Below are 69,604 nucleotides of genomic sequence, written 5' to 3'. Positions count from 1 at the left end.
TCCTTATCTGCTTTCCAAGAACCTGTTAATTGCCTGTCTGCAGCATCAGGCGTCATTCATTCCTTGAGTCCTGAAGGGCATAAAAGGGTTCTTTTATGCCCAGTGCGCCCTGAATCCCAGCAGAACTCAGAGGAGGGGCCCTTGTATCAGAGCCCATCCATTTCCTGAATCTTGGCAAGGGCTGTTTTTTGGAGACGATGCAGGGTCTGGAGGCCTTGTCTAGCGCTGATGGATTTAGATGGGACAATAATGGGGTCTCCTGGCCGAAGTAAAATCTCCATTGTCAGTCTCCTAGAAAGCTTCTCCTTCTCTGAGTCCAGTCTTGTAGGCGACCTTCATCCTGCCCTTTAGATTTCTTTCCCTAGTTCATCTCTGCTGCTGGAAGGACAACCTTGGTGTACTAGCGGGATCCAGATTGGCTAGCCTCAGGTGCTGTTACAAGCCCACAGAGCCCTTAGCTTATTGTTTCACTGGGTGCGCAGATGTGTGGCATCGCAGCCTGGCTCTGATAAGGGATGTAGCAGGCAGTTTCTGTAGGTGTGAGCTTTCTAGGCTGTCATTGTCCCCCTGTAGCAGCCACTTCTGTCCAGCTGTCTTCACTGCATACTAATGCAGGCATTTGAAGAGCTTGGCCTTTGCTAGTGTCCCCATATATAAAAGGTAAACAGGATGACCCGGGTTGTGAGCCATCGATCCCAGGCAGACTCATGGCAATGCTGATACAGGATGCAGTCAGTAAATAATTACAGGGTAGGTACATAATTAATGTCAGACAACATAGCTTTATGGAAAATAGGATTTGTCAGACAAACCTGATACTGTTTTTGATGAGATGGTGAATTTGGTTGATAGATTCATAGAGTTTAAGGCCAGAATGGAGCATTAGATCATCGAGTCTGACCACCTGTGTCACAGGCCATTACATTTTACCCAGTTACCCCTGTTCTGAGCCCAATAACTTGTTTGACTAAAGCATATCTTCCAGAAAGGCAGCCATTGTGGATTGGAAGACACGAAGAGACGGACAATCCATCACTTCCCTGGGTATCTTATTCCAGTGGTTAATCACCTTCACTGTTAAAAAAAATGGGGCCTTATTTCCAATTTGAATTTGTCTGGCTTTAGCTACCAGCCATTGGTTCTTGTTCTGCCTGTCTCCTCTAGATCAAAGAGCCCTCTGGTACCTGGTATTGTCTCCCTGTGAAGGTACTTCTACACTGTAATCAAGTCACCTCTGAAAGCTGGCTCCTGGTGTTGTAGTCAGGCTCTTTGCAGCCCAGCTCTCGGCCCCACCTCCCCATGGACATAGAAACCAGAATTCTTTTCCCCTAGGTGTAGCAGAAGTGACTTTTGAGGAGAGAGGCTGCTGCGGAGAGGTGCAGTCTGTGCAGAGCTCAGGTCTTGGCAACCCCTGGAGACCCAAGGATTAGGGCTATGTAGAGGACTCTTATCTACAGGGAACTCCATTCCTCTTATCTGGCTCTCCCCAGAGCTGAGATTACTCATTCTCTGCTAGCTCATCTCTTGCCCTCTCCCTCCCTTGGCAGCCAGCAGCAGTGAGTTGGGTTATAAGGAGAGAAGGTAATGACTTTTCATGCAGAGCAATGCTAGCACACCTAACAAACCAAACTAGGGTGACCAGATGTCCCGATTTTATAGGGACAGTCCCGATTTGGGGCTTTTTCTTATATAGGCTCCTATGAACTCCCACCCCCGTGCCGATTTTTCACACTTGCTGTCTGGTTACCCTAAACCAAACTGATCTCCCGACTCCTGTATAAGATCACTGCTCAACCATCTTTGGGTTGGAACATGACCTGCATTTGACAGCTCACAGCAACTCTACACAGCGCATCAGGACAGGATATGGAGAATGCCATATCTGCTTAAACTGCAGTGTAATTCCACCCTGACTTGAATATAGCTAGGGCACTCCGCCTAATGCCTGGCTCTTCAGGATTCCTGGAGGATCCGTTGTAACCCTGAGTGGTGAAGGCTTCTGCTTTGGTGTGTCACCATAGATACAGCACCTCTAACATTAATGGGCTCTTTGGTGCTCATACAGGGGCAGCAATTGACGTCTTGACTCACAGGGTCGCTAGTAGGTGGGGCCCCCTACTGAATCGCCAGTTGCAGCACGGAGGGCCAGCGTCCTTTGGAGATGTCCCATGCATGGACTGACCTTGCCTGACCCTGCTTAGCTGGTGAGCACCAGCAGAGGGCAGAGTGTCTTGATGTTACATCTTCCATGAACAAGGGGTTTTATAAACACATGGCTACTTTGTGTTGCCTTGTGTATGGGTTAGTAAGCTGGGTAGCCTCACTTATGTTGGGCTGCCAGTGACACTGATCGTAGTCTCCCAACTCCAGGCCTGAAGGGTGGGAGTGTAACTGCTGCTCGTTTGAGGCAGAGACTTGTGTGCAGACCAGATGCTATATCCAGGAATCTAGCTTCTCTCCTCCTAGTGGTTTCAGGAGGAACTCCCAGCTGGAAACTGGCCTGGCATGCCCTTGATGCGTCTCAGTTGGCCTGTCATGCCCTTGGTGTATGTCATGCATTGGGGACTGAATTCTGAAGGCATTCTGCTGCTGTGAGGTCAATCTAAGCCTTGATTGCACCTGCTGACCTCCAGCTCCTGGAGAGAGAACTGGGTTTACATAACCTGGCTGCCTTGCCTTGGCTTGAGAGTGACTTCAACACCATGGAAATAGCCTGGGGTGTATTTATATAGAGGACTCCTTTTGATGCCGTTGTTCCACTAATCCCTTTTAATGACGTTTGCACACTGCAGGCCATTGCAGGCTATAGTGCTTGTCTTTGAAATAGGTCAAAGATCCCTTGGCACAGAGGGCAGGTGTTGGGGAGACAGCTTGTGCTGACCTAGGGAGAACAGAGCTGAGCCTGTGTCCGGTAACGGAGACACTGTGACCTCCCTGAATTTCTCACTGGAGGGGGCAGTCTCAGAAGAATCGGTCAGTCATGAGCTCAGTCCCGCAGGCCACTGAGACAGCACACATAGGCTAGGTCTACACTACAGGGGGGGTCCGACCTAAGATACACAACTTCAGCTACGTGAATACCGTAGCTGAAGTTGCGTATTTTAGGTCGGCTTACCTGGCGGTGAGGACGGGGGAAAGCCGACCGCTGCCGCCGACTCCGCTGCCGCCTCTTGCCGAGGTGGAGTTCCGGAGTCGACGGCAGAGCGATCAGGGATCGATTTTACCGCGTCCTCACGAGACGCGGTAAGTCGATCCCCGATAGACCGATTGCTACCCGCCGGATCGGCGGGTAGTGAAGACATACCCTGAGCTCCAGGGCTTGAGAGGGAAGGGAGCAGCTTGTATCGAGCTCAGTGTGGAGCTGTCTGGGAGCTGATTCTGATTCCTGAGTCCTGATTAGCCGCTGTCTGCTAGAGGGATGTCTCCTTATCTCAGGACCTTTGACAGGCTGGAAGATGCTGATAAAGAGATAAAACGTGATCTAGCTGCCTGTGTCCTTGTTTCCGTGGTTCCCAGGAGATGTTTGTGTAGCGCATTGGGCCCCCAGTGGAAGGTGCAGCGTTACGCAGTGGGGACACGCCCTCAAATGAGGAGTGTGTTGCTCCCGCTGAGGGTAGGTCTATGGGATATGGGCCCAGGAAATCAAATGGACTGAGAGTCCTGGCCAGCACTGGGATCTCTGGCTCAGGCAGTGCTCCTGCACTGCACAGAAGGTAACTTGTCCTCACCCTGCAGCCCAGTACTGCTCAGACACAGGTTGGGATTAATGCACTGCATGGAGTAGGTGGGTCCTTGGAGCTCAGCCGCCTCTTACCTGGGTGCAGGAGTGCTCTGCCCTTCCGCGTTCCTGAGGCTTGGCAGCTCCCATTGCAGGATGCAAGTTCTCCCTCCTGCTGCACAGAGTCTTGGTGGTGGTCCATGGGACACCTGGGGCAGAGTATAAAGCATGCTGCGGTCTCCTTTGTTGGATTTGCTCTGTTTTGCTGCCACCGAGCAGGATCCAAGAGCCACGTGGGACAATTCCTGGGCTAGGCGGTTCAGCGAGGCAAGTCCCACCACAAACCTCTATGGAGGGTTCGGAGCCAAGCTCCATAAGGAGAGGAAACTGATGACTAGTCTGATAACTCCATTGGGGCATATCTCACTGCTGCCAATTGGTAGGGCAGCTAGGTCAGAGGCAGCATGACCTGGGGCAGTGGCAGGAAGGGTGTGATGGAGGAAATGACACACTCTGGAATGCAGGAGCGAGGGGCCTGAAGAAGCAAAGGATTCCAGCCTCAGCCCCAGCAAAGAACTCTGCAGGGTTTCTGTCCCTCGTGCCCTCATCACTGTAATATCTGGACACCTGGAAATGTGTTTGATGCCCATTGCAGTCGTCACCTATGTACCACTGTGATGGGTGCCTTAAAAATCCCTGGGGGGAAGAGGTGGATAAACAGGGCTGGTAGCTTTGGAGAGGGTATAGACTAGGGAGTAGCTTCAGGCCTGACCAAATTTCTCTAGCCCTGGTGATCCCGTAGCCTCCTGATTGAACCTCCCTGTTGATCAGATCAGCCGGCTTTGGCCTGGAACAGGAATCCACATCGTTTTACCGGGAGCTTGCCATCTCTCAGCATCAGCCTATTACTTTCCCTGGTCTCTGGCAGAAGGGGTGATGGTGGCTGGAAGGAGTGTGTGGTGCTAAGCTGCTCTGTTCCACATTCAGAGGAACGTAGTTTTTAAAAAGTCCCCACAAGCTGTGGTAACTGGACAGCGCACAGCAACACTACACCGTTGTTTAGGGGAGGAAGTGAGAAAAGCCCTATATCAATGAAAACCGCATGGGGAATTCTCAGCCAGAAGGCTGGAATTCCCCCCCTTGGAGTTGGGCTGGGACCCCAGGGGTAACTCTTGTGGCAAGTCCCCTGGGATCTCTGAGCTCACAACCTCATCTGAAATGCGGCATTTCAAGCGGCACCAGGCTGGGATGCTGATTCAGAGGGAGGAGTGCCCTCTATTGGATCCACTATTCATTTATCAGTGTGTTGTGCAGCCTGTACGGTACAGTGCCAAATAGGTAACAGGCCCCACCCCCAGGAACTTGCAGTGCAGCAACGTCAGCTGCCTGGGCCTCGTCCGCATGCAGCTGCCCAGGACACTGATTAAATGGATCCAACTGACTCTCCTAGAGGAGGGAGAGAGTCTGCTTTAGTTTAGACTCCACAGCCAGGTTCAGCTCAGGGCAAACCAGTGTGCCTGTGAAAGGCAGCCCCGCCTCCTAGATGTCAGACTCTCAGCACAGCTCTCTTCTGCCAGTCTGGCCAAGCGAGATCGTGCAGCTCTTCTGAGACAGTAGGGGAGGCCCCTTGGCCTGAATGGGAACAGGTGCTTTTGCTCAGCCTGTTATCCTGGGCGTCCTCTTCCGTTGCCTGCCTTCTAACAGCTGCCCTGAGGGCTTCTCTAGGGTGGGTTTCTTCATGTTTTTTGGAAGATGGTTATGCTGCTCGGTGCTCTGTGTGGATATAGAAAGGGGCTCTGTCATGAATGCTGGCCACTGCTCTCCGCTGGCAACGCTAACTGAGCCACGCTTGTCTGTCTGAATCCCACCAAGTACTTGGCATGTTAGATAGGTAAGAAGCCAAGCTGCCTGCCCTGAGGAGCTTTGTCCCTTCATGTACAGCCCCTCCAGGAGCTCTCGACATGCTGTATAAGTGATGTGGGGGCTGAGGGAAGAGCAAATGTGTCAGCCTGCATCCACCTGCCCCCGAGCAGGCTGTACAAGTCGCCTCCAGCTGACCAGTGTGTTCTCACCTTCGCCTCTTGCAGTTTTGTCAGCCGAGCGGTTGGCAGCTCTTCACCGAGCGGAATCCCCCCTCCTTCTTCGTTGCTGTGCTGACAGACATCAGCTCCGAGCGGCATTACTGCGCCTGCTTCACTTTCTGGGAGGCTGTTGAGAGTGCCCAGGTAATGCTCCCTGCGGGGGTTGAGGGGGAGGCACGCTGCCTGTGAAAGTGTTGGGGGCGGGGGGTGTTGCTGGGTAAGCAGCTGTGAGCGAAAGCTCCTTATGAGAATTGTGGTTGCCCATTGCCCAGGTTGGTTGTACCCAGCACTCCTTTGCGGCCCTCCTCTGACAATCTCCTGTAGTACTTGCCTCACATGGTGGTGTAGCTGTCTGAGGTGGTGGTGGGGCGGGGGGTGTCTGTCCCCTCTCACGTCCCTGCAGTGTGTCTGATCTGTCTCTCTCCCCAGTCTCAGAGCCACTCAAGGAATGGTGAGGAGGAGGAAGAGGAGTCATCATCCCTCGTCCAGCCTGCGCAGCTCTTTGCCCCTAAGAGTTTGGTGCTAGTGTCACGACTGGACCATACTGAGGTTTTCCGGGTAAGGGACAGGTGCAGTGCTGCATTTGGGGAGGCGAGGGTGGTGTCTGGATTCTCTGGGGACTTTCCCTTGCATTAATTCCTTGGCCCTCGGAACCACTGTCAGCCAACCCTTCTGCTTCTGAGAATTGGGGCATATAAGAGAGAGCACCTAGCAGCAGCGCCCTGCGAGATTTACTGCCGTGGTGCCTGCTCTGACCTTCTGCTCATGTCCAGCAGTTACTCAGGGCCATGTGTGTGGCTTATTCTGATCCTTCCCCAAGCTGTCAGGCTGTGGAGCTGCAAGGTGAGGACCTGCCTCTCAGTAAAATGCTAAGCACAAAATGTTCCTGGTGGAGTCTTTATTTCCCATCTTTATATTCTTCATGCTTGCTCTGTTAGGAGGCTGTAAAAGGCTTGGAAAGGTGCAAGTTACAGCCTGGCTTGTTTGCAAAACTCAGCTTGGGTGGGTATGATCTAAGTGTCAGCAGCACCTCGCTTGCCAAGGCAGGCATGTGATCCTTGTGGCTGGATGGACTGTCTGACCCCTCTTGCCATTCTCTTCTTCAGCTCTTGGTCCAAATGCAAAGAGCCTTGCCCTTGTACTGTGAGAGGGGGACCGTGGGCGTGCTGGCTGTGAAGCGGTGCTCACATGCAGTCTGTCAGTATGCCCACTCGAGACACATTGGTAAATGGCCGAGAGACTAGTGACTGTTCTCATCTTCAGTGGGAAGGTGCGTCTATGGAGACTGCCAGCCCTGGTACCTGGTGTAGCCAGGTGCTTAGACTGAAATAGAGCATTGCATACTGGGACATGCGGTCTCCTCAAACCAGAGACCTGCCACACTTCGGTCATCCTGGCATGATGCCTTAGCATGGTGGCTGCAGTTTGAGCTGTGTGCTTGGATTGGCTGCTGTCATTCCCCAGGTCAGTGGGTCTGTCCCTCCCGATAGCAGTAAGACCTACTGTGGTTTTTAATTGGGACTTGTATAGTGTTTCCTGGGATCATTCAGATTTTGGCAAGGTGAATCTCTATTGAAGGGCCCTGAAAAAATGCAAGGGACATGAAATGTCATTCTCTTGCAGTGCACAAGACCTGCTGGTAGAAGTGTGGAACAGACTTGACCTTACTGTAGCTGTGATAGGCCGGGGGGTCAGGAGGCAGCTTGGGCTGGAGATTGGAATTTGAGGGTCGCCCCCTGACCCAGCAGGGATGGGAAGGGCTGTGGAAAGGAAGCTCCCAGCCCCAGGTGGCGGGGGAAGGGTCCTGTGGTGCCCATCTTCGGGTGGTAAATAACCAAATGGAATTGAAGAGCAACTAAGGTCAAACAGTGCCATTGCCTGTGCGGCATGTGGAGCGAATTCTGGGGGCCTCACTGGAGGCTGCACTGAGGCAGCTTGCAGCACTTCTCAGCCTCAGCACACCTGACTGCCCTGCAGTCTGGCCAGGGCTTCCCTCCATACACCTGGGTTGTTTTTGTTGGGAACATGAGCAGTGTTTGCACGGTTCATTTGGCTATGTGATGATATTGCTCAGTCACTTGAGCTCTCTGGCTTATTAATTCCTGGGAGCAGATAAACAGCAAGAGCGCCTGACTCTTCCCCTGTTGGGGCTTGGGCTTACATCAGTTTCCCCCTTTGGTTAGGGTCTGATGACCAAGGAAATGCACCTAGGATGGTGTAAGTGTCCCGTGGAGCCTATTGCTTTCACAGCACAAGCCAGTTCTCCCTCACGCTGCCCTTGCTCGCTCTCCACTTTGGTTAGATAGTAGTTGCGAGGTCTTATCACAGCATGTAGTCTAGATCTGTCCATCCCAGTGAGTTAGCCTAATGCTGGGCTGGGACATTCGCTCCTGTCCTGAGTGGGTCAGGCTGCTCATGCACTAACTAAACCAAGAGTCTTAGCTGAAGATAGATGTGCGTTGGGTCCCAGATGCATCTCCTGAAAGTTAGAACCGCCCTCAGCTCTGACCACTAGACAGTGCTGTCTTTTGATGAGACTTTTGATGCAAACCTGCAGCGTTGCCGGGCTAGGTGCAGGGACTCTGGAACTCTGGCACTAGGGCTGTCCTCCGCCTGGATGACTCCTGGATTTTCTTCTCCCCCAATGCTGACTGAAGCAAAGCTGCAGATTGAAGTGCACTGTTGGTGGTGCTGGAGGTCAGCGTGGTGCCACTGGGAAACCAGTAGCATCAAGCTGCGTGCGGCCTGTCCTGCTGTCTGTGCCTGAGATTGCACCCCTTGGACAGGGACTGTCTCACTGATTTGTAAAGAACTGTGTGCAATAAATACACAATCCCTTGTTGGCGACAAGGATTGCGAATGTCACTCTGAAGCGTTTGCAGCAGACAGGCTCCAAGCCCTGGCCGGGCCTGGACACGCTGTCCGCATGAGCAAGTGCTGGGCGTGCAATGGTTAGCTCCGTGTGAGCCCCAGCCAGTACCTGTGTTTCAAATGAGCGGCCTCCCATGCTGTGCTCAAGTGGCTTGTCTGCTTCTTGCTGTGGACACACCTCTCTGCTCTGTTTGCTCCTCCAGAACAGCCTGGGTTTGATTTACACCATCTACGTGGACGGGCTGAGTGCATCGCTGGAGAACGTCATTGGAAACCTCTTGACATGCACCATCCCCATTACAGGGGGAGCTCAGGTTGGTACCTGCTCATTTCTGTTCCCTCTTGAACGTGCCTTTCCCTCCCAGTGTGTGAAATGGCAGCAGCTCATCCAGGCCTGGATATATGGATGGGGGATGTTTCCATCCCTGCTCTGCTCCAGGGTGCGATGGGAATCGCGGGCAGTATCACTGGACGCTGGTCTCCTGGGATCAGCTGTGAAGCGGGTTGGGGGACAATGCACTCAGAAGAGGCAGGAGAAGGCTACAGCTGCACTGCAGGCAGTCAAGTGGCTAGTGCAGACAGTGGCTTCCCATGTACTAGGGATGGAACTGCAGCAAACCATCTGGAGCCGCCTCTGGCTCCTCCCAGTGTCTTAGGGCAGCTTGGCTAATGGATTAGGTAGGGTGTCTAATACTGGCTTAGCAAAGGGTGGAAATTGGCCATGGTTGGAGAGTCCCATCTCAACTCCCTCTTTGTGGTACCCTCTTGTAGAGTGTCACCTGAAAGTACAGCATGGCTTGGGCATCAGTTAACCTGACCTCCCACACAGACGAATCTGTCCGTGAGAACAGTTGCCATGCCCACTGGGCATGCATGCAGCCAGCAGAGATTCTGTTTCTCCATTCGCCCCGTCTGTCATACAGAGCTGCTTCAGAGCCTAGCAGCCACAGTCCATTGGTAAGAGCTGAGACCACCCAGCTGCGCTGGATAGGCTGAATGGGGCTAACGTTTGCTGTGGGGAAGGCCTGGAACCCCCTCTTCAAACAGTCTCGTGGGAATCTGGTCTCATGCTTGTTCTCCGGCAGTCTGAGGAGGGGCCTGGCTTATGCTCAGAAATAGGGCTGTAAAATGGCCCCTCCTTGTCATGTTCGCTGATCATCCCAGTCACTGACCAGAGCAAATGTCCTTGCAGCGCCCCTCCTGCTCCAGGAGAGCCAGCTGGGCTGCACTCTGCCTGGAGCCAGCAGCAGAAGGGGCGCCCCAGGGGTGATGACAGAGCTTCTCAGCGGGGGTGGATATGGCCCAGTTGGATCTGGAATCCTGGCAGGGAGGGTTAGGAGGTGGCAGTTTTAGCCCTGGGCTCTCATGAGGTGGGGTGTCTGCATGGTTAAGGTTCTTGACTGCGATCCTGAAGGTCGTGGGTTTGAGTCTCACTCAGTGTCTCACAGAAAGGCCACCTCCAGTTCACCCAGGTTAGGGCAATCAAAGGCGGTCGGACGTGATGCTGGCCACATCACTCCCTTGTCTACTGCTGGCTAGGAAACGGATGCGCCGTAACTGCCTCAGCTCGATAAGCCATTGGCTCAGGGGAACTTAGACTCTCAGGCTGCGCTGACACCTGGCAGCTCAGCCTGGACACAGCGCTTCACTCCTGCAGGGGTTGAGTTGCACGCTGCGAGCTGCTTTCCTGAGCTGCGGTGTGCTCAGCATGAAATCGCCAAGCCTCCTCCCCAGGATCCCTCTGGGCTGGCTGCAGCCTCTTGCCCTGCACCCACAGTGCAAAGTAGTGAGCCCCCAGAGGCCATGGGGATCCTTGAGTTGCAGTGTGCCCTAGTCCCTCCAGGGTCTCTGATCTGCTCAGAGGCAGTCAAGCCGAGGGACCTTGGTGCCTAGAAGCACCAGATCTGGCCCCCACCTGGGGCGCTGTGGCACTGTCTGAAGAAGGGGGTGCAGCCTGTGAGACCTTTCTCCGTAGGCGTCCCCAGGATGCCTGTAATGCAGAAGTGCCACCTTCATAGTCTCCAAGCCACTGGGCTTGGGGCTTCCTCCCCGGTTAGCCTAGAAGCACACACAAGGCATGGAGGGGCCTTCTTGGGGTGAGGCTGGAGGTTGTATATCAGCCATGCTGAGGCCCCACAAAAGAAGAAAGGGGATGTTCTGTTTGTAAGCCACGCAAGGAGGAGGCTGCGTGCCACATGCCCAGGGCTGCTCCTCACAGTCTAGGGGTGAGAGGGGCAGCTAACCTCGGCCAAGTCCCTCGTGGGCGAGCTATGCAAGCAGGTGGATAAGGATTGTCACGCATCAGAGGCTCAGTGGGTGACATGTCTCGGTGGAGCCTAGAGTGCTCCTGGGAATGGGCTGTGGCCTTAGCAGTTGGTGCATCTCAGTGCTCACAGACCCTGGGGTGCTGGTGTTAGGGCAGTTTGAAGGTGGCACCACCCCTTCTTGCACTTTGCTTCCCCCCCTGCTGTATCTGGAAGGGCTCTTTCTAAATGTTGTGCTGTGGCTTTTGCTGTGTCTGTCTGCACATTCCCTCCTTTGGGGGTTCAGGGCCCCGTTCACTGTTGGCTTTGGTATGATGTGTGCACGTCCCTCCTTGTTGTCTGGCTGTGCTGCAGTGTTGTGCGTTTCTAACTGACTGTGCTATCTCTGTCTGTCCCTATCTCAGCCTGACGTGGAGGACGAAAGAGCGGTATGCACACCTTTTCTTTCATCGGGTCTGTCTCCTCTGTAACACTCCTCCCTTGGATGTTCAAAAGCTGCACATGTCCGGCCCCTGCAGCTGCTGGGTCAGCATCCCCCACAGAGAGTGGGAGGAGAGACTGTGCGTCTCCCCAGCCCAGGCAGTGCACCCCTGGTTGTGCACATGGCTCTGTGTGTGTGTGTGTGTTAGTTAGGGATGCAGGTGACCATGAACATGGGCCACAGAAGAAGGGGTTACATGTCCTGGGACCCAGTTGGGTGACATCAGAGATAGTATGCTCCGTTCTTACTGCCTGTCGAATGCACAAGATCCCAAGTGTTTTCTGGGAGAAGTCCTGTTGAGTTCTCTGAGGGCCAGGGCTGTTCCCTCCCTGGTGTGCGCCAGTGAAGGTTTTAAGGGGCATCTGAGGTGGGGCAGTGGCCAGGAGGGAGCGTGCCCAGTAAATGTGGTGACGCTAGTGTGCGTGAGCATTGCAGGAGTCTCAGAGATCCTTAGGGGAGTGTGATCAATAGACCTGAAGTCCTGAGATCGTACAGGCTCTGAACCAAGGCCAGGAACCCACGGGTGGGTGGGAGTCCAGGCTCTGGGGCAGGGGAAGAGCTCAATACAGGTTTAAAATAAATGGTTGCAAAAGGGGGAGGCTATGCTGATCCATCCAGCCTTCGTCCCTCAGACCAGTCTGGGGCAGCTGGTGCTCCCCTCTTCCTTGCGTAAGACACTGTACCTGCAATGAGAGCTTGTGTGTTTCTGGTGACAGGGCCGGACGCTGCTGTACTGGCTACCCCAGTTGCTGCAACACTGCATGTGCTTCTGGGCGTGCCCAGGATATCCCAGTGGAATGAACTCCATCCAGTAGGCTGAGTGCTAAGTACAGCCGTAACTGTCTTGGGGGTGGTTCCCCTCTGCAGCTGGCCAGTGGCTCTCCCTCACTGGGACAGCACTGAGTCAGGCAGTACCTACCTATCGGCCCCACCGCAGGGTGCCCTTCCCCTTGCAGGGAGGAGTCACGCTCACACTGCAGCTGGGAAAGACGCAGTTGCCTATGGTGGGCGGCCCTGTGCCACCCCACAGGGTATAAAGCTGGACGACGTCCCTTTGGCCCCTGTGTCCTGTCCTGTCCGTCACTGGGTGAGCCCAGCTGCTTCTGGAGTTTGGCCTTCCACTCTGAGGTGGTAGGTGGGAGCTGGCTCCCTGTGATGCCTGCGCTCGTCTGTTACTCGGCCTGAATCCCAGTGACTGGTGTGTGTCTGTTTCTTGCAGAGGACGATCTCTCTAGGGGCAGGCGACAGGCAGGTGATCCAGACGCCCATCAATGACTCTCTCCCCGTCAGCAGCTGCAGCGTAGCAGTGCTCTTCCGGCAGCTCGGTGAGACTCCACCCCGGCCTCACCTGCTCATAGGGACAGGTGCTGAATACCGTCAGCCAGTGCCCTTTGCAGTGAATTCCTCGTGCTGCCCCCAATGCCATGCTCCTGACCTCAGCTTATCAGCTCAGTGCTCCACCCCTCCCCACCCCCCACCCCCACATCCGACCAAATCTCTCCAACTCACACTGCCTTCCTTCTCTCAGGAAGTGAGGGGGAGCCTGGCAGTTGGGCGCTGGTTGTGGCCCCAAACTGTGGGTCCATTCAGATGCCATGTTAATGGGCGCTGACTGAGCACCTAGGCGGGGCAGCAGGAGAAGGCAGGGCTGGGTCTGAGCAGCTGCAGGCCATTCTGTGCAGGGATTTGTGCTCCAGCTGCTCTCCCTGCATCAGCTGCCAAAGATGCCAGACAAGGGGGTGTGCAGAGCTCCAGGGGAGTCCCCAAGGGACTTTCAGAGCAGTCTGGCTGGCCCTAAGCTCAGAAACAGTCCGTGAGTTAGCAGGTCCTAGCACTGATCCAGAGGTGACAGGAGGTTTCTAGTAGACGACTGACACACTTGCTGTCCAGTGAATGGAAGAGGAAGTCCCATCCCCATGCAGCAGGAGGAAGGGGCAACAAGGGGTGGGGATGTGGGGGAGACTCTTGGCAGCCTGTTTGGTGGGGTGAGAGAGCAGGAGCTCGTGGGGCTCTAGCAGGACTCTGGTGCTGTACTTTGGGAAGAATCCACCTGCAAGCGCTGTATGCTCTGCCCCTTCTCTCCCCAGGGATCACCAACGTGCTGTGTCTCTTCTGTGCTGCACTCACCGAACACAAGATCCTGTTTCTCTCCAGCAGTTACCAGAGACTCACAGACGCCTGCCGGGCCCTGCTTGCGCTCATGTTCCCTCTCAAGTACAGGTGAGGGAGTGCCGAGTCCACCTGACACGTGGCTGGAGTAAAGCTACGTGCTGAAAAGGGGCTCGACATCCCGTGCAAAGCCCGTCTCCGGCTTTGCAGATTGCCGTGCCTCCATCTGGCTCCGTGCACTAATGGTGTCCAAGTCCCATGACTAGTGTGGCTGATTACTGTAGGCCAAGCACTGTCGGGGATGGCCAGGTGAAATCAAATCAGAGACGTGTTCTTTGGCTGCACTGAAAGCTCCTGTCCATGGCTTTAGCGGCGTCTATTATAATTAAATTCCTCAACAGCAAAATAACACGAATAACCCCAGCTCCGCACCCCCTGAGCAAAATTTGGGCTCTAGACTATCAGAGAGGGAGCGAGTTTCAGCGCTGAAGGCCCCTGCCAGCTGCTTCCTCCGAGCCCAAGGAGCTGTGAGCATGAACTGATTGCAGCTGCCGCACGGCCTCGTGGTGAGAGAGGGGGATGTCTCAGGTAGCCAGGTGCTGCAGGTGGCGAGTGTGATCAGCTCTCGCTGAGCTCAGTAAAGGCTTCGCACTTACAGGATTGGGCCCTCTGGGGTTCCCCTGTGATACACTCCAGGGCTAAGTCACTCTGCAGGCAGTGCAGACCTCCAGAGCCCTGCTGTAAGGCTTCTCCAGCCCACCCCACCAGTGACCTGATTGAATGGGGTAGAGGAAATCAGCAGGACTCCAGGAGCCCCCCAGAGCTGACCACCCCCAGTGACCCTCCCCAGAAAGGGTGATTGCATACAGGGCACTCGTTAGTGAGACGGCTGGGCGCCCTGCTCACCCCACCCTGAAGGGGAGATGTTGACTGGCTCAAACAGTGACCTGACTTCCCTTCCCAGCCCAGGACAGGGTTCCATGTCCTACGCTGCTCACTGTTTGCACCCCTCCAGGGTAGGGCAGTGAAGATAGATGTGTCATTGTCGCTGCTAGCTGCCTGCTCTAGTTCCAGGCTGCCAATGCCACTGGAGAAGGGTTCTTTATATTTAAAATATAAATATATTCCTTTGGCATGTATACCCCCCTCCCCTCGAGCTGGAAGCACTGGACATGGGCACAGGCTGACTGTAACTTTAGAGCCAGATAACATGACTGCGGGTCCCTTTACAAACCTAGAAGCCACCCTAGCTGTGAGGCGCACAGTTCAGAGTGCCTGCCATGGCAGAAGGGCCTTGACACCACTACTCACTATCCACTGGCTATTAACGTGGGTCCCATCTTGGGTCAGGGTTGTTCCTTGGGCTATCTTCCCCAGGACTTTCACCAGGCCGGTTTGAAATGACTTGTGTGATGTGGGCGCCATCATTTCCCTGGGGGACTATTGCACAGTCCGGGTGGCTCTGGAGCCTGGCTTGGCCAGGGTGCAGCGGGGTCTTGTAGCCAGACGCTGGGCCCAGCCTAGCTCCTGATTGGCTGTAGTGACGATCTGCTTTGGTTACAGTTTCACGTACGTGCCCATCTTACCTGCACAGCTCCTTGAGGTGCTCAGCACTCCCACACCCTTCATCATTGGAGTCAGCTCCATCTTCCACTCGGAGACGCAGGAACTGGTGAGGCGCTGCGTACCCCTGTCTGTGCAGTAACTCTTCCCCTCCCCCCACATTGCTCCAGTCCTCCTGGGTCCAAGCTCTTGAGGGAGAGGCAAGGGGTCATGTGCCAGTGGGAATGGGAGTGCGGGGATAAACAAACCCTGCTGGAACAGGCTGCACTTGTTCAGTCAGACCGGCCGGGGCTGAGATCCAGGCATGTCTCACAAGTCAAGCAGGGCTGGGCCGGGGCTGGGCTTGCCTGGGACTTGGGTCCTATCTACATGACGGTGACTGAAGATGCAATAAGTTCCATAATTGAGAAGGCTGTGTGGGCACTTACTGCGCTTTGAGCACCTGGTTTGGGTTTAGGGCTAGTCTACACTGGCAGCGCTTCAACGTGGCTTGTGTGGTCACGGCGCAGCACGAGGAGAGAGCTCTCCCAGTGCTCTAAACAAACTACCTCCACGAGGGGCGTAGCTCCCAGCACTGGGGCACTGTCTACATGGGCGCTTTACAGCGCTGAAACGTGCTGTGCTCGGGGGTGTTTTTTCACACCCCTGAGCAAGAAAGTTGCAGCGCTGTAAATTGTCAGTATAGACAAGCCCTTAGTTAAGTCAGTTCTAAGCTAAACTGAAATAAGCCTGATTTAAACCGAAACAAGAGTGCCTGCCCGGCCTTTTGAACTGCTTCAACTAAGTTGGTTTAAAATTACCTGTTAAACCGGCCAGCCTCATGCAGACAAGCCTGTGGGTGCTGCGGGATTGGCACTGGTGTTTCATTTGGTGAGGTCAGTACTGTCTCAGTGCCCTGTCTCAGTGAGATGTAAAGCCAAGGTCCTGATCCCTGGTAAGATCCCCTGGCACTTCCCCTAAGAGTGCAGCTGTGAACCCTGGTGTCCTGGTAGCACCCTGATTTGTGCAGTTCCTGATTCCCCCCTGCTGTTAGGTTCAGATGGAAATGGTGGTGTTGCCTCCTGTCCTACCCTGGTGTGCAGCGTTCCTGTGGCTGTTACACAGCTGCTGCACTTCACCCCAGCAGGTGACGTGCTCCCCAGGCGTTGACGTGCTCCCCAGGCGTATTTCGTATGTCAGCAAGTGCTCAAGTACCGTGGCAACGGGCACTGTGTAAGAAGCTATAGGGATTCTAAAGTGCTCTAGGCTCTACCAGATTATGCAGGAGGAGGGCTGTTAAGTACAAATTCCTTCCCCCCCCTCCCCCCCCCCCCCCCCCCCCAAAAAAAAGAGAGCTGTATGCAGCTCCTTTGCTGGGTCACTCAGCTGGGTGGGGAGCACTCCAGAAAGCCTGTCCTGTCTGTATGCTCATGCCTGCCTCGCTGCTTTCAGTTGGATGTCGTCATAGCAGATCTGGATGGTGGGACGGTGACCATCCCAGAGTGCATTCACATCTCCCTGCTGCCTGAGCCACTGCTCCATCAGACACGAGAAGCCCTCTCCATGGTAAGTGTGGGACCCCAGGACTGATCCCCTTCCCGTCTCAAGAGGTTCCTGATATGGGTGTGAATATAGCACTCGAGGCATGTGGCCAGGACCCTGTGGGCAGGTGTTGGGAGTGAAATCAGGCACAGCAGCAGAGCCTGAATAGGGAGTCTTCCCACGTCTTGGGAGGTTGTGATCATATCACTTGAGGTTTGTCATGCTTCCTTCCTCCCTGCAGGGCACACTGGGGTGCTGGGGGTCGGCACCTGCAGTTGCTTCAGGTTTCTGGGAGTCTTGTGAATGGTCCTCTCTCTCCAAACAGGAAACCACTCCAGCCCTGTGTGACGGGTTGGATCACAGAAACCCCCTTGGGAGCTGCCACCCGATGTGCCAAGACTACCCCTGCTTCTGTTTTCCCTGCCAGCTCAGGACTCCAGCACCCCGTCTTGCTGAGTCAGACACTCCTGTCTGACTCCAACACAGACCAAGGGTCTGAATCACTTGTCCCAAAACTGCAAGTTTACCCAAAAACAGCTCACAGGAGTGTGCTTGTCTTTAGCACTCAGATGCCCAACTCCCAATGGGGTCTAAACCCAGATAAATCCGTTTTACCCTGCATAAAGCTTATGCAGGGCAAACTCATAAATTGTTCGCCCTCTATAACACAGATAGAGAGATATGCACAGTTGTTTGCTCCCCCAGGTATTAATACATACTCTGAGTAAATTACTAAATAAAAAGTGATTTTATTAAATACAGACAGTAGGATTTAAGTGGTTCAAAGTAGTAACAGACAGAACAAAGTAAGTCACAAGCAAAATAAAATAAAATGCGCAAATCTATGTCTAATCAAACTAAATACAGATAAGTTCCTCACCAGTTCCAGAATGCTCCCTTTCACAGGCTAATCTCCCTTTAGCCTGGGTCCAGCAATCTCTCACAACCCCTGTAGTTACTGTCTTTTGTTTCAGTTTCCTTCAAGCATCCTGGGGGGTTGGAGAGGCTCCTTCTTTAGCCAGCTGAAGACAAAATGGAGGGGTCTCCCCCAGGGTTAAATAGACTCTCTCTTGTGGGAGGAGACCCCCCTCCTCCCTCCTATGCAAAGTCCAGCTCCAAGATGGAGTCCTGGAGTCACCTGGACAAGTCACATGTCCCTGCATGACTCAGTCTTTACAGGCTGAAGCCATTGTCCACATGGTATCTTGCATGTCTCCAGGAAGACTTCTTTTGTGGATTGGAGCATTCCAAGATGCATTGTTCTCCAAGTGTTTCCTGATCAGGTACTTAACCTGGCGAATTCCTTCCTAAAGAAGCTGACCAAATGCCTCCCAAAGCTTACTTAGAAACCAAGCAAGCATACAGACCATATTCTTAACCTCAAGTAGAAAATGATATATGTATGTACAAATAGGATGAATAGATATAGTAGACCATAACCTTTACGGAGATATGTTACCTGGCACAGGCAGCACCAAACATATTCCAGTTATGTCATACATACATTTATAAGCACCCCCTCCCCATAAAGCCTTATGGGGTACACTGTCACACCCTGGAGCTCCTTGCATGGGTGCTAGCTGCTCCCAGAGGGGCTGTGACCCTGGGCATGTGTGACCAGAACAACATGGCCTTAGCAGCTGTCGCTGATGCTGATTGCAGAATGTGGCTCAGGAAAGCTGGTGGTTTCCAGGCAGTCCCCTGCATTGGTGCCTGTCTGGGGTCTGTCTGTCCAGTCAGGATAGAAGAATCTCTGTCTGCACTGAGGAGCCAGGCCTCTGATCAGCAGCTGCTGCTCTGAAGTTACAGTGCGCCTGGTTACAAGGGAGCACAGCACCTCAGCAACGTCGGTCAGACGTGGAGACTATTCTCCTTATGGGCAGCCTACTGACGGAACAGGGCTTGAAGCCAAAGCAGAGAGGCGATAGTGGGCAGGGTCATGGAAACTTCCTGGAGCTCCCATCCCCTCTCCCAAGCCAAGTGACATGTCTGAGGAGGCTTCTCCAGGGCCACAACCCTAAGCAGGGCCCTGTGAAGCTGCAGGGAGCTATCTGAAGGGCAGAAGAGACCCTCACCTTCATCTAGTTGGGCTTGTGCGATGCAGGCTATAGAACTCCATCCTGCAATTCCTGCCCCAGTCCAAAGGCACTGTGGCCTGCAGGCCTCTTCAGGTCTGGTCCCCAAGGCTGGCAGGACCGTGTCTCTCTCTGGGCCTGGTGCTCTCTCTGGAGAGTGCCCCTTCCCAGGGCTCACTGCAGGGCAGGGCCCAGTGCCAGCTGCTCCGTGGTCCATTGAGGAAGTCCTGGCCTCTTCCAGCTGTGGTGGTTGAACTCCCAGGGGGCTAGGGCTTCCTCTCTGAGCATGCTCTCTGCTTGTCTCTGCAGATCTTGGACCCTGAGCTGGAGGTAGCAGACTTAGCATTCCCCCCATCAACCGTCTCTGCCCCCTCCCTCAAAATGCAGGTGAGTGGGGGAGCTGGGAGGGGCCTGGGAAGAAGCGTTTGTACTCGTGTGTCCCTTCTGAGTGCCCATTCCTAGGGCGTGGGATTGCAGAGGAGCTGCTTTCCCTGCTGGGGTTGGGAGGGGCTGCTCTTTATTTCCAGGGCCAGGAGCAAGGTGGGGCTGAAGCTTCCATCTAGGTGCTGGTTAAGGAGCCGACAGTGGTGTTGCAAATAGCTGGGCTGGAGATGGTGTTTACAGGGCTAGAGAGGAGGGTTCTGTGTTGGCCTCCCTATGGATATGCCTCCCCTATGCATATGGAGCTCCCTAGCTCTCGGCAGGAGCTGGAAATCACCCTCATCTGGTGCACTGGGGACAGCTTCTTCAGCAGACACCGTAGCGTTACAGCCGCACTGAACTGTGAAGGGCCTGTTTCACTGTGAGCAATGTAAGGACCTCCCTCTGTCTCTGCTCGGTGCAGAGGGAGGGGGCATGGGTTTCCTTCCCCTCCCCATTCCATCCCACCCCCTGCTTTCCACCAGTCGTCCCTTCGTGTTTCCTGCCTGGCAGGTGCTGGGTCTGGCGGCTGGGTCGGAGCCTCTCTCTTCCTGCGGAGGCATCTCTGCTGCCAAGCTTCTGGCTCCATCCTCTCCGGCTGCTTCCTCTGCTGTCCTCTCAGTGCCTGACTGTTCTGTCCTTCTCTTGCTGCAGGACAAGGAGATCCGAGCTGTCTTCCTCCGCTTGTTTGCACAGTTGCTGCAGGGCTACCGCTGGTGCCTGCACATCATCCGCATCCACCCAGAGCCAGTCATCCGCTTCCACAAGGTAAGGCCGCTGGTACATGGGGGGGTGGGTGGAGGGGATTTCAGATGCACCCTTGGAGCCAGAGCACAGAAGGTCACCGAGTAAGTGGGCTTGAGCCTGAATCAGTACTTGGATGGGCAGAGCACCCAAAAACCCAGGTACTGCAGGGGGCAGTGTGAGTAACGTGGTACGGGAAACTCTTACCTCTGAGAGCTTGTCTGTAGGGGATGGGGGTGGATTTCACATTGCCTTTTGGTTTTGGGTTAAAATGCCTTGTGCCCACAAGACACAATTATTTTTCCCAGTTATCTGGTCTTTTGCGAAGTGGATAATTCAGCGTGGAAGTGGATTAAGTTCATTTTGAGATAAGTTAGTCTGGAAAAAGGTTTTGTGTGGATGCTGCTCTATTTCGGATTCTCTTTCCTGCCACTGGCAATCCTCCCACTGCATCCCACATTGCATTGCTTCACATCTGGATCGACCTGTCTCCTTACTTGTGTTCTCTCTACTTGTCTGGGATCATGTTGACTGGATGTCACCTCCCCCATTTAAATGCTGGTGCACAGCCATGTGCACCCCAATTACACACTGCTGGAGTTGCATACCCTTCTCCTGAGTGGACCCGTGCAGAGATCATGGGTTGCCCTGAGGGCAGGGAAGAGGAGACGGTCCAGTCTTGCCTTAGCAGCAGCTACCAGAGAGCCAATATTGTGAGCCTACGTCGAAGCAAATCCTGGAGAGGGATCATTCCTGGGAAAAGGTCCCATGTTAGAGCAAAGGAAAGGAGGGCCAGTAGGGTTACAGAAACCCTAGGATAGCCTCAAGACCTTCAGGAATGCTCCCAGCACTTGCCCTCTACTGTGAGCTGCACCACGTTTTTGCCCAGGAGGCCACCACTGAATTCTGGTATGTTGTGAACGGCACCCAGGAGTGCAGACCCTGATCAGGACTCCAGTGAGGAGGAAATTTCCCAGCAAACCCAGGATCTCTTTCCCGCACAAGAGTCTGAGGAAGTGATGTCTCCCAACACCCAAGTGGACTCCCACCAAGATAGTTCTGGGAAAGGATCACTGCCAGTGAGTGGTACGTGCTATCATAGAAGATTAGGGTTGGAAGAGACCTCAGGAGGTCATCTAATCCCACCCCCTGCTCAAAGCAGGACCAATCCCCAACTAAATCACCCCAGCCAGGGCTTTGTCAAGCCGGGCCTTAAAAACCTCTAAGGAAGGAGATTCCACCACCTCCCTAGGTAACCCATTCCAGTGCTTAGTGAAGTAGTGTTTCCTAATATCCAACCTAAACCTCCCCCACTGCAACTTGAGACCATTACTCCTTGTTCTGTCATCTGCCACCACTGAGAACCCCCCACTTCAGGTAGTTGAAGGCTGCTATCAAATCCCCCCTCACTCTTCTGCAGACTAAATAAACCCAGTTCCCTCAGCCTCTCCTCATAAGTCATGTGCCCCAGCCCCCTAATCATTTTCGTTGCCCTCTGCTGGACTCTCTCCAATTTGTCCACATCCCTTCTGTAGTGGGGGGACCAAAACTGGATGCAATACTCCAGATGTGGCCTCACCAGTGCCGAATAAGAGGAGAATAATCACTTCCCTCAATATGCTGGCAATGCTCCTATTAATGCAGCCCAATATGCCATTTGCCTTATTGGCAACAAGGGCACACTACTGACTCATATCCAGCTTCTCGTCCACTGTAATCCCCAGATCCTTTTCTGCAGAGCTGCCGCCTAGCCAGTCGGTCCCTAGCCTGTAGCAGTGCGTGGGATTCTTCCGTCCTAAGTGCAGGACTATGCACTTGTCCTTGTTGAACCCCATCAGATTTCTTTTAGCCCAATCCTCCAATTTGTCTAGGTTAGTCTGGATTCTGTCCCTACCCTCCAGCATATCTACCTCTCCCCCCAGCTTAGTGTCATCTGCGAATTTGCTGAGGGTGCAATTCATCCCGTCATTCAGATCATTAATGAAGATGCTGAACAAAACCGGCCCCGGGACCGACCCTTGGGACACTCCGCTTGATACCGCCTGCCAACTAGACATGGAACCATTGATCAGGAGCCGTTGAGCCCGACCATCTAGCCAGCTTTCTATCCACCTTATAGTCCATTCATTCAATCCATACTTTTTTAACTTGCTGGCAAGAATAATCCCCAAAATCTTCGCTAAAGTCAAGATATATCACAACATATTTTATATCTATTACAACATAATTCTATAAGGGAGCTTAACAAACTTCATCCCTCCTTTCCCACCACGGTGCTCAAAATGGCATCTGCACCAGAGAATTTAAGCTCTACCGCTGCAATTTTTCTGAACTATTCATACCCACAGTCATCAGCCTCACTGAAAACGGCCTAACCATCTCCAAGCTCACCCCAGACTGGGAAGATCCTACAGGAACGAGATCGAGATCTGCTTGAGCCTCATTTTAAAGTCCAACCTGGACCCGGACCCAACCCAAGAAAGTCATTTCCAAAACCGACCCAGTTCAAACCTGACACTTCCTCCCTCAACCCTGTGCCAGAGCTGCTGCTGCCTTGTCCTTGGGGCTCGGCCTGGTAGGGGATTCCTGTGCCCATGATCTATCAGTGTGGCAGCAGGTGTTTGCCCCGATCCTGCCGACTGCCACTGCCTTACTGTGCTGTGCGTGCTGCGGAGTGAGAGGATCTGAGCCGACCAGACCTGACCGAGAGGGTTGGGTTGTTTTTAGACCTGTCCAGACTCTCGCAGGTGGGTCCAGGTCAGGTTGCAGGGCTCCAGGAGCGGTATCCAAAATTGAGGAAAGCATCATCTATCATTGCTTGGGAGACTGGAATTAGTACAACTACTACTTGTTTCACAGCTCCTGCAGCTCCGGCACTCGCTGCCTCCCCTCATCCCCAACCGGACATTATCAATTTCAGAACGTGGCAGATCTCTGGGTCAAGAAAAGGAAGACGAGAGAGGAAACGTCTGGGGACTTTGTCTGCATCCCAGAAGAGAGTTAAGAACACAAGATGGAGGAAGGCCTCCTTGTGGAGAGAGGACAGAGACTTGGCAAGGGACGACACTGAGAAAGAGAGGTACGTGCAGAGGCAGCTGCTGGAGTTGATGCACAAGCAGACAGTCATGCTGGAGAACATTCTGGTACTGTGGTCCCACCTGTTTCCTGTAGGCTGTGGAGAGCCCGGTGTTCTGAGCAGCAGTACCCTTCTCCAAGCTCCAGCTCCAGGCAATTCCCTCCATATTCCAACACACGGAGAACAGTGGATCCTGGGACCCAACTTCACTCCTGCTACTACACGTGATAGTTTCTCCCCTCGCCATTCTACACCCCCAGGCCAGAACAAGCAGAAGCCCCGCACCTGTGCATGTTTGGGACCAGGTGATCTACTTTGGCACAGTTATGGTCCATAAAGTGTACATTGTTTATGTTGTGATTTACATTCCACTGGTTTCACATGTGCACAGTAACGTGTTTTATTTGCTCTGTTTGATGTTCGATAAAGGTTATTTCTGACTAAAGTTCTGTGGTTTAGAATTGCACGCAGGCCATCAACACAATAAAATGCCCTTTCATAAATCATTGCACACAGCATGGAAAAGCATAGTAAACTTCCATTTCATACAATCCTGCCAGTGACTAACGCACTTTGTACCCGGTACATTTCAACGTCTGAGCTCCTAGCCTTGAAGGAGGCACACTGGGCAACCTGCCCCCGTGGCCTGATGATGTGCTGGTTTGCAGAAGCAGCCTCTCAGGCTGTAACTTTCTGGAGGTCTCTGCCCCTTCTCCTCCCACCCATCAGTGAGGTGCTTTCTCTTACCCTCTCAGGCAAAGTACAGCAAGCAGCTCTCACAGAAGGTAGATATTGCTCATCAGTCTCCAGCCTCATCACCAGGCTCCTGCACTTCTCTTAGCCTTCCAAACACATGCTGCGTTGTCCCTCTGCAGCGGAGTCTCCCAGGATGACGTTGGGAATCACAGCACCATTAATGCCCATAGCGGTCCTGGGAGCAAAGGTACCCTTTGTCATTGAAGAAAACAGGGCTTAGTTTCTAAGGATCTTGGCACCACGGACCTTTCCAGACTCTCTCTCCCCCCACCCCACCCCCCTGGTGTATTAATACTGGTGAACCTCCCACAGTGAACAGCCATGGAGAAATACCCCTTTCTATTGATGAACTCTGAGGTCTGATGTGGGGGGCAAAGAATAGGCACATGGGTCCCGCTGGTGGCCCCAATACAATTTGGGAACCCCAACAATGCAAATCCACTGGTAACTTCCTGTGTGTTTGACCCTGGGCATCAGTGCCCTCTCTAGCAATGCATCCATCCCTGACAACCGCCCCAACAGTTGATCTGCCAGCACCCAACTGGTCAGCTACAGACATGAAGTTGGAGGCGGTGAGCAAATGGTCACATGCTTCTCCAGGTCAGCGTGCTGTGGCTCCAGGGTGAGCTCTGCACAGATCTTTAGGAAAGTGGCCTTTGTCATCCTGAAATCCTGCTGCCACTCCACATCACTGCCCTTTCCCAGCTGTCGGGGCTTGTTTCCTGAGCCCAGAAATGGCATCCTGAGAGAAGCTGGTCCAGGAAATGGCCATCCACAAGCAGCTGTTTGATGTCATCCTCCACCACTCCTCTCCCGAGATTGGCTGACTCCTAAAGTCATCCAGCTGCTGGACCGCAAATGCAAGTGGGACAACCTATGTGTATTAACGGCAGTCAGGATGGCTGCAGGCAGCAGTGTTCCCTCCATGCCAGCTGACAACAGTTTGAAAATGGCGCTGGCTCACAAGGGACAGATGAATCGTGGGATGCCAAGAGAGGAACCATGGGAATTTGCTCCTTTGCTTCCAAGTTCCAGAATTCCAGTGACTTCACAATGCCCTGCGATAAAAATCCCAGACTGCCCAGAGCCCAGCAGCTGCGCAATGCACCATGGAATACCCTCCCAGAACGTTGTATGCTTATTTAAAAAGCAAAACAAAAAACGCAGTGCCATGTGAATGCACTGATTCCTGAGGAATTCGAATACAGCTGGCTGTGTGGACACACTTACTTCAGATTAGTTATTCCATAAAAACCTCCCTGGCTGGACAAGCCCTGAGTCAGTGTGCTCCTCCGTGCAACGTGAAGGGAGGGATCGGGGGGGAGTGGTGCTGTGCTGTTAGAGAGCCTGTCTACTGCATGAGATGTGAAACTGACCACTCCAGCCTTGGTGTCCCGGGTGTATTCCATTCTGTCCCCTGCACTCCCCCTGGAGTTCATCGGATACAGCATTGCTCCAGTCTCAAACCACGCTGCTGTCCTGGGTTCCATCCCAGAGGCGGCCGTATTTGAACTAGTGCCTGTACGTGGATGGCTGTAAAGGCCTTGGAGAGCTGTTGGGTTGAGGAGTGCAGCATTGTGAGTAGGGGCCTTGGGACCAGGAACTCCTGAGCTCTGGCTCTGACATGCACTGCTGTGAGCCCAGGTTCTAATCCGTATCTCTCTCTCTCTGGGCTTCCCTGTCTGTAAATGAATCTAAGTCTGACCCACTCCTCAGGGCTGTGAAGAGGGGGAAGTGTTCAGGGGGGGCATTTATACAGCACCATCTGGTACTTTATGGGCAAATAAAGCCCTGCCCAAGGGTCTGGGTCTGAAATAGACACCGCATTACAAGCGGGCTGGGGGAAAGGAAGGCTCATGGCTGTGCACACATTCTGCTAGTTCCCCCAGCGTGGGGCTGCTGTCTGGAAGGTTGGGGGCTGCCACCATTGGCTCCTGCTCTTTTCCGCCTCGTGACCTGAGAGCCCGTGACCCATTATGGTGATAGCGTGGTGCCACGTCTGGCTGGCTTTGAGACTCAGGCCAGTCCGCGGCTAATGGCTGTCTGCTGTTCCTTCTGGTAGGCAGCCTTCCTCGGTCAGAGGGGGCTGGTGGAGGATGACTTCCTCACCAAGGTCCTGGAGGGCATGGCGTTCGCTGGCTTTGTGACCGAGAGGGGCGCCCCATACCGAGCAATTGACCTGTTTGATGAGGTAAGAGGTGATTTGCGGGCAACTCCTCCCTTCCCTGGTTGGTAGCCCTGCACGTCTCCGTCTCTGGCACTGACCGCCTTCAGTAAATAACCAAAGGCCGCAGAGCATGTCTGAGCTCTTGCTTTCCCCTCCGAGGGACTGAGGCGTGAGCCAAAGACGTCCGGGGAGCAGCCTCCGCCTGCTGGCTGCAGCGCTCTGCATGGGCCGGGAGCAGCTGAGGAACAGCCTGAGCTGGGGCAGTCCTGGCACGAAGGAGCACAGCCAATACGGCACCCGTGCTCCCACGCAGGAGGCTGCCCCTCATGCCTCTTCTCCACCCTCAGCTGGTCGCCCATGAAGTGAAGCGGATGCGTGCCGAGGAGGGGAGCAAGCAGAAAATACTGCGGCACATCAAGGAGCTGGCAGAGCAGCTCTATAAAAACGTAAGTGCCGAGGGCCGGGCTGTGGGGTGAGCAGGGCACAGTGGGGTGTCTGGGGGTGGGAATAAGGTGGAGGTGGGAGCCCGGCACGGGGGCAAAGCCTCCCTCTGATTAGGGTCAGGGGCCCCCACTGAAGGAGGTGCCATTCTCACTTCACCTCTGGTGCTGCATGCCCAGTGCGGGAGCCTCTTCTCCTTGGGGTACGTTCCAGCCCTATGCCTCAACCCTCGTCTGCCGGCCACAGCTGGAGGTGGCAGAGGGGTAGATCGGTGACCGTTCTTGGAGCTGGCCCAGGTGGAATGTGGCCTTGTGGTTTGAATTGTCAACCCGTTGCCTGCCTGGTTCTCTCTGGTTTGGAGGGATTCTGCATGCATGGGTGGGCGTGGGGGGTGTTCAGAGCAATTCCTCCCCCGTGTGTCCCAACTGGTCTGGAGGATCTGGCCATCCACCCCTCCAGCCTTCAGACCGAGGGCGCTCTGCTGAGACTGGCTCTGGAGCATGACAGCACTGCCCTCTATGGCCCAGGGTCACCGTTAGACTTGCGAGGGCACTGCCCTGCTGCAGAGGGCTGAGTTCCCTACCTGCCCAGCATGTCCAGGCTCTCCCGGCCCCACGTGTGCTTGGGTGGTCACTGTCTCTGTGGCTCCGGAGAGCATAGTGCAGCTGGGCCTGAGCCGGGTACTCTGCGCCTGGTGCTGGAGGGCTCCTGGTTTGTAACGTGTGGGAAGGGCTTGGCCTTGGCGCCGGGTGCAGTTCCCCAGGGACACAGCATGGCAGGTCTGTCCTGGAGAGTAACCGGCGCCCCTTGCTGGAATAGGAGAACCCATACCCTGCAGTGACGATGCACAAGGTGCAGAAGCCCACAGAAGGTTGCTACCTGCGCCTACACCAGAGGCCTTTTCCCCGCTTGGACGAGGGGACAGTCCAGTGGATCATCGACCAGGCCACTGCCAAGCTGCAGACAGCCCCGCCGGCTGTGAAGGCGGAGAAGAAGTGTATGGTGCCATCGGGACCCCCCATTGGTATGTCTCCCAGGAGGAGCACAGCCTCACGGTAAAGGGCCACGCAAAGGTGGAGCTTTGCCTCCGCACTGCCAGGCTCACAGCCCAGTATGGGCACCACTGGCCTCACCGCTGGCAGCTTGGTTGGATTTCAAAGCCTGCTGTGGGCCTGGGGTGGAGAAGGCTGCCGGGGTCTGTCAGCGAGGAAGGGCTGGAGAGATGGTGCTTACGTGTGGCTGGGATTCCCCGCAGCCATGAGCTGAGGCGGGGAAGGTGGAGGTTGGGGTGTGGCCCCATTGTCAGCCCAGAGGCTTAGCCGCGAACTGGGGGTTGGTTAACCATGTGCTGGAGCTGCTCATGCCCACCGGGAGCCTTTCAGGTGAGATGGGGGGCTAGGCCCGAATTTGGGAGAGTCTGCACCCTTTGTGTGCCCAGCTGGAGATGCACCCACAGCTCCCAATGCAGCCCCCTCAGACAGTCCAGCCCAGAGTGCCTCGAATTGGGCACCCAAAGTCAGTGGACTCTTCTGAAAGGGTGAGCCTAGATCTGCGGGGCCAGCATTGCTTGGGGAGGCGAGCAGCTCGCTCTGCGTCTCTACTGGTGGTTGCTCAGCTCTGCCACCACAGAAAACCATTCGCTTCCGAAACAACGTGCTTAGTGTGTTAGAGTGGGAGCGGGGAGCCAGGACTGCTGGGGCCTGTTCCTGGCTAGGCCCCTGACTCGTCATGCCCTGTGGCAAGCCACTGTATCTCTTTGTGCCTCAGTTTGCCTAGCTGTGAAATTGGGCTGCTGCCCAGCACTCCAGGGGTTATTGAATTGCTGGCTGTGAAGTCCTGGGCACCCCAGGGACGGAAGGCACCGGAGGGCCAGTGTTCCCATTTCCTGTATCCCCCTTGCCCTTTACCGCTAGGCTGAGTCCATGGAATCAGGAATCATGTCCCCTGGGGATCTGTGCCGCTGAGGCCACTTATCTCCACCGTAGCCAATTGGGCCGTGCTGTCCGCTGGAGAGGGAGCAGGGGAGACCCACACGGGCGTCACAAACACACAGCCCCTGCCCTCCCAGAGCAGGACAAAGAGATGGGCTGGCTGTGCGGCTTGCCTCCCTCAGAGGGGAACAGGCCAGCCTCCCTCACCCGCTCCTGCAGTGTAGTGACTGGTGGCTTTTCTCCCCAGCTGCCATCATGGAGCGCAATGGCAGTGCCCTGGCCAACAGCGCCCGCCGCCTGGAGGTGGTCAGGAACTGCATCTCCTACGTCTTCGAGAACAAGATGCTAGAAGCCAAAAAGGTGAGGGCCCAGGGAGCTGGTGGTAAAGGGGCGGGTGCGCGGAGAGACAGGACACCCAGCCCCTGGCTGCTCTACGTCTCTGCCGTCCCATCACACAGACGCTTAGAGGAGAGAGCTTCCTGCCTGTGTCCAGTCCTCCATCTGCCTAGGCTGCCCCCCACCACCTCATACGCTCTTCATCAGCACGCCTCTTGCCCATGGTGCCACGGAGCCTGGCTAACTGCCACATTTCACCAGTGTGGACTGGCAAATCTGGGATGCTGTGGCCACTGTCTGTGTCTGCCCCTACCTGGGACTGTCCTGTGGAGATGGCCAAGACAGGGGCTGGGATCCCTGGGAGCCTTGCCCAGCAGCGGGCAGTGAGTGTTGTGTGCGGCTGCATTTGACTTTCCAGGGTGTGGGTTTGCAGTGTGGGTCATTGCGGCACCGGGGGCTCAGTGTGTCACCTCTGGCTGTGCTGACTACCCCAGGGTGGGTGCGTGCGTTGTCTGCAAGTTTCCAAAGCGTCAGGCCTTGCAGCGGGCACTCTATATCCTATGTCCATCGCCAATTGCTACCAACTGCCCTCCAGCCTGTAATCCTCAGCAGGGCCTGGACTGGAAGCTTGGTCCCATCGCTCTACCCTCTGCTCTTCCTCCTGCAGCTGCTTCCAGCTGTGCTAAGGGCCATGAAGGGCCGAGCAGCCAGACACTGCCTGACTCAGGAGTTGAACCTGCATGTGCAGCAGAACAGGGCTGTACTGGACCACCAACAATTTGACTTCATTGTCCGCGTGATGAACTGCTGTTTACAGGTACCGTGCCAAGGGGCTGGCTGGAGCTGCAGCGGGACGAGGGTTCACCAGGGCTGCTGCGGTCACACCCGTGGATTCCTTCGGGGGGCTGATGCCATGTGAACGGGGTCCTCTCCGGGATGCTGAAGAAGCCGGCACAGCTCTGTCCTGGAGGGTACTTGAGGCAGTGTGTGGGTGGAAGTCTACAGCTCTGGGGGCCCTGCGGTGAATGCCAGTTAACCCCTCTCCAGAGCTGCGGGGATGAGGTTTGGGGGCAGTGTTGGGGGTCTGTAGTTCTGGGGGCCTTATAGTGAATGCTCCTTTCTCCAGGGCTCTGTGCTAATCTCTTCTCTCTCTCCCTGCCCCAGGACTGCACTGCCATGGATGAGCATGGGATTGCAGCAGCACTTTTGCCACTAGTCACTGCTTTCTGCCGAGTAAGTATCGGTGCAGGCTGGTGCATGCTGCGGATCCTGGCAGAAGGGCCTCGTGTCTGCCTGGCTGTAACTACGGAATGACTGCAGAGCGCGCCACTGAGCTGTGCCAGTGCAGGGGCTGGTCTCTGGGGGGGGTCACCCCACAGGGGCCAGAGCGCAGGCAGGCGTGGTGGCTCCACTCTGCCTCCTGCCTCAGTCCTGTTGGGCCCAAAACCCTTTTGACTCCAACAGGTCTGAGAGGCCTTGAAAGGCTGTGGTGTGAGGAGAGACGTCAGCTCTGCAGCCACTGGCCTAGTTCCTCCCGCCCAGGGATAGCCACTTTGGGTACAGCTACAATGCAGTCAAAAACCTGCGCCAGCCGGGCTCACGGGGCTTGGGCGGAGGGGCTGTTTTATTGCTGTGTAGACTTCCGGCTCGGGCTGGAGTACGGGCTCTAGGACCCTGCGAGGTGGGAGGGGCCCAGAGCTCAGAAGTCTCTCCCACAAGCCCGAGTCAGCTGGCATGGGCCAGGAGAGGGTTTTTCATTGCAGTGTAGCCAGACCCTCTGTGGCAGCAGGGGCTCCCTATCAGGGAGACATAGCAGCCGTGGCTGGGCCTCTCTCAGGCGCTGCTCATCTCTGGGCTTGAGACCAGGGCTGTGGCACCCAGCTGCAGGGTGCTCAGACAGCTGGGTCACAGAGTCCAGGGAGCGTTGACCTTGAGTCCCTCAGTCTCGCAGGAGCAGAGCTCAGTGTTTGCTCCCCGACAGCAGAGGCGGTTTGCTGTGGCATGAATTGGGCATGCGGAAGGAGCAGTCAGTGCAGTGTTACTTTGTGCAGGGAGGGGGCTCAGTGTATGTGGTGCCACTGGCTGGCCGAGGGCACTGCCTTTCCCAGCTAGAGCACAGCCTGGGTGAGCTGGGAGGGGCTGGCATACAGGAGGCATCTGCACTGAGACCCTCTCTTCTCTCTGCCCCCCAGAAACTGAGCCCGGGCATCACGCAGTTTGCCTACAGCTGTGTGCAGGAACACGTCGTGTGGACCAACATCCAGTTCTGGGAGGCCATGTTCTACTGCGACGTGCAGAACCACATCCGAGCCCTGTACCTGGAGAGCAATGAGGAGAACCACGTGGATGAGGTGATGGGGCGGCAGGAATACCAGTCCCAGGCCGTCCTGGCCCAGCCTTCCTCGTAGCTAGTGAGGAGGCAAGAACTGGCCTGAAGGCAGGGGGTCTGGGATATGACCTGGCTTGGGGCTCCTGGGGAGAGATGGGGGTAGGAGGCCCTGATGAGAGCAGGTGCTTTGTTGCAGACGCTGTGGGGTGGGAGCTGGCACACGGGTTTCCTGCTCGCGCAAAGGGCTGATCTGTCCCCCTGCTCCATTAGGAGGGCAAGGAGGGGCCTCAGGAAGAGAAATCTGCCCTGGAGATTGCGTCGGAGCAGCGGAGGCTGTGGCCTACCATGAGCCGGGAGAAGCAGCAGGAGCTGATCCAGAAGGAGGAGAGCACGGTCTTCAGCCAGGCCATCCACTACGCCAACCGCATGAGCTACCTGCTGCTGCCCCTCGACACCAGCAAGAACCGGCTGCTGCGCAGCTCGGGGCTAGGCGACGTGGAGAGCGTCAGCAACAGCTTCGTCACCAACAGGTAGCTGGCTGGTGGGCTGCGCTGGGACTGGGGAGGTGTGGGAGCTACCACTGAAGGATCTGGGCGGGAGGGGGGACTGAAGCTGGCATTTGCTGCCAGGACCTGGAGGAGGCAGGCTGTCCAGGTTGGGGGTGGAACTAGTGTGTTCTGTGTGTGGCCCTGGGTGCCCGGGAGAGCAAGGCTGTCGGGGGTGTGGGGGAGAGCCGGCGTGTGCTGCGTGGTCGGGCTCTCTCCCAGCCGAGTCTCCCTGTGTTAGCATTGCCGGCAGCGTGGCCGAAAGCTACGACACGGAAAGTGGGTTTGAGGATGCCGAGAGCTCCGACGTGGCCAACTACGTGGTACGCTTCATCAACCGCTTCGTGGACAAGGTGTGCACGGAGAGCGGCGTCACCAACGAGCACCTGAAGGGGCTGCACATCATGATCCCTGGTAAACAGCTTGTCCAGCATGGGGGGGGACTGGGTTTGTAGCCAGCGCTTTGCTGCTGTGAGTCCCCTCCAGAGCAGGGGAAGGGTGTGCTCAGGCACTGCCCACTGAGGGCTATGCTCCCCCAAGAGGAAGTGGGGAGGCTGGCAGAGAGGCTGCAATAGGCCCGTGTTCTCAGGCTCCTGCTGTCTGGGGCCTGCAGCCGGGACGGGACACTCCTGCCCCGTAGGGTTAACTCTGCGTCTCCCTTCCTCCTCAGACATCGTGCAGATGCACATAGAGACACTGGATGCTGTGCACAGGGAGAGCAAGAGGCTCCCTCCTATTCAGAAGGTCTGTACTACCTAGCTGCACAGGGGCATCCCCTCCCTTCCGGGTTGCACCCCCTACGCCCTGCACCATGGCTGAGGGAGCCTGTGGGGTGCAAAGGGGTCCCTCTGCCTGCATGGGCCTCCCTTCTGAGGCACCTGGGCTCGGCGGGGCTGAGTCGGGAATAACCCTGTCTGCCCTGGCAGGGCGGGGGCCCAGTGGGTCTCCAGCAAGAGCTGAAGCAGCTCCATTGTGGGGCCCAGCTGCGAACCTCTCCCCACTCCCCAGCCGTCGTGGCTCTGTGCGGGGGGGCTGGCCTGTCTCCCATGGCTTTCAACCCTCCTCCTGTTTGTTCCTGCAGCCCAAGCTGTTGCGCCCCAGCCTGCTGGTGGGTGAGGAGTGTGTCATGGAAGGGCTCCGCGTGTACCTCATGCCTGACGGACGTGAAGAAGCTGCCGGAGGGAATATTGGGGGCCCCCCACTGCTCCCCGCCGAAGGAGCCATCTTCCTCACCACTTACCGCATCGTTTTCAAGGGCACCCCCACGGACCCGCTGGGTGAGGACCCTCCCTCTGCGCCATACTCTGCATCCCCTGTGGCCTGGTGGGCCGGTCTCCGCACTGCTCCTCGGGGACCTCGGGCAGATCAGCCATGGGAGGTGGAGGATTTGCCGGAACAGGGGGAATCCATCCTGGGTGGGGTTTCTGGGGCCCTGCCCTGCTGCTGACTGGACTTGGGAGTGAGGATTCTGCTGTAGGGGGCTTTTCGCCTTCGCTTAACCGGAGCCCGGCGCCATTTAGCGCCAGCAGGAGTCCGGGCTGGTGAGTGGTTTTTCCCTCACCGGGGATCTGAGAACGGGCTGTGGCCAGAGGGGGGGCTCACTCAGAGTACTGTAATGGAATTACCTTTTACAGGGGAGGGGCTGTTTGCCCATTGGTCTGGGGAGAGGCATTTGCTGAGCAGGTCCCCCTTTGGTCCCAGTTTTATTCGCCGGTCCCCTTATGTAGCTCCCGCTGCCTTGGGCTACAGGCTGATTCTGCCCTGGAGCAGCAAGCGCAGTCCCGGAGTTACTGGGGAGCAGCTGAGGGCAGCGTGTCCCAGCCCATCGGTGGTCTGAGCCAGTTCGAGACCCTATCCTGCATGTGACTAACGTGTCCCCTGTTCTCTCCATGGCCCCAGTGGGGGAGCAGGTGGTGGTCCGGTCCTTCCCCATTGCCTCATTGACCAAAGAGAAGAAGATCAACGTCCAGGCCCAGGCCGATCAGTTCATCCAGAAAGAGAAGAAGATCAGCGTCACAGCCCAGGTGGATCAGTTCATCCAGGAGGTGCTACAGCTGCGCTCATGCACATTCCAGGTGAGACGAGCCCCCCAGCACTCCTGCCGGAAACACTCTCCAGACAGACAACTGGGCCACATTCCCGGCTGCTGCTGGACTTCTGGGGCGAGGAGCACAGACCTCGCCAAACTGCTGTGTTGGGCCTCAGCTGGGAGATGGATCCTGCAGGCAGTTTCCCCAGAGTAGAGGGGTCACTGACCTCCTGGGCTTGTGTGGCTTTTGGGCTGCTGCATGCCTGACTGGCCAAAGGCAGCCATCAGGCCAGGTGCCTGCAGGTCCCAGAGAGTACTGTCCCCTGGCTGAGCATTGCCTGCTGGGGTCTGTTGGCTCCATTGCAGAGAAGGGGATGGAATTTGCTGTCCTGTCCTGGACCAATGGTAGTGCTAAGGTGTGATGTCTCACAAGCCCCATGTGCCCCTCAGACCTACAGAATGCTGCGCCCTGAGGGGCGTAGGACCTGAGCTAGGCCCAAGCCTGTTCCAGGCAGTGCTGCAGCCATGGAACAAGGAGTGGGGTGTCTGCAACGTATACCCCCAGTTGATTCCTTTCCTATTGCTTATTGCACCCGTGCAGGGCTGACAGGCAGCATCCCTTCCTCCAAGGGCTCGGGGGGAGGGATTCTCACAGACCAGTCGGGTTTTCAGAAACGTTAACTACAAGAGGCATTTGTTAAAAGCTGGTAACAAGTCTTCATAGGAGAATTCGGGAGTGGTGCATCCAAACATGGCTGTTACCACAGGGTACGTGAGAGAGAAGACGGTAACACACGGAAATCACTGAAGTGTAAATCCTTATTTCCTTTTCACGTAGGATTAACCTACTTCAGGTGGCTCTTCCTGAAGGATGTAACCGAAGTGACCAAATAATATGCACAGCCTTTTCGTAGAACTCTTGGATTTCAGTGTCTTGTTTATACGAGTTCCTAGAAATATTTTAATGTAACGCAGCCATGAAAGAGCTTGTGCGCATGGCTTTTAGAACTTTAGCATTGGCACCTCGAAACAAAAGTATACAAGCTGATGTAACAGAGACACAACACACAATGATTTTTAAAACAAATGAAAATATTTTCATGACTAAACATTCTAATGCAAACAAGTTAAGCACATGTTAATGTTGTGCTAACCCTGGCAGCTTGAATCAGTTTAGGATTAGGTCACTTACGACACACGTACTCAAGCACGTAAGGCCAGTATTATCAGATAAGTGTCAGGTTCATTGATGCAGCCTTGTTCCAGTTCACTGCCTTTGCATGCTCCTATACAAAGGAGATGTGCTGTTCTGCACTGCATCGCTGGCTGCTGCACCCTGTTGTGCAGCCACAGAATATTGCCTGCTGCTACTAGTGGCCATGACATGAGCTGTGGCACCAGACCTGTCCTCCTGTGAGTGACCCAATGTGTTTGGAGGAAGACATGACAGATTTGGGCAGCGAGCCTTTCTCCAAACTCCTGCCTGGTAGTGAGCTCTCTGTATATGGAAATAAAAAGCATCATTTCTTAGGGATGGAGCTTCTGATGACCACACGCGGGGCAGGGATGTGGGTGGACCAGGGTGGTCCTGTTGGTGTTGGGGGGCAGGTCAGCCCATTTGCCTTCTCCCAGACTTCCATTCCTGCTGTGTTACATGAGAGCTGTTGACACGAGAGCCATTCTGGCTTCACGTAGCCCTGGGATACTGGGTTGGAAGTTGGGGTGCAGGGAGGAGGCTGGGTTGAGGGAGAAGAGCCAGCTGCAGAATGCCCGAGCGTGGGGGGGACGCTGGGGGGACGCTAGCCTGACCACCTCATGTTTCCAGTGTTCATGCAGCTCTCCTCTCCTGTGTGTACCTGGAGTGAGGACGAAGTGCCACGGCTGAGTAGCCCTGTCATGCCAGCCCTGCTCCAGAGGGCGAGCTAGGTATTGAGGTGACATCTGCTCCCTGGCTGCCCCATGGAAAAACAGCTCTTTCCCTGGCAGTGCAGATCAGCCCATGATGCAATTCTGAGCCCCTTCTCAGAGCAGCGCAGGGAACCGGTCTGTGCTGCGGTTCCCTCTCCCGTCCAGCCTGAGGGGCTGCTGGAACCCCAGGCAGTGGCTGACTGCAAACACATGGCCAGTTTCTATGCTTAACGGGGAGGAGGCACGTTCCTGTGGACAGACCACTGGGCTGGGGCCTGGGATCTCCTGGGCTCCAACTCTGACTTATTTGACCTATAGATTGGGGTCACTGCACATCCCCTAGCTCCCAGGGCTGTTGTGCGCTCGCAGTGCTGCAGGAAATGGACCTGCCTTCATTCTAGGGCCGAAACGTCCACCTGGCTACACTGCTGCTTGGGTGTGGAGCTGGGCAGCTGGGGACATGAGCAGATCTCTCCGCCTGCCCTGGGAGCGGGGATGGCAGCACAGGGACACCGAGTAACCATCCGGTAGGGTCTGTGAAGCCACTGGGGGCGTTGGACAAAAGTAGCCATCGGTGCTGGACTGAGTGAGCAGCAAAGGGGTGAGCTGCCCTGGTGGGCTGGTCCCAGGCACATTGCTGTTGGCTCTGCCCCAGGCTGTGTGCTAAATGTGCTTCCCTTGGGGTCCTGGCCCTGACGTGGGCCGGGTGAAGGCCCTCCCCGCAGCGGCAGTCTGAGCCCACCCTGCTGTCCCCACAGGTGCTGCGGATTGCCTTTGACGAGGAGGTGGCTTCAGAGAGCGCCGAGGTCTTCAGGAAGCACTTGCACAAGCTGCGCTATCCCCAGCACGTACGTGGCACCTTCGCCTTCACCGTGGGCCAGTCACCCAAGCAAGCCATGCAGCCCAAGGCCAAGGAGAAAAACCCCTCACTCAGGTATCGGCGGTTCTCTGCCCCCTTGCCGGGGAGTGGGGCCCTAGGCCACCCCATGCTGCGGTGGGACTGGGCTGCCAGGGAGCGTGGGACACAGGACATCCTTTGGATCCCTGTTTGAAACCCCAAGGAATCTCCTCTGCCCCATCCCAAATCCAGCCGGCAGAGAGCCGCTGAGCAGACTCCCTTCAGAGCCTGACCTCGCTCCTCCCTTACCAGCCAGAAGGCTTACTGTTGAGCAAAGCAACGGCATTCTTGGTAGCTGAGCTTGCCTCTCCAGGACTGGGGTCTTGGCTCACTGGCTCCAAAGCTTTCCCAGCCCAGGGACAAGAGGCCAAGAACAGGTTGCTGTCACGTGCCTCGACTCCTGGCCTGGGCTCTCAGAGGCAGCGGGTCCAGCCCCGAGCAGAAGGGAAGGGGGCGGCGTAGGGACCCCTTCTCAAATCTGTGAAGCAGTAGCATTGGCTATTGGGAATCCCCTTGCTGGTCTAATCCCAGCCCTGCAGGAGGGTGGCAGCACTGGGGATGATGAGATGGCCCTGTGCATGATGGGGCCCCGTGTCGTGCCACCCGCGTTCTGTAACTAGCAAGTGCTGTAGCTGCTGGTGGTCTGGTTGCTGCTGCGTTGGGCTTGGTGCTGTGTGACGTCTAAGCGTCTCTCCTGTGTGTTTGTGACCCAGCTCCCAGCAGGTGACCGATATGTTCCAGGGCCTGGCAGTGGGTGTCATATCCCTCGGGCACCTTGGCCATTCATCCACGTAAGACACCTTCACACTGGACAGGGGCTTGCAAGGTGGCACTGGCTCAGGCTGTAGCCTTCACTGCTCCCAGTGGTTCTTCCTTTCACCCACTCTGCATGCTAAGGGCTTTGGGACTTCCCTTGTGGCTTGATAGGCTCCCTCTCCCAGGGCTTCGGACTGGGCTGCAGGTTTAATCCCACCTTTGCCATCATGGTACAGGCTGGACTGCAAACTTGATGCCTCTCGCCACCATTATGGTACAGGCTGGATTAGGGCCCAACCCCACTGCAGCCGTACGGGCTAGATGGAGGATTTAGCTCCCCATATGGTCCCAAGGGGACTGTGCCTGCCTCTGTTTGCAGCTGCTCTGGAGGGTGAATCCTGGAAGTGTTTGTCCATCCGCACCATGCCCTGGGCTGGGTGCCGGTTGTGTTCCTTTGTCTCCGAGCCCCGGCGCAGCCTGAGTTGGTGGCCACAGCAGTAGGGTTAGGCAGGTGTAGCACTGGCATTTCTTTGGACCCTCTCCGTGTCTGCAGCTCAGAGCCCCCAGAGCCTGTCCTGTGCCCTCCTCCCAAAGCCCTGCTAGCCTGCGGGAAGCGTCGGCTTCCTGCGTCCCAGGCCCTGAGGGTGCTGGGCTGCTTCTGGGGAACTGGCAGCCACTGGCACCTGTGCTGTCTCTGACAGCTCAGTCTATAGCTAGCGTCCCCATGTCTGCTGTGAAGAGAGCAGCACTGGTCCTGCCCAGCGCCATGCTGAGGGGAAGGATGGGCCAGGGGCTGGGGGGCTAGCCTAGGACGCGGGAGACCCAGGTTCAATTCCCTGCTTCACCCCAGACATCCTGTGTGAGTTTGGGCAAGTCTGGCCATCTGCCTCGGCTCCTCATCTGGCCTGTGGGGACCAGAGTGGTGCCCAGCCTCATGGGGGGCGCAGAGAGTTAGTCGGTGCTCAGATACGAGGGTGACGGGGCCAGACCAGCACCTGAGAGAGCCAGTCCTCTGCCCCCATTGACGCTTCTGTCAGAGCTGATCCAGGATCTCCATGAGGCCCTGAGGCTGGGGGCAGCTGGTGTCATTCAGCTCTGACTGATTCCCTGCCCAGTCGGATTCTAAGGGGTCCAGGCACCTCTGGGTTGCCCCCTTCATCTTGCTGCGGTCTGGGGAGTGGAAGTTCCTAGCAGGAGCTGGCTGGTCTCTTAGCCCCCATCTCTGACGTGGCCCATGGTAACTGCCTGGCTGTCCTATCCTCCCGGGTGGGAGCCTCGTCTTGGTGGTCCCCAGTCTGCTGGAGCTGGGGAGGGTTGTTTCCCCGGCCCCTCAGTGGCAGGGTTAGTGCAAGTATGTCTGTGGGTGGCACCAAGGGATGCTCCTGCCTCTGCTTTGCTCATGGTCTGACTGAGTGTTGGGGTCTCTCCCTCTCATACTGGGCTGGGCGAGGTCTGTGGAGCCCCCCTCTAGGGGCAGGGTCCCTGTGGCCACACCGTGACGTGTCGGGCCTGGGGCTGGTACCAGGTTGGCCTCACGTCCCCTGCTGTTGTTCCAGGACGCTTTCCAAGAACCTGATGAAGAATGCCAAGAAAACCATTGGCCGACCGTACGTGACCCGCAAGAAGTACACGCCGCCTACCTGGGAGCAGCGCAGCAGTCAGCACTTCCAGGAGGATGACGAGGATGAGATCTCAGGTTGGGAGCTTCCGTAGCAAACAGGCTGCCCCCTGTGTGGGAAGCCTTTGCGGGGGTGAGGCGCCGTGGGTGAGCAGTGGGGTCTCAGCCTGTGAGCGCCCAGGAGCTGGGGTCTGCCCTGCAGCGTGCGGTGGCTTGGCTTGGTCACCTGCTGTCACTTGCAGGAACGCAGCCTGGCTCTGTCCCCCTCTGGTGCCAAACCACAGAGCTGCTGCAGCCTGGGAGCTCAGCCCCGGCTGGGCAGTTAGCTCAGCCAGTAGAGGCTCATGCTTTTCAATCCAGAGACTCCTGGGTTCAGTCCCCACAGCATCTGTCCCATTCCTGGGTGGCCCATGACACTGGCACTGCAGGACGGGGCAGCTGCGCCCTCATCTTCTGTCGCTGCTGCAGCAAGGCCAGGCCTGGGGTGCATCAGACGGTGCCCTGGCCCCAGAGCTCCAGTCTCCCTCTCCCCCTGCCTGACCCCACCTCTTCCCTCTGCCTGTGCAGTGTCTGAAGAGATAGACAGGAGCACCCTGACCCCCTCCACCATCATCAAACCTTCAGACAAGATGACGATGAGCCACCTAGTCGAGCGAGCCTGCTGCCGCGACTACCAACGGATGGGGCTGGGCACGCTGAGTAATAGCCTCACCCGTTCCAAGAACGAGCCCTTCCGCATCTCCACGGTGAACCGCATGTACGCCGTCTGCCGGAGGTGGGTACCCCGTGTGGGGGGAGCCGTCTGCCGGAGGTGGGTATCTAACATGTACGCCATCTGCCGGAGGTGGGTACCCCATGTGGGGGGCATCTGCCGGAGGTGGGTATCTACCATGTGGGCCGTCTGCCGGAGGTGGGTACCCCGTGTGGGGGGAGCCGTCTGCCGGAGGTGGGTATCTAACATGTGGGCCGTCTGCCGGGGGGGGGGACCCCGGGGGGGGGGGGGGGGGGGCATCTGCCGGAGGCGGGTACCTGGCGCATGGGCCACAGGCAGTTCTGGGGGGCAGCCCGGCTGTGGCATCCCCTTCCTCCCTGCTTTGCCATTCCCCTAGTGTGGCATGACGGTGGCATATGGCCTGTGCTCTCTCCTGCAGTTACCCGGGGCTGCTGATCGTCCCGCAGAGCATCCAGGACAACACCATCCAGAGGATCTCGCGCTGCTACCGCCAGAACCGCTTCCCTGTCATCTGCTGGAGGAACTCCCGCACCAAGGCCGTGCTGCTGAGATCGGGGGGGCTGCACGGCAAGGGTGTTGTGGGCCTCTTCAAGTCGCAGAACGCCCCTACTGCAGGTACCTGCCTCTCTGTGACGAGGGGGTGCTGCATGTGTCTCTGGGGAATGCTCCGTCTCCCATAGCAACGTGCCAGCAGCGCCCTGGCCAATAGCTTCTCCCCCAGCGCGGTGGTTGTGTGTGCGCCTAGTGAGTGTTGCTGATGCCCCGGCTCTCTTTGCAGGCCAGTCGCAAACGGACTCCACCAGCCTGGAGCAGGAGAAGTACCTGCAGGCAGTGATCAACTCCATGCCGCACTACGCTGACGCCAGCGGGCGCAATACGCTCAGCGGCTTCACCTCTGCGCACATGAGCAGCGCGGGTAAGGGGGCATGGGTCAGACCGCAGCCATGGGGCCACAGCGCACTGGGGAGAGGAGGGAGCAGGCCAGGCGTGCCCACTTCCTGGGCTGGTGTTTTCAACAGGCCTCTGGCTTTGGGATCCTTCCAGCTCAGCCAGGGAGCCTGGGCAGGGCTGTGCTGTTGCAGTGGGAGGTCGGGTTCTTCCCTCCCCAAAGTGCCCCCTTAGTGCACCTCTGTGGGCTCAGCTCCTGCACCCTCCTTTCCCCATGCGGCTGTGGAGCCCAGGCACTGTCAGTGTGGGGCAGGTCTCAGAAGGCCCTAAGCCCTGGGGCTCTCTTACAAGTGCTGGCTGACTTGAGTCCCTGCGCCAGGCCCGCCCTGGGGTCTGGGGGCCGGGTGGGGATGGTAGGTATGGATTCTGTGAGCAGTGAGATGTCCAAGCACCTCCTGGCCGCACTGTGCCTGACTGGCAGGGCCGAGAGCACCCAGCGGCTGGGGCTTTGAGCAGCGCATTCAGGTGAGTCTCATGCCCCCTGTTCCTTGTCCTGCCTCTGTCTCCCTCCTCCCGCTGCTGGGAGAGCAGGGCTGACCCAGCACCCAGCATCCTGTGCCAAGCTCCATCCCCATTCATCGTCTGTCTGCACCATCCCACGCCCGGCGCGGCCCAGCCTATGGCATGGGACCAGTGAGCTGAGGGAGCCATTGGCCAGGCTCCACCCTGGCTCCCAGTCTGCCTTGGAATGAGAGAGGCGGCTGCAGGCCTCTCCGTAGGGCCAGCTGTAGCTGGGAGCCCCTCCAGCCCCGCTCCCGGCCCGCACCTGGTGGAGGGGGGGTGGGCGGAAGTTAGCCTGGAGCAGCGTGGGGAGAGGCTCCAGCGACAGTGGTGGGTGTATCTGCTTTGGGAGAGGGGTTGGGACAGAGCTGGGTCAGGGAGAGCGTGTGCGGTGGAGTGTCTGGCAGCAGGTGACCAGAACCCGCGACCTTGCCGCGTGGGACCCTGCTGTGAGGCCTTGCCCTGTGCTCTGGCCTCTGGCTCATCCTTGCTGTGGAGTCCAGCCCCGGGCACTGCCGCCTCTGCTTGCTTTCTCTCCCCCTCCCCCCATAGGGTGTGTTGCGGGGGGGCAGGGGAAATGCTGGGGGGACAAACAGCAAAGCCAAAAGCTGGTGTTTTGTTGGTGCTACAGATTCTTCCGACAAGAGGCAGCCCAAGCTGGGATCGCTCATGAAGCAGGTGATGGGAGGGAAGGACGATGGGCCAGGCACTATTAGCCGAGGAGGTGAGGAACGCCGGGCACAGCTCCCTGCCCCGCAGGGCCCTCGCCCAAGAGGCCGCCGCGCCAAGGCAGCTGGCCGTAGAGTAGATGCTTCACCTTTGCTTCCCCAGGGTTCGCAGAGCGTATGGGGCAGCCCCACGAGGAGATGGGCCTGTCCTCGCTGTTGGGGGTGGGAGCCCAGTGTCTGGCACTCGGATCACCTGGGAGCACAGCCAGCCGGGGTCACCTCACTCATACCATTCATTGTGCCGCTCGCTCCATCTCGCCCCGGGGCACCGCTCCTCCCACCCCTCCCAGCGAGTGCGGCTCGGGGTGAAGCGCATGGTCTGCCACCCTTGCTGAGACGCCTTTCGTCCTGTACTTTCTCAGCGCTAGGTCCCAGAGCTAGGGTGGTCACTCTGTCCACCCCCAAGGGCGTATCGGCGAAGGGCCGTGAAAGTCCCCGAGGTACTGTACCGTCATCTGCCTAACCCGCCGGGCGCTAACCCTGGTCATGTGACTGATTGCCCCATGTAACACCACACCCCCTTCACATAACTAACCCACGCGTCCCAGTAACACCCTCCCACCCAATCACAAGAGTGAGCTAATGAGCTGCTGCGTGCTAATGGCTCCCTGCAGCCTGATAACATGTCACTGAATGGCTTGCCTTGCGCAGTTCCCGGCACCGCAGGTAAGTGCAGCCCCCAACTGATTCTGGAACGGGCTCTCAGGTTTGCTTTAGGCACCTCACACATCTGCCAGTGCTTGGATACCGGGGAGGGGGGGTTATCTGGCCAAGGTAGGGGGGGTGCAGTGCACAGGGACAAGGAGCAGCCGCCAAGGGCCCCACAGTGCACGGGCAGATTGGTGCCGCTCGCTGAGCCAGTGCGGGCTGGGCAGGGCGTCTGTCCAGAGGGGGTCATCTCAGCAGTGCCTGCAGGAAGGACAAAGGCTCCAGAGCCTCTGACCCCGGCGGGCCCCAGCTGCCCAATCCACATGCTGGCGAGTGGGGGGAGTGAGAAGCAAACCTGATCCCCCAAGTGCACCGGGAATCTGGGCTGGGGGCCGGAGCAGCTCAGTGAGGAGAGCTGGACGTCCGGGAGAAGGCAGAAGGTGACAGGGCAGGTCGGAGGCCACGTGGCCTGGGAGCCAGCTGAGCGGGCCGTGGCAATGACCCTCCCCTCCCTTGCAGGCAAGTGGGGCAGCATCCGGGCCAGCGGGCGCATGAGCAACTATGTCTTGAACATGGAAATCGGGTCCCGCCTGGCTGGGAAGGACCTGCTGAGCGCTCAGCACAATGGGGCCCCCTCTGAGGCCAGCTTCCTGCGCCAGCACCGGGCCTCTCTCTACATCATTGGGGACAAGTCGCAGCTGAAGGTAACAGCCCAGCGACCAGGCAGCATGTGGGGCAGGCCCGGGGGGGCAGGGAGCTGTCTGAGCCGTCAGCAGCAGGAGCAGTGTGTGGAGCGGCTTGGGGAGAATGGGGGGGACTGTCAGGGAGGAGTGGTAGCTTCATGGGAGGCATCTCCCCTGCAGCCAGGACCGGTGTGGGGAAAGGGGGCCCACTCCAGGGACCGACCCCCTCTGGGCTCACAGCCTGGCAGCCAGGCTCCCCCTGCACAGTGCCCCAGAGCGACCAGTGCAGCTACAGCTGTTCCTAGGCAAAGCCCAGGAGTGGCGTGGGGAACCCGCTGCAAAGGAGGGGCTCCGGGAAGGGAAGGGGCGGGTAGGCGGGAACGGGCCTGGTGCTGCCCAGCCTGTGCTCACCTGGGCTGCCGCTCTCGCCCTCTGCCCAGGGAGTGAAGCCAGACCCGCTGCAGCACTGGGAGGTGGTGCCCATCGAGGTGTTTGACGTGCGGCAGGTGAAGGCCAGCTTCAAGAAGCTGATGAAGGCCTGCGTGCCTGGCAGCCCCTCCACAGACCCCAGCCTCGCCTACCTGCGGACCCTGGAGGAGTCCGAATGGCTGTCCCAGGTCAGTGTGCTGGGTCTTGGGCTGGGCAGGGTCAGACGGGCTGTCGCCGGGGCCATGGTGCAGACCCGGGGCCAGACCTGCCTCCACACCTGGGATCCTACAGTGTGAGGGGAGCTGGTGCTTGAGGGCGGTTGCTGGTGTGTGTCACAGGACCCCCAAGGCAAGGGGTGGGGGTTCGTTGCTGGGTCACTGGGACAGGACTCAAGCATCATGCCAGCTTTGAGTCCGTCGTAGGGTTTAGGGTCAGAAGGGACCAAATCATCTCATCTGACCTGCAGGACACCAGCACCCGCACGGTAAACCCGCCAGCCGAAATTCGACCAAGGTATTTCAGGAGACTAGCCTATGGTGTGCCACGGGCAGAGACTAGGAGGGACCAAGGCCCACCACTGCCTGAGGCCCCCACAATGGCGGGGAATTATCTGAGATACCCCCCCCCCCCCCGATGATCCTGGCAAGTGACCCACATCCTAGGCTGCAGGGGAGGGAAACCCCCAAGGTCTCTGCCAGTCTGACATGGGGGAACATTCCTTCCCAAGCCCACGGACGGCCATCGGTTAGATCCTGAGCAGGTGAGCACCAGAGAGAGTGTGCTCGGCGCCACCTCAGGGCTGTCAGTGGGAACTGTCATGGAATGTGGCATTTCCAGTGCAGCCTGGCAGGGATCAGTCCTAAGCCGATGCTATTCAACATCTCCCCAGGGATCTGGTGAAATTGGTGGGTGACACCGAGCGGTAGAGTGCTATGTCACAATGAGGAGAGGGCCATCTTACAGGGCGATCTGGATCGCTTGGTAAGCTGGGCCCGTTCAAAATGTGTTTAAATACAGCTAAGGGCAGAGTCCCACAGCTAGGAACAAGGAATGCAGGCCTGGCTTCTGGGAAGGAGCTGGGGTCCTAGTGGACAAGGAATGCAACGTGAACTCCCAGTGCGACGCTGGGAGCAGTGACTCAGAGCAGGGAGGTGATTTGACTTCTGTACATGGCCCTGATGAGACCGCTCCTGGGATACTAGGTCTAGTTCTGGGGTCCACAGTTTAAAACGGTTGCTGGAAAATTGCAGAGGGTGCAGAGAAGAGCCACAAAAATGATTGCAGGGCTGGAAAAAACACCTGACAGTGAGAGACATACGGAGCTCAATCTGTTCAGCTTGTCAGAAAAGAACAAGCGGTGAAATGATTATGCTGATTAGACCCTTCGGGGAGAAGATGCCAGGTTCTAACTGGGTCTTTGATCTAGTGGGAAAGGCAGAACAAGAAGCTATGGGAACCAGACAGCTTCCAAGTAGAAATAAGGCACCATTTTGAACAGTGAGTGAGGGCTACTGCGGGAAGTGCTGGGTTCTCCATCCGTTGGTGTCCTCAGGTCCAGACTGGATGTCTCTGGAAGGAGCTTTCCCCAAACACAGGCTCTTGGAGTCAATACACAGGGGTAGCTGGATGAGATTTAACCCCCTGGGCTATACGGGAGCTCCAAGTAGATGATCCAGTGGTCCCTTCTAGTCAGTGGATGCACCCCCGTGCTGGCGAGTATGGGATTCCTGCCAACTCCAGGCTGGCTAGGAACACACCCTCCAGTCCAGGAAGGGACCTGGTGGTGGGAGCTCTCCCAAGAGCAAAGCTGCTGGGATTGGCTGACTCCAGAGGCCTGTGCCCCAGAGCTGGTCAAGCTCCCACTGCTAGATGCTCTCTGGGCCGCTGTGCTGACTGCCATGTGCCCTGTGCGTGCTGGGACTGGACAGAGGCTAGGCACTGTCCCCGCTCTGGGCCTCTAGGCAGACACACGGCCTCAGATCTTGTGTCTGACTCTCCTCTTGGTAGTAGGGACCGCGCGGCCCAATCGCCTGGGCCCTGAAACAAGTGCTGTCTGCCCGAGGCCAGCCCAGATTCTTGGTGAGTCTGGTATCGGCAGGGACTCGTGTGTCTGAGTGGAGCCATTCCCTCTCCCCCCATGCTCTGGATGTCCGGCGCCAGTCAGCGCCTGCTCATCTACCTGGGGGAGAGGGGTTCTAGTCTGTGCCCTTGATGGCCCTCATGTTGCTCCTCGGTAGGTTGAGCAGGGGAGTGTTGCCGAGGGCTGCTCTCTTTGAGTGGAGGGGTGTGGCGTGAGTTTCATTCACACACAGCTCTGTTCCCATCGCAGCCCCGTTCCTGCCCTGCAGTCTCCTCGGGTCCAGGGGATTGGCAGGTCTGAGCCTGGCAGACACTTGGCTGTTGTGTGCGACGTTAGGGTCTGGACTGTCCCCATATCTACTTCAGAAGCTCTGGCCTTCTAAGCTAACCAGCCTTCTGGGAAAGGCTGTTCCCCTGTTGTCCCCTGCTCGGGGCCAGCACCGAAACCCGCCCCCCAATAGATGTCTTGTTAACCTCTTGTGCTGTGTCCGCAGATCCACAAGATCCTGCAGATCTCGGTGCTGGTGGTGGAGCTGCTGGATACAGGTTCCTCTGTGCTGGTCAGTTTGGAAGATGGCTGGGATATCACCACGCAGGTAGGAGTCAGAGCCCTGCAGCAACTGGCTGGCACGGCTGGCCTCTCCCAGCTGCTGGCTTGAGGTCCCAGCCCCTTGTGGGCCGTGACTCTGGCCTCCTCCCTCCTGCAGGTGGTGTCCCTGGTGCAGCTGCTGTCAGACCCCTACTACCGGACGATGGAGGGCTTCCGGCTCCTCGTCGAGAAGGAGTGGCTGTCCTTCGGGCACCGCTTCAGCCACCGCGGAGCCCAGACCCTTGCTGGTCAGAGCAGCGGCTTCGCTCCTGTCTTCCTGCAGTTCCTGGACTGTGTCCATCAGGTGAGCTCGGAGCAGCCTGGGCTGTCAGACTTCAGCGCAGGGTTAACCTGCGTCCTGGGCCTCGTCTCGGCCAGTGGAATCCAGGTGTAGAGCCAGCCCACCCCTTGCATGGAGCTGCAGATCCAGTGATCTGCTGGGTGGAGGCTGGTGTCCATTTGGCTATGTGCTCGTCTCTCTGCAGATCCACCTCCAGTTCCCCATGGAGTTTGAGTTCACCCAGTACTATCTGAAGTTCCTCAGCTACCACTACGTCTCCAATCGGTTCCGCACCTTCCTGCTGGACTCGGACTACGAGCGGATCGAGCTGGGTAAGGGCTCTGGGCCCCCGGCCCCGTCACCGATGGGCAGCGCTGTCAGCTGAGCGGCCTGTCTTTCTCTCCCCCCACAGGCCTCCTGTATGAAGAGAAGGGCGAGCGGAAGAGCCAGCAGGTCTACAAGTCCATCTGGGATTACATCGACCGGCTGAACAAGAAAACCCCTGTCTTCTTCAACTACATGTACGCCCCCGAGGATGGTGAGGTGAGCCTGCTCGGCTGGCCGGAGACGCCGGGCCGGACGCAGCCTCTGCCTCCACAGCCCAGTGCACGATCCAGGGAGACCTCCCTCCACCCCACTGCTTGCAGGGAGCCAGGGCCGGCTCCAGCTTTTTTGCTGCCCCAAGCGACGAAGCGGGGGGGGGAAATAAGGTAAAGCCGCGATTGGCGGCACTTCGGTGGCAGCTCCACCGCGCCACTTTCATTTTTTGGCGGCAATTCAGCGGCGGGTCCTTCGCTCCCAGAGGGACTGAGGGACTTGCCGCCAAAGACCCGGACGTGCCGCCCCTTTCCATTGGCCGCCCCAAACACCAGCTTCTTTCGCTGGTGCCTGGAGCCAGCCCTGGAGGGAGCGAGGCAGCCCAGCTCTGGGAGTGACACAGGACAGAGGCCCAAACCTCGCCTTTCCGAGGGAGGCCCCAATCAGCCTGAAATGGAGGAGATAGCAGTGCCCTTCCTCTCAAGCACAGAGACCGGGGATCCCAGCTGCAGTGCTGCCTCCTGAGTGAACAGCAAACCCTCCTGGGGCCATGTGGCGAGGGGACTAGGGAAGCAGCAAAGTCAGCGGGTTTAACCAGCTGGAGTTGCAGGATTGCCCTGCTGCGGGGCTGGGGACAGCTGTATGACCACCCCTGAGTGCTAGGAGTGGAGTCAAGCCCTCTAAAATCAGGAGATGTCGGAATCTATGAACCAAAATGGAATGTTTTTGTTCACTCCTGCTGGTGGAAGCCTGGCCTGGCCAGCCTGCTGGCTTAGTTTCCCTCCAGAGTTTGGACAGAATCGACACCTTCCAGTGGAATGATTGGACTCAGTCTAACCAGTGTTTTCTGAGGGAAGGGCTCCACTTCTCACGTCTCATCCTCTGCCAAAGGCCTGATTCTTACACCAGTGCGATGGCCAGAAAGCACTTGTGCTTGCTCACTGGCCCTGCCCTGCGTGCACAGCTGCAAAGTGCCTCATTGTTCTCACTGTAGGGCCTGGTTTTCACTTGGTGGGACACGCAGGAAGTCAGTCACCTGCTCACTGGGTGCCCCTTACCCAAGGACACTGTAAGAGGCTGCCATTACAGCTGTGCTCTGGGCACTGCGTACCACTGGGCAAAGTACAGAGGGGCCCGTTCTGCCTCTGGCCCATGCACCGCAATGCGATCTTTGGCGGGGGTGGATGCTGCAGCACGGGGAGCAGATGGCTAACATGCTGGCCTGGAGCCAGAGTCTGTCCCAGCTCACCAGGGTTCGGCAGAACCACATGGGGGATGACTTGCCCTTGGGGACCCCCCTCCTGCTGCTGGATCCCCAGCCCGGCAGCACAGTTCACCGCCTTTCTGGCCATTGTGGCACTGGGGCCAGGCATTGCGGGGGGGCTGCAAGGCCCTGCTTGAGCACTTCCCGGCCTATTCTTTAGGTGCTGAGGCCCTACAGTAACATCTCCAACCTGAAGGTGTGGGACTACTACACCCAGGAGGTCCTGTCCGAGGGCCCCTCCTACGACTGGGAGCTGGTGCAGGGGCAGCCAGAGCACGTGGAGGTGGAGGATCGGCAGGACTCCAGTGCCCCGCAGACCAAGCGCAAAATCATCTGGCCGTGCTACGACAACCGCAGCCGAGTGGAGCCCGACGCCATCTCCAAGCTGCTGGAGGTGTGTGGGACGCGGGGGAGGGGCCTCCCCAAACGAGAACATAACGCCCAGACTGGGTCAGACCAATGGTCCATCTAGCCGTGCCCTGTCTTCAGAGGGAATGAACAGAACAGGGCAATTTATCGAGTGATCCATCCCCTGCTATCCAATCCCAGCTTCTGGCAGTCAGAAGTTTAGAGACACCCAAAGCATGGGGTTGCGTCCCTGACCAGCTTGGCTAATCGCCATTGATGGACCTGTCCTCCAGGAACTGATCTCAATCTTTTTTTGAACCCAGTTATACTTCTGGCCTTCACAACATCCCCGGGCAACAAGTTCCACAGGCTGACTGTGGGTTGTGTGAAGAAATACTTCCTTCTGTTTGTTTTAAACCTGCTGCCAATTAATGTCATGGGTGACCCCTGGTTTGTGTGTTACATGAAGGGGTAAATAACACTTCCTGGTTCACTTTCTCCACATCCTTCGTAATTTTATAGACCTCTATCGTATCCCCCCCCCCCTTCGTCATCCTTTTTCTAAGTTGAACAGTTCCCGTCCTGTTACTCTCTCCTCACGTGGGAGCTGTTCCAGCCCCCTCACCATTTTTGTTGCTGTCTCTGCACCTTTTCCAATTCTAATAAATCTTTTCTGAGCTGGGGTGACCAGATCTGCACGACCTATTCAAAGGGTGGGTGTGCCAAGCAGAAATCCACACCCCTGGGCTGGATCAGCCACTGCTCCCCCAGCAGGCCCCTTGCTGAGCCCCCCGGCGCTCCCGTCTGCACTGAGTCTGGCACTCACACGCTGATCACGCCTGGCAGGGATCGTCTGTGCGCAGGGTCTGTGATTGCAGCTCCTGAATTCCTGGGGCCGGGCCCATCTCAGGGCGGGGGAGGGGTGTCTTTCCCCCTCTTCGGAATAACCTCTGACTCCTCCCGCAGGAGCTGCACAACCTGGAGGCGGAGCTGGGCCAGGTGCCGGAGCGCTGGAAGGACACGTGGGACAAGGTCAAAGCCTCCCAACGCACAGAGGCCCGGCAGGAGGCCAGCAGGGTAGGTCTGTGAGCCAGGGGCTGGGCTGGGAGGAGCCGGGAGCCTGCTCCGGCACTTGGCCCAGGGCTCCTGGCTCTGCCCCCAGCTGCCGGTGTGGCCGGGGAGGGGCTGACAGTGCCCTGTGCCCAGGCTCAATGGGTCTCGTGTGATGATGAGAAGGAACCAGTGGGCGGGGCCCGTGCCCTCACTTCCCTGCTCTGTGCTCTGCAGATGGCATCCAGTTCCCTGCTGATGTCCTCCAGCCTGTTGCCCCACCGGCGCTCGCTGGGGGTCTACCTGCAGGAGAGCAGCGTGGGCTCCACCCTCAACCTCAGCCTGGACAGTGACACCAGCAGCACCTCCACCCCGTCCAGCGGGAAGCAGGGGGGCCGCAAGAGCACCAGCAACCTCTACAGCCAGTTCCAGATGTCAGAGAGCGAGAACAGGTGAAGGGAGCTCTGGCTGCCCGGGGGGAGACGGCCAGGCCAGGCCGCGTGGGCCCTGTGGTCAGCAATGGGCCCTATTGCTTGGGACGGGGTGTGGGTCCCATGGGGCCAGCCCTCTGCAGCTCAGCTGGTTCAGTCTCTGGCTGCTGGGAGCTGAGCTCTTTGGTCCATCCCCACTGGGCTCTCGCCCCCCGGTGCGCGGCAGCGAGGCACTAACCCGCTCTCTGGCTGCCCGCAGGTCGTACGAGGGGACGCTCTACAAGAAAGGAGCCTTCATGAAGCCCTGGAAGCCCCGCTGGTTCGTGCTGGATAAAACCAAACATCAGGTACTGGAGGGGCTGGACAAGGGGACTAGCTCAGCCGGCCCGGTGTTGACGTGAGCTCGGGACTCGGGGGCGCCGGGGTGCGGCAGGCACTGGCTGACGTGCGGTACCTTTCCTTGCAGCTGCGGTACTATGACAACCGGATGGACACAGAGTGCAAAGGGGTCATTGACCTGGCAGAAGTGGAGTCCATCACCCCCGGCACCCCCACCATGGGGGCCCCCAAGACAGTGGAGGAGAAGGCCTTCTTCGACGTGAGTCCCCAGCCCCAGAGAAGCTGGATCTCCGTGCCAGGGGGTGGGCCGGGGGTGATACTGGCTGGGGCTGGACCAAGGCACCTGAGCACCAGCTCTGCATTGGGCAGCAAGGCCGGGGCTCGGGCTCCTGAGTTGCGCTGTGGTCTCTGCAGAGGACCCCAGTGGTACAGACTCTGCCAGGCACTCGCCACCTTCGGCTGGAGCCAAGTTGTGTCTCCAGGAAGGCGCCGGCCCCCAGCCAGTCCTGCCTGCCCATCTGCCCAGGTGGGGACCCGGGGCCCATCGCGAGCTGTGCCCGGCGCCCCCGGCGGACGCCCTGCCTCAGCTCTTGCCTTTTCTCCCTGCAGCTGAAGACGACAAAACGAGTTTACAATTTCTGTGCCCAGGACGTGCAGCTGGCCCAGCAGTGGATCGACCGCATCCAGAGCTGCTTGTCGGACGCGTGAGCCTGGCTCAGCAGCAGCCCCCGTTCCAGGCACGGAGTCCCCCGGGCCCCGGCGCATGAAGCAGAGGCAATGCCCAGGGTTAGCACCTGAGCTGGCCCAGGCCTGACTGATTGAGGAGGAGGAGGCCGGAGGCCTTACTCTCCCCCACTGCCAGGGGCCCATCGTACTGGAAAGCCCCAGGCCCCCTGCGTGCTCAGGACAGAAGCAGGGGTCAGGGCAGGATCAGTCTGTTACACTATGGTAGGAACTGTCAGGCTAGGGGCAGTGGGGATCCATTCTTACAACCCCACTAAGCCTGTCTGAGCCACATAATTACTGGCTCCCACCCCCACCAGGACACAGGCCTGGGGTCCCTGGCTGGGCAGCGCAGCTCCCACCTCCGGCAGGACACGGGGCCTCGGGTCCTGGCTCCCACCCCCAGCAGGACACGGGACTGGGGTCCCTGGCTGGGCAGTGCGGCTCCCACCCCTGGCAGGACACAGGCCTGGGGTCCCTGGCTGGGCATGGCATTTGTCTGAGCAGTGCTCTGGTTCTCTTGCGAATGCTGCCGTGGGGTTTTACTGGCCCTTTGCTGGGAGAGCACCAGGAGGTGCTGTGCATTGAACCCCCACCCCGGCCGCCATTGGGGAGCAGCAGGAGCTTTCCCCCGTTACCCCTCTGCACCCCCAGGAGCTGTCTGTGAACTTGCACATCCAGTCTGTAAATCCACGTGGACCTGCTGCCAGCCCCTTGGGGCACTCGGCCCAGGCCCTCTCGGCTCTGGCCCAGCCCTTCTGAGCGGCACGGCTGGGGGCCTGAGCTCAGGGTTAGCCTGCCCAGCAAGGCCAGAGGAGAGCTCCATGGACAGTAGGCCAAGAGGACTGGGACCATCCTGCCTACCCCATGTCCAGCAACGGGGCCATATCCCCCCTTCCCCCGGGACAGGCACTGTCTCTGCTGGCACAGTGTCTGCACAAGAGTAGTGCCCCCCGATGAGCCGCTCGGGGGGGGGAAGAGGGGCCTCCTCCCTGTCCTGCTCTGGTGGGATGGGGTGGTCTCTCATTAGCAGTATTGTAGCTTTAGAGTCCGCTCCTCTTTTGGTCTGCCCCTGGCGGGGGAGGGGGGAGACTGAGGACTGGGACCTGCTTATATTCTTGGTCCCACCGTCTCCCCCCACCCCAGGAAACCTGTGCTCACTCAGGCTGTGGGGAGCAGGTTCCCCCGACGCAGCGTCGCTCCCCCTCTGCAGGTTGGATTGCTATGGGGCTTGTGTCTGGCACAGCCTTGGAGCCCCCATTTTCCCTGCAGTGAGTGGGGGGAAGGGCTGTGTGGGGCTGGGCTCGGCTCTTGCTCTGAGAGGTTCCCTGGGGTGAGCTGTAGAACAGGATAACAAGGCCAGTTACAGGGACCGTCCTGGGGCCTGTGTACAGGAGCAGTGTGGCATGAGCCCCTCACCTACCAGCCTTGCGTTGGGCTCACCAGCCACGCCGCCCCAGAGGGTGAAGTGGCCAGAGCTCGGAGATCACAGCACCGAGCTGCTGCCTTTTCCGTGTCAGCTCTCCCCAGCTTGTGCTTGGATCACTGCAGCCCCAGCCCCTAGGCAGGCAGCGGCAAGTCTCCAGGCAGCCGCTGTACGCCAGCCGCAGAGCAAGGCCTCCACTTTGAGCCGGGACGTGCCCCAGCCTTGATGGGGAAGGCAGGGGGCTCCTCACTGCCATTGTGCTGTGGGGGCCGACCTCAGCTCCTTGAGATCCCCAGAGCGCAATGGATCCATTGTGCTGGGGTGTTCAGAGCTCAGCTCCTGACCCCCCCCCCCCCCAATCTGTGTACCAGGGACAAGCTTGTACTTTAGCCCCCGCTCTCTACGACTTCCACTGAGCCCTCCCCAGCCCGCTTACTGCTGTAACTTATTGTCAGTGCAAAGGTGGAATCATGAGACTGAGGCGATGGCATCTCTGGTACAGAAACACATCCCCTTCATCCTCCCCGGTTTGCACCTTGGCAAGCTTAGCCCCCAGCAGCTCACATGCTAGAGCCGTGTGCTCGTCCCCAAACCCAGCGGGCATCTGTGTGTGGTCCCTTGGGGCCCAGGGGCTGCCCGGTCACACGAGACCCTTTCCTGGCCCCGGTAGCAACCCCCCCCCCTCGGTTAGAGTTCACCACCTTCCTGCCATTGCCCCTTGGGCCTGGGACCTGCCCTCTCCCGCTGACCGTTCTACCTGTCTTGTTTTTAAAGGAGTACAAATGTTTTATTTCAGTGCAGAGCTCTTTGTACAGTCTTAACCCCCAGGGTCCCCTCTTCCTTTTCCTGTATGATCATGGCGGTGGCAGGGAGCTGGTGCAACAGGGAGGTTTTTGTAACTTCCCGGAGCAGTTGTAGATTATTGAAGTTTCTGTACATTGTGTCAAACATACAGAGTCCTTGTATTGTATTGTGCCTAGAGGGAAAATGTTGTTATATAAAGAGAAAACTAACTGAATTTAATAAAAAATTAATATGCATATTCTCTTGGGCTGTATGGCACACAGGGCTTCCCAGAGCTGGGTTCGGTTCCAGAAGCGATTCCCTCACACAGCATTCCCCGTTGTTCACACGTGAGTCACAGGCTGGTGCACCTGCAGTGGTTAGGGCTAGAGGGGGGCAGAGTGCTCGCTGCTTGTCTTGCTGGGCAGGTTTGTATTCATCATTTAATAGCGTCCCTCTGTCCCAGCAGTAACCAGAGCATCACCCTGCTCCTCTCCTGTGCTCTCCCTCATGACATTGCATTTCTATGTGCCCCACTCCTGAGTCACAAGCCCCAGAACTGTGGGTAGGAACAGGCCTGTTAAGGGTCTTCATGTATCCACCATCAATCCAATACAGAACAACGGGTGTAAAAGGTACATACCAGTATCACCCTAAATTCCTCACTTTGCCTCAGCTGCCAGCAAACGTCTCCCACCCAGGATCTGTGTTCATCGTGCTGATCCAAGAGATATTTCTTGGTGTTGCCAGGTTCTCTGGCCAATGGATGCACCAGTAGAGGGGCTCCATAGTGTGTACTTCCCCCTCAATGGGTGGAGGTGTCAGCACCCAAAAGCTGCAATCTTTGCAGCTGGCCCTGGTGTCTAAATATCACCTAGATCGCTCAGTCCCCGGAGGCCTAGGCTTGTTCTCTATCCCTAAAAGGAAGAAGCTGAAGGAAGCATTTAGAGATATTTGACCCCATTAGAGATGTTCTAACTCCAAGAGGTCAGATGCTGGACCATAGCATCACCTGTTACCATGGCAGCGTAGTCCTCCAGATTCATCTGAGGATGCCCAAGAACTTATCACCCAGTTAGATTCATGTTCATAATATTTCAATCCAGAATGACTCAGGACTGCTCAGTTTCTTCCATCCAGGTCTCTGAACCCTGTGTGCTTAGAGCAAAGCTTGGCGTACTCTATTGAGGTTTTCCTCCAGCTCCAGGATGGAGCCATTCTTCTTTGGATTAGCTCTGTAGCCTTCTGCTACAAAAGCCTCTTGGCTCAGCTGCATTTCCTTCTGCTAATGGGTTTCTTGAGGGAAAGAAGTGTTTCTCTCTTGGGCTTTCTATCCATATGGCTTGTGGACTATACACTCAATATGGTATCACGATCCTCCCTTTAAGATGATGGGAGGGTGGTCTTCTGAGTCCAAGAGGGAGAATGGTGGATTTTTGAGTTTCAGGGCAAATAAGTGGATTTTATTCCAGGTGTTTTCTCATCCTGAAGAAACTGCTTCAGTCTGTACACAAGCTGAACATAATATAACATTGCTCTTAGGAAACCTCATTGCTCTGGGTTGGAGCTCTCAATCTCAGATGCCTACTTTTGCCTAAATCTTTAAGGTTACAGGAATATTCAGGATGGAAAGTGACCATTTCTAGTACAAGATGCTCCCATGCGTGCTGTCTAGATTACCAAGGAGATGTTCAACTGGGTGAACAGCTTTCTTAAACAACTAGCTACTAAAGACTAATTAACTTTGAAATCCAAAAGAAGTAATGCTCTACTTCAGTGGGCTGGAGGTGTGAACTCTAACAGATTTCCTTCCATTCAGCAGCGCGTGTGCTCTCCAGAATTGGAGTCCCACGGCCATGGTTTATTTAAACTGGCTGGAAGCATTTAATTCCCCAAGTATTGGATTCAGTAATTCATTAAGCAGGAATAGAGCACTGGGTGGCAGGCAAACCTGGTGCCTGTGTCACTTTTCCATGATGAGGAAACTGGAAAAGGAAAGGCCAACCACAGATCTACTTGGTTTGGCCCAAGTCCAGCTATGTGAGGTTTTGCTTCAGGGCAGTAAAGGAACCAGATGCAAAATGGGATGCTTGCTTCTGTAGGTGGGGAAAGGCCCCTTCCTGCATCTCCACCTCCCCGCAAAGTTGAGAAGTACATTAAGATGAAATCAGAGCAATGCCAGAGAGCATGCTGCTGGTCCCTCTAATTCTGGATTAAATCTCTTTGGCAAAAGGCTTGGTTGCTGAGTGCCCAGCAGAAAGATGCCAAACTCGTTCACGAGAGAGCTGAATTTTATTTTTAAGTCTGGTCTAGGGGCCCAGGTATTAATTTAGGACTTTACTTCCCCGTAGAACACCCACTGCTGTCAATGGGGGAGTGTGTGCGAAGAACAGGCATGGCCTGTATGTGATTCATAGATTCCAAGGCCAGGAGGAACAATTGTGGTCATCTCATCTGACCCCCTGTGTAACACACAGGCCAGAGACCTGCCCACCAATGATTCCTAGAACAAATCTTTTAGAAAAACATCGAACCTTGATTTTTAGAATTGCCAGGGCTGGAGAATCCACCAGGACCCTTGGTACATTGTTCCAATGGTTAATTAACCTCACTGTTACAAATTAACACTTTAGATCCAGCTTCCAGCCATTGGATGGGGTTAGATCTTTCTCTGCTAGATTGAGAGCCCATTCTCATGTCAGTATTTACAGATTAATTAAAAAAATATTTACGCTGGTGGTTAAAATATGACCACCTCACCCCCACCACTGTGGCAGAGAGATGCACGGAGACTTTTGCAAAATGTTTGACTGGCCTGTCGCGTGTTGTGCGTTGCCCTAGGGAGACCTCAACCCCCTGAGTTTGGCATAACTCAAAAAGGGTCTGGACAGTTCTGTGGCTCACAGACCAGTTCAGCCTTCTACACATTTTAGGAGAACCATGACACCAATCTCCATTAGAGCAGATCAGACCTAGTGTGGGAGGCAGGGGGACAGATCACCTCTGAGGCAGCTGCTGCTGATGGCGCTGGCGCTTGGCAGTTCCATCAGCACTGAGCAGCACTCCTGCTGTAATAGGTTCCAGGTCTGAACTCCAAGCTATTAGGCCAAACACCCCAAAGGCAGCGCTGTACCGGGTTGCTGGGCTATTGCATTCTGTGGCCGGTGCACGAACCCGGCCCATGGAATAGTGAGGAACCACCCGCTCCTTGGACAGGGAACTCAAATCACCACAAGGGCTGCATCACTGAAGCCTTCCAGGAGGCCCTGCCTCTTCCCCGCCCCCCAGTCCAACCCCTTCCACAAATCCCCAGCTCCTCCCCTGAGTGCGCTGCAGCCCTGCTCCCTCCCCACCCCCTGGAAAATCCTAAGCAGCGCCAAACACCTGTTTGGTGGCAGGAAAGCGCTGGGAGGTAGGTGCAGGAGGAGGGGGAGCTTGAGCCCCCTGTCCTAGGAGAAGTTTGTCATCCAACCACTGGGGCTGAGTAGTTATAAAAATGTGATTGTAAACTCTCATCCAAGAGTGTCTTAATTCTTTAAAAAAATTCTATTAAGCGCCTGCTGCCACCAACTCTCCAGAGGCTGGTTATGCAGGTGTTAAAAACAAGTCCCGTCACCTTTACCTGCTCTAGGCCATTCATGCCACACACACTAAAAAACCCCAACCTGGAACCTGTCCAAGGGGTCCACAACTGAAAAAAGGTTGAAAGCCCTTGTGTGTGCGCGACCAAACCACTGCAATTTCCTACAGGACCCAGCAGGTGGTGCTGCCCTGGAAGCCTCCATGCTGATCTATGTACACTTGCTGCCTTCCAGGGATTTCTAAACTGTCTAAGCAGATGAGTCAGACCCTGACTGGTGCCTGGAGGCAAACCCTGATTCCTATTCTGATAAGAACGAGGGGTCTCTCTGAGGTGTCTGGTACGGGGGGAAAGGAAACAAGCGTTTAACACTGCACCAAGCCATTGTTTGTCTGTCTTACGTATTGAGACTAGGAACACGGCTGATTTGTTCACAGCCAGCGAGGTCAGTTGATCACAGAGCTCCCCAACCCATCACAGGAGACCCCCTAGGATAAAAACACAATACAAAGGATAGTGCCACTGCCTGAACGTTCTCTGTTCTGCATCATTTCCTTGGTCAGATTCAGAGTTTCCAAAGTCATCAGTTTACACGAACAAAAAACCGGATGCCAGGACTGGGGAGGTTACCGGTAAGTCTGGGTGCAAAATGTGCAAGGGGAGAAGGTTGAGAGGGCAGAGATAGGGCCTGGGGCTTGAGAAATCCACCGCTCTCAATGAGAATTTTGAGTTTTTATTGATAGTTGGAATTTACAGCCTAAAACTGACAATGGATAGAGATGCAGACTTGTTTTTTTCTTTTCTTTTTTTACAAAAAACAAAAACAAAAACCACACAAAATAACCAAAACCCACCAGCATCAGTTTTACAATATAAAAGTTTTGACAGTAGAGAGACTAAAGTACATCTGGAATTACTCAGAAAAAGGCAGTAATTGTAAAACTTTGTACCTCAGATATACACATAAATACACAAACATTGCGTACAAAGACCCAGTTTCAACATTTAAGGGCAATAGGCATCATGAGAAACAAAAAGGCTCCCCTATGACATTGCACTAAATTAATCCACCCACTTCAGACCCTTCCCTTTGCCACCCCCTCCCCCAAACAGAGGAAAGGCCACTTGACATTTAAAATGTGCTCAGTATCCCCCGTAATTGAGCCGTCCCTCTGAGTCACTTAACCCAGCCATGTTCTCGTTACCCAGCCTGTACCCAATTACCACAGCTCGCTAGTCTCCCAACACCTCTGCCGGCAGGTGTTTTATTGCTATCTGGAGTGCGTCTCAGAGAGAACCGCAGCATTTTATGGTGGGTTTATTTTTATGCAGACTCATCCTCCTAGTCCTGATTTCTAGTCCATCTGCATGAGGTGGTGAAATCTCACAAACAAGCTCTGGCACCAATGCATGAGGGAGGGGGGTTTCAGAAGTGCTCAGCACCCGGAGGCAGATTTCAGCCCCCTGCGTGAGTGACATGGTTTTCAGAAGAGCTGTGCGTGCTGGATGCTGAGCTGGTTTGAAAATCTGGCCCTAAATCAATACATCAAAGCCCTGTCCACAGTTTCCATGGCAGTAGCTAGTGGAGTTCTTCCAGTGTGGACTGGGTATTTAAAGGGACTTTTTTCACGTACCCTTATGGGGACAGAACCAGCTCAACGCCCACACGTTACAAACACAGAACTCGAGCGTTGTCAGCTGCCAACTGTGCTAACAAGGACTGGAAAGGAGGCTGTCTCCGTTTCCCTTTTAAAATCAGCGACTGCCCACCAAAGACCCGTCTACACTAGCACAAGGCGTTGTTTCATGGTGAAACGGTGCGGCTCAGCACAGCCAGTACCTGCTGTGCAGAAGCAGAACCAATGCAGCCAACCTTACCACGCTGGGTCGTCTAGAACAGCCCAGCACATCCACACACAGCAGAGCTGTACCAGGCTGCAGGAGCAGTGAGTGCCTCCGTCCCAGCACAGTTCTCCCGGTGACTGATGTTTCTGTGAAATTAGCAAATTACTACAGAACCTCAATGGCATTTTAGCAAGGATTCCACCTTTCCAGTTATATCTGAAATCAAACAGCTTCCTTCAGGAAAACAATGGTTTTTACAAGCATTTCAAGTAGTTTATCTTGCAATGACACTGGATCAGACAGATCTCTGATAGACAGTGTGCTATCAGCCTGCAAAGCCAAGCACTTCCAATAGCCTAATGTCTAAACTGTTCCCTAGTTGCAACAATGGGGGAAAAGAGAACACAATGAGGTTACGAAGAAGCGCCCATAGAAGTAACTCAGAAGTTCCGTGGCATGAGGCGGACACTGTTCAAAACTTAAGCAGCTAGGAGAGATCAGCTATTCAAATTGCTTTAATTATGCCAGCTGTGAGCTAACTGATTTGTCATAAAGAACTAAGTGCCTCTTCACTAGTAATATCATGGCCTGAAGGAGGAAGCGCCTCCGTGTGCCTGAGCAGATACACCCTAGTATAGGGAAAATTTCATTAGAATCATGGGTATTTTCTGCCTCAACATATGGATGTAATCCACTGCCAACATTTATAACAAGGAACATGATTCTGCCTCGGTAAAGAGGCTCTGTCAAGTCGATTTCGCTCCAACATTTGGGATGTGTTAGAACAGTTTTACAAAATTTCAGCTCAAGAGAAATGTTTCTGCAGCTTTTTATATTTCAGTGGAAACAGCTCGTTTGGATTTCAATACCGGCAACCCCCAAACTGCAGCCTTCAGTTAGTAGATGAATACCGAGCCACAAAACTGACCAGAAACAAAAATGAAACTGAAAAGGTTATTTTCATCAACCACGCCGAGAAATGCCAAAAGGAAACACACAGTATCGATGAGAAAAGTGAGCTGGATTTTAAAAAAAATTATTTCAGTTACAATGATCTAAGATGTTAATACTGCTAAGTACGTTTATTTTTTCAACCTGATAATATGCCTTTAATACACCTTTACCTTCCTAGAGAAGGTGGTCAAAAGAGGTGTAATGTGGTAGGAAAATAGGGACGTTGCCTCTTGGATTGACTAATCCCACCCCAACTCTACTGGAGTGTGTTTAGACACCTGGTATTCTGCTGGGTCAAAAAAACATTCCTGCCCCTTCACAGCTGTGTGTGTTAGTACCTCTGCGTTTCTTTCTGTACCTCTGATTGTGTGTGTTTTAGAAAAAAAAAACAAGTAGGAACTGTCATGAAAATCTGGCAGTTCTTTTAAATTTAGGTTGTAGAACCAAGTTTAAAAAATATAAATAATCCCTATATACATTAATAACTGATACTCAAGAGCTCCATCTGAAACTAGCATCTCTAGCACGCCACAGAAAACCACAAACAACTCATCTAGGTCAGCATTGCCTTAAAATGTTTAATTCTTTCCTCTGTGTAAGCTATTGCATACAGCCCCCATCTCATACCTTAGCCAGAGCTGCCACCACCGAGCCTATTAACATAACCTGACAGAATTATACAGCCTGATCTCACCAGTTAGCCGGTTAAATTGCACTTTTCTTTCCTTTTTTGGGCCTGTCTGCAAGAGGAGATAGGAGAATGGATCATTTGGAGGAGTTGTGAAGATGTATTCAAATATCTAAGACACTGAAGAAATTAAACTACTTTCTTTCCTCTAGATCTGTATTTTCATTACCAAAATTGCTGGGCACAGAAATGAGTTTCCTTCTTAAAACTCCAACAATTTCATTTTATTAAAACGTCCATTTTCTTTGAAGTTCTACTCTTATGTTAAAAAAATACTAAAAATGGGGAAACGATTAAATATTATTTAAAAATTTGTCAGTAGAGATTGTTCACTCTCTCTCACACACACACACACACACACACACACACACTGCAGCGCTCTGCCACCATCACTCCAGTGCCACAGAGGATGTAATTTGCAGTCTGGTTTCCCCATACAATAAATTCTTTGGAATTAAACTACAAAAATCACATTTAGATCTCAGCCTATTCCAGTGAAAATGTACTTCCACCACTGGCTCTGCAGGCCCAGTTTAAGAGCTGATCATATATTTATTATTTGAAACATCATATGCAATTAAGAGAGAGTTGGAATAGACGCACACACTCTACAGGCCTCAGTTCTAGTGTAAATACACAATCGGGGCCTACTGCTCCCTACAGTTCCACAAACAGAACCTAGCCCCTGGCGTCAGCCTTGCAAGGATGCAGCAGGTTCACTGGCCTTCTGCATTCAGTGTGGGACTGTGCATGGAGGTACCCTACAGTCGTCTTAGCCAGCACCTTCCTTCTCACGTAACCAAGAGGCAGGCTGCACATATTAGAGAGGGGCTGCAGACGTGTTCATTCAAGGTTGGTGGCCACAGGAGGTGGGGTGGGAAGGTGTGTGACACAGAGAGAGGGGCTGGAGTGACTATTTTGCTGCAAATGATGTCTAATTCTGAATCTATGGTAATGGTTTGTTAATTATCAAAGACCAGATCCCAGCGCTTAGTACTGCTGCAGGGACAGGACTGGGTGACGTATTTCAGTGCCCTCAGTAATGTTTATTTTGTGTTATATTCAATGTGCACTTGTCTGTATGTGGCATATGTTGACAAGGTAATTTTTTCAGCGGCGCTGGAACTGGGCAAAGACATCTTTTAAAATGTGTTTGTATTGTGCACAGGTCAATGCAGCCTCCAGGTTCTACTGTGATACAAATCATTAATGAAGTGATTTTATAGATAATGCGAATATCATGTCCTAAAATAACTTTAAAATAATGATTCCAGTTAGAATTGTTTAGTTAATATATTACATGTTTACATCTTTTATATTTGTACTAGAATAAGCAGGAACATTCAATAATCTAAAACAATCCTACTTCATGGTGACCCCCATCTTGAAATCTGATTTGTGCGTCTGTCAGGAGCCTTCATGCTATAAATGGCATTTCTCTTGGGAATACAGATCCATAGACGACAGATCAAATTGCAGGGTCGGGACTTGTGACTTACGTCAGACTTTGCTTTGAGTGTAAAGTCCATAGTACTTTAAACAGGATCTTTGTACTTTTCCATTAATTTTCAATAATGTCGGTGTTCTGCTGCAGTTAAAGACAGACGAAAATGTTAGGAAATAAAATAGGTGCACAGGAGGCCTTTCCAATGGACCTGATTCTGACGTTCCCGAAGCAAGATGCAGAGGAGGAATATTTGAGAAGTGGAAAAATAATTAATTCCACACTGGCAATTGAATGTTATTTTAATTTAAATGTTAAATTAATCATATTAAAGATTTAAATAATATTATAGCTAAAGGCAAGGCTATGATGAATCATTTTCTTAGGCAAGAGTTTTAAATCACCTTTCATCAGTTTTAAGTGTTGAAACGAGCACTATTTAATTTTCAGTTTAGAGTATACGGGTAAAGGATTCTGCCGATTAATGACAGTTAAGCAGGATTTACAGTAATTACAGTATGCAGGTGAAATGGACCTTTCATTATACGTATTTTTAAAGCTCTTGTGGCTATGGCATCTAAGCACATGACGTGATTTTTTGACCCTTCAGAAGGACCTGGTTCTCCCGACCTTATCACTTGTACTCGCAAGAAGCAGGAGCGATCCATCACCCTTTTACGTACAGAGAGTCACTCATCAATGTCCTGATATGCAGAAACAGTGTTCTGGGTTCTGTGTGTGTTACTACTTCTCATTTTCATTGTAAAAGGGTTTAGGATCACTCACAAAGAATTGTGAGCAGCAATGAGGGACTCAGACCTTTCGAAATGTCTCCCTGTTCCCTAATTCTCCATGTATTGATGAGGTCCACTGAAAGAAGGAAAGCATTCCTTTCCTTCGATGGCTTGGAGCATTATCCTGCAATGCATGAACACTGCCTCTTCTCCTTGAAGATGCTACACAATGGGTAGGGCGGCTATCCAGACCACTCAGGTTTTTCCAAAAAATCAACAGGTGATTTCAAAAAACATCTGAGTAGAAAAATACTTTCTGAATTAGGTGAACAGTTTTGCAGGTAGATTTTTGTTAATGTTTAGATACAAAAAACACTTAATATTTGGCTTCATCCCCTCTCCTCCCTTTCCCGTCTCAGACTAGATCTCTCTTTGGGGAGAGAGGAATTATTTAGCATGGTGTAAAAGGAAATAAGTAGGAGTGATGGGATGAAATAAATGGAAAATTAATGTAACAGAAAACGGAAATCTGTTACGTGTGGAACAGTCTCTTAAAGGAAGTGGTGGAAACCCCACTGCCTGGAACATTTTAAAATTGATTGGCCAAAGCAATACTGGGGAAATATACTGTAGAGAACAGCCTTGCTGGATGGACAAGATGACCTACAGGGACTTTCCATATCTAATGTCTAATCTAGAAAAGTGCCATTTCAAGACCTTTTGTAAAGTTAGCTCTCTTAGGAGTTAAAGTAGTAGCTAGTATTTTTTTTTCCAAATCATTTCCAGAAACTGCCCAATATCTTCACTATTAAAATGTGCAGTGATGTTTACTAACACACTGAGTACTACACTGTGCAAATAATATAGGTACACCGTGCAAATGCTAGGCTCACTCTGGGGGTTTTCATACAATATGCAGATGTGTGTCGTTAATGTTACATAAATATATAGCACAAGGTAATTATTAGTTCTCTTGGTGTTAATGGTTTAGGGACGAATAATAACATTTGTGTGCTAAATTAAACATCAATGCATTTTTAGGGCAAATTCAATGCTATTACTATTCTGATTTGAATTGACGTGGCACAGATAAGGAAGGAGGCCTCAGAGGATATGCTGTGACAACTGACATTCAAAGCCATACTGGTCTTTTTGCCTATTAAAGCTTTGAGTACAATAATCGGGGGCTCTTGTGAGGTGACTGGTGAAGTGTGCAGGAAGAGAGCGACGTACACTGCACTGGAGGTGGGCTAATATACCAATGTATCAGAAACAAAACTTGGAAAAGTACCTCCGTTGCCTCCGTTCAGAAAAGAAGAGGTGATGTCCTGCACGAGGACATTCTGCTTTGGTGGTCACGCTGCCCTGGCAAGTCAGAGCTGATCTACACGACGGAGGTTACAGAGGCATACAGCGCTGCAGCTGCACACTCCAGCAACGGAGGGGGTTCTTCCTTTGCGACAGTGACTCCACCTGCCTGAGCCAGGGTAGTTACGTTGACGGAAGCATTCTTCCCTCAACCTAACCACCTCTACGCTGGGGCTGTAGGTCGGCATACCGACAGCACTCAGGAGTGTGGACTTTTCACATACCCCTGACGCCTCTAGCGATGTCAATCTAAGTTTTAAATATATGCCAGGCCCCAGTCACAGTTCGGTATTTAAACCTTACCACAAAAATGAGATGGGCACTGAAAGGGTTAAAAACTTAGGGCGGGATCATTATCACCATGTGATAGGGTGTGGTTTATAAAACCACCATTGAATACTGAGGCTGAAGACCCAGGGCTTGTAGCATCAGAGAAACATGGTCGATAACTCTGAGTACATAACAGTACTCACACACAGAAGTGGTCAGTACATATTCTATAAAAGAAAACATCAGAGGCCCATGGGGACCTAGTTGTATTATGTCTAATATATATCTTAAGTTAAAGCCCTCTCTATTTTCCTGGTACTTCCTATGGCCCTGATCTGCAAACATTTAAACATGTGTATAATTTTATTAATGTGAGTAGACTCGTTGAACTAAATTAAGTGTTTGCACGTTGAGGACCTATGTTCAAAACTCAACCAAAATATTCACTGGGGGGGTCACCAATTTATCAGTACAAATAATCATTATTTCAAATTCTGTTCAAGTTTTATTAACATTTGATGTGATTTAGTTATATCCCAAGTTTGCACCCGTTAGTGGTCTAATTTAGGAGAAATTTTCCCAATACCTGGCAACGGACCGTCTTGAAACACATGAAACACAATTACTCAAAACCCAACGAAGTGGGGAATGCACTAATACAAACTAATTATTATGATTACCGGAATCTTTAAAAAGTTCTACTCAATCGTTAGAACCACATGAAAAATGTTTTTAACATTTACCTGCACACAACTGTCAAACGAAAACAGCTGAGGGAGACCCTGCCCTGTACAAAAAGCCGCCACTATTTCAGGAAAAATCCTCTCTCCTGAGCAATCAATATAAAAATACATTTTACAAAAATGCCCCTTTCCCAGCATTTTTATAGTCCATTTTAAAAAGCATCATTCTGAAATAGAATTCAATTCTTTTATAAAATCGATTGGGAGGTTTTTACTCTTAGGTCAGGCTTATTAACACATTGCCCTTCCAGTAATGAGGTAAACGAGTTCTAGCCTAATTGGCCATAATACGGTAACTGCACAAACCAGGAGCCAGTCAAACAGCTCATTTTTGTGACTCACTTGATCAGAGAAAGTGAGTGTTTCCGTCTGTGATATTGTCTCGACTGGGGTTTACTAAGAAATGTCATTCTTCCTGACGCCGCAGGTGGAGGCCAGATTCTAGTGAAAGTTTCTCTCTCTCAACCCACAACTCCAGTTTCCCCCTTAAAAAGTCAGAAACTTTTGTCACTATAAAGTCAATGAGAGTTGGATCGGGCCCTGCCTGTTCTGGAAAAAATCTTCTTAGAAACTTCTGCTCAATTTACATTTAAAAAACTGTGACACCCATGCATAGATCCTTCTAAGGGGTATCTAAGGGCTACACAAAATCATTCTCACAGCATCATTCTGGGTTTTGATTAAGGCACCATCCACAATGAAGCCAATGTTGTCATGGTTTTCCTGATAAATGGAGACTGGAATTTACCTGCCATAGGGAGGCTTAGAAAAGTCTGACTGCTAGTTATGAACGTTGACATAAGATGGGGTTTACTCCAAGTTATTTTAAATTTAGTAACTGTAGAAGTTGAAAAATTAGTAAGATTCATACTTAAAATGTATTTGACAGTTTTTCCACTTACAAGCATCACTTACTTAGAGCAAGCAAATGTGCACCAAATGGACCATCATGCCCCAAGGAAGTAACCTGCCTTTGAATTTCTACTCTTCCTCAATGCACATTATGTTGGGACCCTTAGTCCTCCAGGAATGCTGCACTGTGCTACTTTCCCCCACTGTAAATTTCAGTGAACCATGGGGGTTCTTTTGGGCAAAGGGAGAAATTAACTAGTTTATGTGTATGATTACCTTTGTAATACAAATGTCCCCCTCTCTGTGCTCTAAGTGCCTTTTACATGCATCAGAAATGTATTTTTTAAAAAGATGTCCACAAATCAGCAGTCTTACCCCCATCCCATAAAACTTATATTGAATGACCCCCCTTTCTCCTTTCCCCCAAAGCCTGTGGAAAGCTGATGAAACTTCATAGCACGGGGTAGATCCCAACAGATTCACACCGGTTTGGACCAGTGGTATGCAAGTAAGTACCAAAATCAAGCGACAGCTACAGAGAATGCCCTGGCAGCAGCAAGAGGACTCCAGCTTGTGTGTCTCTGCTGGTCTCAACGATGGTATCACCACACAGGGAGAGAGGCGGGCTTCTCAGGTAGGTCGGTTCCAAGCCAGCTAGGGCTTTATCAAACAGCTTAAATCCCACTTGGAAATTAGTAGGCAGCCGGTCCAGATGCAACCTAATGATTGTGCAGTCGGACCAAGGGAATTATGAACGTTTACTAATTACTGTCTAAATCCTTCCCAGCCGACCTGTCGCCATGTTAGCAAACCAGGCTATTGATTACTAGGCAGCTTGAGTAACATGGTTTTAAAAAAATCCCTTTAAAAGTTGATTAGTGAAACCATGCAAGTGCTGAGACTCAGAGAAGGCCATCCCTGGAAAAGGAAGAAGCGATCCTATCTTCACCAAGACGACCAAAACTACCAATAAAGTGAAATGCATTTTCCTATGAACGTCAACAGCAATACAGCATTTTGGAAAAGTATTATCATGTCACCAGCTTCGTTTTTAGGCTATTGACCATTTTGAGGGTAAGCTTTTTTTTGTCATTTGACCCCGCTTAAACCAATTAGTAGCAAAAAATCCTTGGACTATACTAATGTGTATTGCCTTCTTACCCCCCCAAGTTCACCACTCTCTCTTCTTCAGCTGTTCCCAGCAGACTCTGCATGGTTTCTTGCGAAAAAACAGAAATCACAGAAAGATCCCACTGCTAGTTGTTCAGAAAACCACAGAACTTTCTCCCCCAGGAGTGTGATGACTGTCCACGTGTTATAAGAAAATGTAGCCTGTAATGTCTAAACAAACTCAAACACTATAGAGCAGTGGCTCTCAAACATTTGTACTGGTGACCCCTTTCACACAGCAAGCCTCTGAGTGCGACCCCCCCTTATAAATTAAAAACACTTTATTATATATTTAACACCATTATAAATGCTGGAGGCAAAGTGGGATTTGGGGTGGAGGCTGACAGCTCGCGACCCCCCATGTAATCACCTCACGACCCCCTGAAGGGTCCCGACCCCCAGTTTGAGAACCCCTGCTATAGAGGTTAGAGTGGCACTATACAGCACCATGGCAAGAAACACATATACTGTACCCTCTAAATAGCAAACAAACGTGAGCCTCTATGCAGCAACCTTTGCAACACATCCCCCTATTAAAAGCCCTCCTCCCCTGGTACAAGGGAAAGGGCCAAGGTTATTTAAGAAATTAACTTTCACTTTGGGGAGAGAACCGATCCAAAATATTTTATTTTAAAGCTGGCCCTGGTGAAAGGATAAATCTGTGCAGTACACTTGCCTTGTGAGAGCCTATAACCAGGAAAAACATGTTTTCAGAACAATAATGAAGTGCTCAATTAGGATTTCACAGAGAACTGATGCTGGGGTAAAGAAAAACCAACAAACCATTGTGAACACAAGGTTTCATTTTGTTTTATAGACACTTTTGAAAAAAAAATCACATCAAAATCTGTCTTAACAGCTAGAGACTAAATCAACTGACTGGAACATAGTTCAGAGTGAGGTCACTGTTATGCGAAGATCCACAGGAGAAGGAAACCTATTCTTTGGAACAATGGTTAAAAATTACAAGACGAGCTGCTGTATTTTTTTCTTAAAATTAAACTGAAACAACAAGAACTCCACCAGTCTCATGTGACACTGAGCTGCATGTCTAACTAACAGAATACACAAAGCAATGAAGACTTGTTCTCCCTCCACTTCCACTGGGCCCCCTCTTTTAACATCAACACTGACAATCCACCATGCGCCTTAACAAGGTCAGCAGAGCTGCTGTGGATTCTGCTGCTGTAACACAATTGTTTCTCTGTTAGAATTGTTGGACAAGCGAGGGAATTGGGGATGCTTTCATTTAAACGTGATTATGGCTGGAGTAGAAGTGGCTCATCGTCCTGGAAGATGGAGCCATAATTAAAAGTACAAAGGGAGAGGAGTTAAAAATGCAGGGAAAGTTGCACAATCTGAGGAAGGGAAGCAAAATCGGTGATATCCCTGCAGAGGGCTGTGGATCCTGAAACCACACATCAGAGCACTGCACTAGCAACAAAGACTCCAGCTACTAAAAAGGCAGAAGGAAATCAAGAGGCTTCTGCCCAGGGGAACTAGAGGGAAAGTGGAACATTAGAAAGAAACATAGGAAAACCATTCTGGAGTAGATATCAGTGAGCAGGCCATGGATAGCTATCTATCAGCCAGAACTTCTGGCCAGGTACCACCTCTTAAATAAGCTAGATGATACTTTCAATTACAACTGGCTGGCCATCTTGCTGAACCTCATTTTTGGACACCAGCTGATAATGGGGGCAAACTGTACCGCCACCTTTACAATCTCAACTTTAGGCCTCGGCTTTCCTTTTCCTCTCCCCCGGCCTGCAAATTTTACACCTGTGTCCCAAACATTTTGACTGAGATGGCTGCCATCAACAGGGTGTTCAGACAAGCCAGAGTAAAGAAAAAACGTCACCAACTTTTCATGTGCTTTCCAGACAGCTGTGCTGAACACAACCAAATATCCTTGGTTCAAGTATCCTTTGTTTTTATGATGGTACAATTTTGAAGTGAACCATACCTCTAGGTTAGCAGCAGGGGAATTCACACCTGAGAAAGCAATTCCAAGTCCCATTCAATCTGTAAGAATAGGTCTCCCTGCTAGCAGCACTCCCTACGTTCTCCAAATCCTGAACAGAACGACGTGAAAGAGAATTCAGACAAACAGGTCTACACAAAAGCAAGGTGAAAGATTCTAACGCAACAACTTGAGTTTGCAAGTTCCCATGCCCCCTAACCAGTTCTCTCTGAAACATCTCAACAACAGGATGGTCTGCCAGCAATTACCATAGATTTGCCTTTCACAGATTTAATTTTGTTGCAAATGTAATAAACCCTGGTTTTCAACAAAGTGGTCATACACACTTGATAATGATCAACTGACATCCCAAGACAGGACTCACCAAAGGTCCACAGATCATATTATGATGCCTGAAAGGATGAAGGATTTTTTCACAGTCCTACAGCTTCAAGGTGAGATGTCATTACAACTTAAGAACTTTTTAATAACAGCTGATTTGTATACGTTTCTCTACGAAGTGTGCAACCAACTCCTCCACCTCTTCCAGTACAAAAGCACATTGGCAGATAAAGTATTGTACAGCAGCAGTGTTGCCAGGAGCAATGATATAAATCAGTCATTTTGCAGCGAATGCACTTTTGTAATCCATTTATTTCAATGCGCTGCTGGGTGAAAATTATTAAACTAGAATATATCAAACAGATTTTCCCACCACAAGCTATGCTCTATCAGCCTCAGTCTTAACCAACAAATATGGCTGTGCATGTCTTGGAGTTTTGTATGTACCTGTGCATACATATGTAAATCAAGTTCTTTGTGCATTGAGTCTCCATT

At 54.1% G+C, this 69,604-nt stretch overlaps 1 protein-coding gene across 9 annotated transcripts; it reads left to right on the top strand.

The window, feature by feature from the left end:
* The first annotated feature begins 8,874 nt into the window (after positions 1–8,874).
* SBF1 (SET binding factor 1) lies at positions 8,875–53,027 on the top strand. 9 transcript variants are annotated; one of them, XM_024203035.3, is made up of 38 exons: positions 8,875–8,984; positions 13,503–13,635; positions 15,088–15,196; positions 16,519–16,632; positions 18,993–19,070; positions 19,758–19,871; positions 25,742–25,870; positions 26,194–26,292; positions 27,107–27,311; positions 28,466–28,578; positions 29,222–29,371; positions 29,719–29,787; positions 30,747–30,905; positions 31,154–31,413; positions 31,670–31,842; positions 32,099–32,172; positions 32,510–32,705; positions 33,328–33,503; positions 36,124–36,299; positions 36,977–37,054; positions 38,576–38,715; positions 39,205–39,412; positions 39,789–39,985; positions 40,149–40,286; positions 41,451–41,543; positions 41,910–41,987; positions 42,715–42,899; positions 43,319–43,495; positions 45,881–45,982; positions 46,094–46,279; positions 46,461–46,587; positions 46,668–46,798; positions 48,217–48,450; positions 49,371–49,481; positions 49,692–49,906; positions 50,145–50,232; positions 50,352–50,483; positions 50,834–53,027. In XM_024203035.3, exons 1-38 carry the CDS (start codon positions 8,954–8,956, stop codon positions 50,930–50,932), a joined length of 5,277 nt encoding a protein of 1,758 aa, XP_024058803.2. In that variant the 5' UTR covers positions 8,875–8,953; the 3' UTR covers positions 50,933–53,027. The 9 variants fall into 9 exon arrangements, with proteins under 9 accessions (XP_024058803.2, XP_024058806.2, XP_024058804.2 ...); XM_024203038.3 differs by lacking the exon at positions 41,451–41,543; XM_024203036.3 differs by lacking the exon at positions 41,910–41,987.
* The last annotated feature ends 16,577 nt before the right edge of the window (positions 53,028–69,604 follow it).

Source organism: Terrapene carolina, unplaced genomic scaffold (genome assembly GCF_002925995.2).
Source record: "Terrapene carolina triunguis isolate 2854851 unplaced genomic scaffold, T_m_triunguis-2.0 Scaffold230, whole genome shotgun sequence".
In the NCBI taxonomy this organism is placed as follows: Eukaryota; Metazoa; Chordata; order Testudines; family Emydidae; genus Terrapene; species Terrapene triunguis.
The sequence above is the reverse complement of the archived record's forward strand: the minus strand, read 5'-3'. Positions and strand labels throughout refer to the sequence as shown.

Bases quoted from the DNA above. Each gene is read 5' to 3' on its own strand.
- SBF1 (XM_026656407.2), top strand. From the start codon at position 8,954: ATGCACCATCCCCATTACAGGGGGAGCTCAG. The intron at 16,633-18,992 runs GTAAGTGTGGGA...TTGTCTCTGCAG, and splicing joins CACGAGAAGCCCTCTCCATG to ATCTTGGACCCTGAGCTGGA. The intron at 27,312-28,465 runs GTATGTCTCCCA...TTTTCTCCCCAG, and splicing joins GCCATCGGGACCCCCCATTG to CTGCCATCATGGAGCGCAAT.